The sequence below is a fragment of the Oncorhynchus gorbuscha genome, linkage group LG03 (assembly GCF_021184085.1).
Source record: "Oncorhynchus gorbuscha isolate QuinsamMale2020 ecotype Even-year linkage group LG03, OgorEven_v1.0, whole genome shotgun sequence".
Taxonomy (NCBI): domain Eukaryota; kingdom Metazoa; phylum Chordata; class Actinopteri; order Salmoniformes; family Salmonidae; genus Oncorhynchus; species Oncorhynchus gorbuscha.
Window position 1 is genome coordinate 7,628,857 of NC_060175.1, and position 72,089 is coordinate 7,700,945.

A 72,089-nucleotide genomic window follows, 5' to 3' on the forward strand; every position below is an offset into this window, starting at 1 on the left:
ATAGCGGGAGAGCTGGCCAAGGACGGCACGTTCAAGAGTTTTGGAGAGAAAAGAAAGAAGGGATACTGTTCTGTAATTGTTGACATCGGAGGGATCCACAAATCGCAATTTCAATGGTGTTAGCATTTTTTTACAATATCGGGGAAAGGGGACATTTGGCACCATAGACATGCCTGTAACTTTCAAAGAGACAAGGTGGAGCTCTGTGTTCCGGTTTCCGATCATAGTTCTATCTCTTCTGTTAACACGTATGGACCCCAGAACTTCATCGAGCATCTGACCAATAATGCCAGACTTTAGTTCAGGGTAAACTAAGATAGATTATACCTTGGCATCTCTCAGGAATGTGACACTCACATGATAGCACAAACAGGACTAGGGACAGCAGCCACAGATGAACTTTTATTTCTGCTGATTCTTCCCCAGACGTACAGTTGTTTAGCATAGAAGCTCCACCTATAAGCCCTTCTCTGATTTAAAGAGAAAATCAAGACATAGACATATGGGTCCAGTAACAGGCTAAGCTACACTCAATTCCTGTCCTATAATAAGCTACACCTTCACATCTCCTTGTGAACATGCTTTGTGGAGCTCAAATACACCATCACCCAGTGTTTCCCAACACTGAGTTAGAGTTAGGGTTAACACTAACCCTTGTGTCCCCAGGTCCAGGAATGGGATACAATGCTTTAACCCACAGGTTTCCATGGTTCCTTGATATGTATATTGGCTGTGAGCTTCGCTCCGGTCACTCCCTAGTTTCCTGGTTAGACTGAAACAGGAAGTGGTTGTGTGAGGAATGGGAAAGCCATCTTGACTGCCTGCACAACATCAGAGATACCGGATATAATGATGAGATGCTTATGTCTTCGCCTTAACAATGGGATTCGTTGCCCAAAGAGTGGAATGGTGGGCTGTCAAGCTCCCGCCTATTCCACTCTTCAGATTGGTGGATACATCAAGTTATTCAAATACTTTTTTGAATATTTGATGAGGCGTGTTAACGTCAACAGTCTGTATTCAATGGAGAGTGAGATACTATGCTTTGCCTCATGAAAATGCATAGATCATCTCGAATTTCAACAGGGACAACTCCGATAGAAAGGGTTTTTTCTTAAAGTTGCCGGGATGTCACGTGCATCCCAGTCATGGCGGTACACCGGTAACAAACTAAGCATTACGGACCTTCTTCTAGATCAAATAAGCCTCACACATCAAAATAGCAATTCTTGTTTATCTTGACTAAATTCAACACTCTCTCATTGTCCCCACACAAAAACTCCTCACTTGCTTAATAATTAATTATCTGCTTAAAATCCTCTCCGCCTGCCTCTTTGTCTCTGACAACATCCAGAAATGTTTGTAACTCTGAAACTGATTCCAGTTTAATAGCCTAGTTTCTTACTCCATACAAAGTTATAACTTTTTCTAAGATTAATCAGGGATTTTTGTAATGATCATCAAGACACGTTTCCTTTGCGTAGACTATAGACTTCTAGGAGCCAAAGTGTGGAAGATTGAAATGCACTGTTCGACTGAAGGATCTTACAGATGTATGTGTGTGGGTGGTGGGTGGTGGGTGGTGGGGTTGGGGTGGTGGTGGTGGGGGGGGGCGTGATGAAGTAGTCAATTAAAAATCATGTTAAACATTATTATTGCACACAGAGTGAATCTATTATTTATTATGTGACATTTCCTGAACTTATTTATTCTTGCCACAACAAAGGAATCCTTATTGACTCTAAACAGCTTTTTAATGTTTAATAACTTAGTAAAAATGTCTTAAGACATAATTCCACTTTGACATTATGGGGTATAGTGTCAGTGGCACAAGAAATTGTGTAAAAAATTAATGGGTGTGAATACTTTGTGAAGGCCCTTATATATTCATATATATTTCAGCTTTTTCCTCTGTGGACTATTTTTCCTTTCGTTTATACAGACGAACAACTGAGCTAAGTCAAATCAATCCTTTCCTTTCTTGCGGTTGTATTTATTTGTATTTCGTGTTGTAGTTTGGGACTGAACCGAACTGAGAAGAACATAAAATAAATGATTTATTTGGAGGTCCAAGACATGGTTGTTCAACAACAACAACACTTGAATTTTAATTTGAATTGGATTCAGAGATTGAGCCTTTAGTTTGATTGTGTCTGCTGTCTGATGTCTGATTGTGTCTGCCGTCTGATGTCTGATTGTGTCTGCCCTCTGATTGTGTCTGCCGTCTGATGTCTGATTGTGTCTGCCGTCTGATTGTGTCTGTCGTCTGATGTCTGATTGTGCCTGCCGTCTGATTGTGTCTGCCGTCTGATTGTGTCTGCCGTCTGATTGTGTCTGATGTCTGATTGTGTCTGCTGTCTGATGTCTGATTGTGTCTGCTGTCTGATTGTGTCTGCCGTCTGATTGTGTCTGCCGTCTGATGTCTGATTGTGCCTGCCGTCTGATGTCTGATTGTGTCTGCCGTCTGATTGTGTCTGCCGTCTGATTGTGTCTGATGTCTGATTGTGTCTGCCGTCTGATTGTGTCTGCCCTCTGATGTCTGATTGTGTCTGCCGTCTGATGTCTGATTGTGTCTGCCGTCTGATTGTGTCTGCCCTCTGATGTCTGATTGTGTCTGCTGTCTGATTGTGTCTGATGTCTGATTGTGTCTGCCGTCTGATTGTGTCTGCTGTCTGATTGTGTCTGCTGTCTGATTATGTCTGCCGTCTGATGTCTGATTGTGTCTGCTGTCTGATTGTGTCTGCTGTCTGATTGTGTCTGCCGTCTGATTGTGTCTGCCGTCTGATTGTGTCTGCCGTCTGATTGTGTCTGCTGTCTGATTGTGTCTGCTGTTTGATTGTGTCTGCTGTCTGATTGTGTCTGCTGTCTGATTGTGTCTGCTGTCTGATTGTGTCTGCTGTCTGATTGTGTCTGCTGTCTGATTCCTGCGCTGCATCCAGGACATGGTAACCCTCCCTTCTTGTTCTGTAAGCAGCGTTAGTCACTGCTAACTGACAGTCAGTGGTATTAAGCTGTATCCATTCCTACCAACAGAGGGATGTGTGTGTGTGTGTGTGTGTGTGAGGAGTGTGCATACTGTGTGTGTGTGTCTGTGAGGAGTGTGCATACTGTTTGTTTGTGTGTGTGTGTGTCTATGTGGAGTGTGCATGTGCGTGTGTGTGTGTGTATGTGGTGTGTGCGTACTGTGTGTGTGTGTGCGTACTGTGTGTCTCTCTCTGTGTGTGTATGTGTGTCTGTGTATGTGTCTGTGTGTGTGTGTCTGTGAAGAGTGTGCAGTAATACTGATGCAGTAAATAAGGGAAAGCCTGCATGTGACCCTGGAGACCAGGAGGGCTTCTAGTCTCCAGGAGAGTGGACACTAATAGCAGTGAAACACACACACACACACACACACACACACACACACACACACACACACACACACACACACACACACACACACACACACACACACACACACACACACACACACACACACACACACACACACACACACACACACACACACACACACACACACACACACACACACACACACACACACACACACACACACACACACACACACACACACACACACACACACACACACACACACACATTGATGTCGCACGCACGCACATATCACAGCAGAACTGCCAGCAAGCGGCCAGGTAGCTTGGTTCCCAGATTGGGATCCCATATGGCACTCTATTCCCTAAACAGCGCACTACATTTGACCAGGACTCAGGCACTATATGGAATAGGATGCTATCTGGGACACACTCAGCTGCCATGTTCAATTATGCAAAAAAAGTCACAATCTCTACCTGAAACTAAACAGCCTGTTTGATTACACACAGCATGTGCCTAGTGTCTTTACATGGCAACCTATATACACGAGACCTAATGTATTGACAGTGGCTATATGCATGAGACCTAATGTATTGACAGTGCTACAGTGATACCAGGGTCGTGTCCAGAATTGCTTCCCATTCCCTATACAGTGAACTCATAGTGCTGTGGTCCTAAGTAGTTTACTACATAGGGAATAGGGTCCCATTACCGACATACAACTCATGAATAGAACATGTGCTTGGTGTAGAGCCTTAGATGGGATGGGAGGGAATATGAATTCAGAAATTCGGTATTCCTTTTTTTTGCTGGTCGTGTCCTGTGAAAGATCTCCAAAATGATAATTCTGTCATGTTGTGGGGCAAGCTGCAGAACAGTAGCAAAGATGAGGCTGATCAATTTTGACAATAATCAACAATCCAAGATGTCGTTATGATGGCCAAGATGTTGTTATGATGGCCAAGAAGTTGTCATGATGGCTAATGTGTTGTTATGATGGCCAAGATTTTGTTATGATGGCCAAGATGTTGTTATGATGGCCAAGAAGTTGCTATGATGGCCAAGATGTTGTCATGATGGCTAATGTGTTGTTATGATGGCCAATATGTTGCTATGATGGCCAAGATGTTGTCATGATGGCTAATGTGTTGTTATGATGTCCAAGATGTTGTTATGATGGCCAAGATGTTGTTATGATGGCATGAAGTTGTCATGATGGCTAATGTGTTGTTATGATGGCCAAGATGTTGTTATGATGGCCAAGAAGTTGTCATGATGGCTAATGTGTTGTTATGATGGCCAAGATGTTGTTATGATGGCCAAGATGTTGTTATGATGGCCAAGATGTTGTCATGATGGCTAATGTGTTGTTATGATGTCCAAGATGTTGTTATGATGGCCAAGATATTGTTACGATGGCTAAGGTGTTGTATGATGGCCAAGATGTTGTTATGATGGCCAAGATGTTGTTATGATGGCCAAGATGTTGTTATGATGGCCAAGAAGTTGTCATGATGGCTAATGTGTTGTTATGATGGCCAAGATGTCGATATGATGGCCAAGATGTTGTTTTGATGGCCAAGATGTTGTTATGATGTCCAATATGTTGTTATGATGGCCAATATGTTGCTATGATGGCCAAGATGTTGTCATGATGGCTAATGTGTTGTTATGATGTCCAAGATGTTGTTATGATGGCCAATATGTTGTTATGATGGCCAAGATGTCGTTATGATGGCTAATGTGTTGTTATGATGTCCAAGATGTTGTTACGATGGCTAAGGTGTTGTATGATGGCCAAGATGTCGTTATGATGGCCAAGATGTTGTTATGATGGCCAAGATGTTGTTATGATGGCCAAGATGTTGTTATGATGGCCAAGAAGTTGTCATGATGGCTAATGTGTTGTTATGATGGCCAAGATGTCGATATGATGGCCAAGATGTTGTTTTGATGGCCAAGATGTTGTTATGATGTCCAATATGTTGTTATGATGGCCAATATGTTGCTATGATGGCCAAGATGTTGTCATGATGGCTAATGTGTTGTTATGATGTCCAAGATGTTGTTATGATGGCCAAGATGTTGTTATGATGGCCAAGATGTCGTTATGATGGCTAATGTGTTGTTATGATGTCCAAGATGTTGTTGGCCAAGATATTGTCGATGGCTAAGGTGTTGTATGATGGCCAAGATGTCGTTATGATGGCCAAGATGTTGTTATGATGGCCAAGATGTTGTTATGATGGCCAAGATGTTGTTATGATGGCCAAGATGTTGTTATGATGGCCAAGATGTTGTTATGATGGCCAAGATGTTGTTATGAGATGTTGTTATGATGGCCAAGATGTTGTTATGATGGCCAAGATGTTGTTACGATGGCCAAGATGTTGTTATGATGGCCAAGATGTTGTTATGATGTCCAAGATTGTCCCGATCGTCGTATGGAGGGGACCAAAGCGCAGCGTGGTGTGAATACATTCTTCTTTATTGAATGAAGAACACGAAGAACACTTAAACAAAACAAACGTGACTGCTAATGAAACAATGTGCTAACTTATAACATAGACAATAACCCACAAAATAACAAAAAAAAGATGGCTGCCTAAATATGGTTCCCAATTAGAGACAACGATAAACACCTGCCTCTAATTGAGAACCAATCTAGGCAACTGTAGACCAACATAAACACCTAGATGGAAACAACCCCATAAACCTACAAAACACCTAGACAGTACAAACACCCTAGATGAGACAAAAACACACATACCACCCTCGTCACACCCTGACCTAACCAAAATATATAAGGAAAACAAAGAATACTCAGGTCAGGGTGTGACAAAGATGTTGTTTAATGGCCAAGACTTTGTTATGATGACCAAGACGTTGCTATGATGTTGTTATGACAATCTTTCATTGTCTGTCGTTTATGTATCTATCCTCTTACTGTAGTGATTCAGCACATGGTTCCATCTCTTGGTCTGCCTCTGTATAACTGACATCCTAGAATAACACAGAGCCAAGATGACAGGTGAGATACGGATCTTACGGTTGTCTGTCAAAAAACTCCTCTAATATTTCTAATATTGACTCTGAGATCTTTGGGAATGTTGTGTAGACCACTAGAACCAAGTTGGAAAATGTGAATTTCCAATCTTCCATCCTTCCTCGAAGTAGTTACTGTAAGATATCAAGGGCTCAAGATAAATGGGATGCTCAAGTTAATTCCACCATCTTGTTTTCCAAACATGCTTTGTTCCTTTCATCTTGTGGTCAAAATAACCCTCAGGTTTAAACCCATTTCATATGATAAACCCTGGAGGATTATTTAGTTTTCTCTTCCTTGTTGTTTTTGTTGTTGTTTACCCTCTTGGCAATATCCTCTCTGCTCTCTAACAGATAATACCTGCCCAAATCTAATTGAGTTTATTCTTCAATGTCAAACCTTGTAGGCAGATCCTTTTGGTCTGGAGATAATAAATATCAGATCTCTCCAGCTAGCAGACTAGATGGATTACAGAGGAGAGGAGGAAGAGGAGACGGAGGAGGAGGAGGAGAGTCAAAGAAAGTTGTAGGAAAATAAAATATGGTAAAAACAGATGCATGATAAACGAGAAGAGATTCCTACATATCTCTGGAGGAAGAGGAGACTCCTATATATCTCTGGAGGAAGAGGAGATTCCTATATATCTCTGGAGGAAGAGGAGACTCCTATATATCTCTGGAGGAAGAGGAGATTCCTATATATCTCTGGAGGAAGAGGAGACTCCTATATATCTCTGGAGGAAGAGGAGACTCCTATATATCTCTGGAGGAAGAGGAGACTCCTATGTATCTCTGGAGGAAGAGGATAATCCTATATATCTCTGGAGGAAGAGGAGACTCCTATGTATCTCTGGAGGAAGAGGAGACTCCTATATATCTCTGGAGGAAGAGGAGACTCCTATGTATCTCTGGAGGAAGAGGATAATCTATATATCTCTGGAGGAAGAGGAGACTCCTATGTATCTGGAGGAAGAGGAGTATCTCTGGAGGAAGAGGAGACTCCTATATATCTCTGGAGGAAGAGGAGACTCCTATGTATCTCTGGAGGAAGAGGAGACTCCTATATATCTCTGGAGGAAGAGGAGACTCCTATGTATCTCTGGAGGAAGAGGAGACTCCTATATATCTCTGGAGGAAGAGGAGACTCCTATGTATCTCTGGAGGAAGAGGAGACTCCTTTGTATCTCTGGAGGAAGAGGAGACTCATATGTTATGTTTGGAGGAAAAAGGGGGAGGCTTGCAAGCCGAAGAACACCATCCCAACCGTGAAGCACGGGGTGGCAGCATCATGTTGAGGGGCTGCTTTGCTGCAGTGTGTGTGTGCCTTATGTCAACAGCAGCACCAAACACCAGTCATGATCCAATATCTTGGTTCTGTCATGATCCAATATGTTGATTCTGTCATGATCCAATATCTTGGTTCTGTCATGATCCAATATGTTGATTCTGTATTGATCCAATATCTTGGTTCTGTCAGGGTAGAAAATTACGTGGTGAAATAGTCACTGTTCACAATCAGCAGTGGATATTTTATTTTAATTTTTTACCTTTATTTAACCTTTATTTAATTAGGAAAATCAGTTAAGAACAAATTCTTATTTTCAATGACGTCCTAGGAACAGTGGGTTAACTGCCTGTTCAGGGGCAGAATGACAGATTTTTACCTTGTCAGCTCGGGGATATGAACTTGCAACCTTTCGGTTACTAGTCCAACGCTCTAACCACTAGGCTACCCTGCCGCCCCATGTCATTATTCAGCTAACTGTGGCCAATGTTATTTCTCCAAACAGAATTTTGAATCATTTAGTGACCATTCTAGTAGATGCGACTGTTTCTTCCTCTACAGTAATGTCGTATTGTACCCAGCATGCTGTTCTTCCTATGCTGGTGCACTGAATGTGCTGCTCCGCATCATAATCAGTTTTATCTGAACAGGGACAATGTACAACAAATCCTGAATACTCAGTACACTTGAGAAAATATGCTAATTTTCTGCAGTCGCCGGGCAGCAGTCGCCGGGCAGCAGTCGTCGGGCAGCAGTCGCCGGGCAGCAGTCGCCGGGCAGCAGTCGCCGGGCAGCAGTCGCAGCAGTCGCCGGGCAGCAGTCGCCGGGCAGCAGTCGCCGGGCAGCAGTCGGGCAGCAGTCGTCGCCGGGCAGCAGTCGCCGGGCAGCAGTCGCCGGGCAGCAGTCGCCGGGCAGCAGTCGCCGGGCAGCAGTCGCCGGGCAGCAGTCGCCGGGCAGCAGTCGCGGGCAGCAGGGCAGCAGTCGCCGGGCAGCAGTCGCCGGGCAGCAGTCGCCGGGCAGCAGTCGCCGGGCAGCAGTCGTCGGGCAGCAGTCGCCGGGCAGCAGTCGTCGGGCAGCAGTCGCCGGGCAGCAGTCGCCGGGCAGCAGTCGTCGGGCAGCAGTCGCCGGGCAGCAGTCGTCGGGCAGCAGTCGCCGGGCAGCAGTCGCCGGGCAGCAGTCGCCGGGCAGCAGGTTAATACATAAACAAGAAAAACATGACATATCTTGACATCTTTTAATATTTTTACACCTCTTCTACTTGCCTGTGAACAGACGTTCTCCTTGTGGCAAGGGCACTTCAACAAAACTCATTTAGAAGATGTTGACATTGTCAGGATTCTGTAATTCCGTTTGGTTACCGGCTCCGTTGTCTTATCCTTCCACCAGAATAAATAAGCCCTTATTTCACTCTCAGTCTCCCTGCTCATCCGCTTATCCCTGTTTTGACTTCTGTCTTGAATTCTTAGATATTTTTTTTTTTGCACCATTCTTCAACATGCCTGAGAACAGACATCATTTTTATGGGTGGCAACAACATTGTTTAAAATTCAACATTCCTAAAAATACATTTTCCTAAAAAAATAATAATTATCATTGGCATCAAATTCTGTAATTCTGTTTTGAATAACGGTATAAATTACACATCATGCAGATTCTCCCAAACCACACCCTTTGTGTTATTGAAGTAATGTTCTCGCTCCACTGATAACAGATACTAAAACTATGACTCATGTGTACAGTATACTAGATATCAAGTTCTACACTACGGAAGGTCATTGAGCAACACACATCCACAGGAGGGATGTTACAGACCTCCGCTGCCTCCCCCCAAAATATCCTCTAACCTCTCTCACCATCTGTTGGTGTCCTTCACTCCTCTCTGACACTCACCAGTTGCATCCCAGATGGCACCCTATCCCCTATGTAGTGCACTACTTTTAACCAGAGCCCTATGGAACCCTATTCCCTATATAGTGCACTACTTTTAACCAGAGCCCTATGGAACCCTATTCCCTATATATAGTGCACTACTTTTAACCAGAGCCCTATGGAACCCTATTCCCTATATATAGTGCACTACTTTTAACCAGAGCCCTATGGAACCCTATTCCCTATATATAGTGCACTACTTTTAACCAGAGCCCTATGGGCCCTATGGGGAATGGGGTTCTATTTGGAACTCTGGCTCAGTGTAATTACAGCGGCTAGGTGATTTATCAGATTACCCATCTGGGTAAATACAGACACATTAATGTCATATTTCTCAATGACAGACGTCGTTGTTTTTTTTTAGGTGGATGATACTGTATTTCAAAGCAGTTGATGGTAAAATATAACATTTTAAGTTAACAATAAGGGTACATAACATACCAGAGTTTCACCCCAAAGTCTGTTATCATACACAGCAGTATCAATATAGACACATTAATAATGGACTCATTTTCAATGACAGACATCCATGGTTTTGATGATAACATTTTTGACTATTAGCTGTTTAGTTGACCAGGTACATTAAATGTAGCAGTTTCACTGCTGAGACTGTCATCGTTATTCATAGCTATATCACACAGTACAGGATCTACTAAATGTGATGTCACTATATCAATTTCCTCTGGACTATGGGATTAACCTCCACACTGGAGTTGAGGACTGGGCTATGGGATTAACCTCCACACTGGAGCTGAGGACTGGACTATGGGATTAACCACCACACTGGGGTTGAGGACTGAACTATGGGATTAACCACCACACTGGAGTTGACGACTGGACTATGGGATTAACCACCACACTGGAGCTGAGGAATGGACTATGGGATTAACCTCCACACTGGGGCTGAGGACTGAACTATGGGATTAATCACCACACTGGGGCTGAGGACTGAACTATGGGATTAACCTCCACACTGGAGCTGAGGACTGAACTATGGGATTAACCTCCACACTGGGTCTGAGGAATGAACTATGGGATTAACCTCCACACTGGGGCTGAGGACTGAACTATGGGATTAACCTCCACACTGGAGCTGAGGACTGGACTATGGGATTAACCACCACACTGGGGCTGAGGACTGAACTATGGGATTAACCTCCACACTGGAGCTGAGGACTGGACTATGGGATTAACCACCACACTGGAGCTGAGGACTGGACTATGGGATTAACCACCACACTGGAGCTGAGGACTGAACTATGGGATTAACCTCCACACTGGAGCTGAGGACTGAACTATGGGATTAACCACCACACTGGGGCTGAGGACTGGACTATGGGATTAACCACCACACTGGAGCTGAGGACTGGACTATGGGATTAACCACCACACTGGAGCTGAGGACTGGACTATGGGATTAACCACCACACTGGAGCTGTGGACTGAACTATGGGATTAACCTCCACACTGGAGCTGAGGACTGAACTATGGGATTAACCACCACACTGGGGCTGAGGACTGGACTATGGGATTAACCACCACACTGGAGCTGAGGACTGAACTATGGGATTAACCTCCACACTGGAGCTGAGGACTGAACTATGGGATTAACCTCCACACTGGAGCTGAGGACTGAACTATGGGATTAACCACCACACTGGGACTGAGGACTGAACTATGGGATTAACCACCACACTGGAGCTGAGGACTGGACTATGGGATTAACCACCACACTGGAGCTGAGGACTGAACTATGGGATTAACCTCCACACTGGAGTTGAGGACTGAACTATGGGATTAACCTCCACACTGGAGCTGAGGACTGAACTATGGGATTAACCACCACACTGGGGCTGAGGACTGAACTATGGGATTAACCTCCACACTGGAGCTGAGGACTGGGCTATGGGATTAACCACCACACTGGAGCTGAGGACTGGGCTATGGGATTAACCACCACGCTTGGGCTGAGGACTGGGCTATGAGTTTAACCTCCACACTGGAACTGAGGACTGAACTATGGGGTTAACCTCCACACTGGAGCTGAGGACTGAACTATGAGATTAACCTCCACACTGGAGCTGAGGACTGAACTATGGGGTTAACCTCCACACTGGAGCTGAGGACTGAACTATGGGGTTAACCTCCACACTGGAGCTGAGGTCTGAACTATGGGGTTAACCTCCACACTGGAGCTGAGGACTGGACTATGGGGTTAACCTCCACACTGGAGCTGAGGACTGAACTATGGGATTAACCTCCACACTGGAGCTGAGGACTGAACTATGGGATTAACCTCCACACTGGAGCTGAGGACTGAACTATGGGATTAACCTCCACACTGGAGCTGAGGACTGAACTATGGGGTTAACCTCCACACTGGAGCTGAGGACTGAACTATGGGGTTAACCTCCACACTGGAGCTGAGGACTGGACTATGGGGTTAACCTCCACACTGGAGCTGAGGACTGAACTATGGGATTAACCTCCACACTGGAGCTGAGGACTGAACTATGGGATTAACCTCCACACTGGAGCTGAGGACTGAACTATGGGAATACCTAGGATAGGATAAGTAATCCCTCTCACCCCCCCCCCTTTAAGATTTAGATGCACTATTGTAAAGTGACTGTTCCACTGGATGTCATAAGGTGAATGCACCAATTTGTAAGTCGCTCTGGATAAGAGCGTCTGCTAAATGACTTAAATGTAATGTAATGTAAATGGGATTAACCTCCACACTGGAGTTGAGGACTGGGCTATGGGATTAACCACCACGCTGGGGCTGAGGACTGAACTATGGGATTAACCACCACACTGGGGCTGAGGACTGGGCTATGGGATTAACCACCACGCTTGGGCTGAGGCCTGGACTATGGGATTAACCTCCACACTGGGGTTGAGGACTGAACTATGGGATTAACCACCACACTAGGGTTGAGGACTGAACTATGGGATTAACCACCACACTAGGGTTGAGGACTGGACTATGGGATTAACCACCACACTAGGGTTGAGGACTCGACTATAGGATTAACCTCCACACTGGGGCTGAGGCCTGGACTATGAGATTAACCACCACACTGGGGCTGAGGCCTGGACTATGAGATTAACCAACACACTGGGGCTGAGGCCTGGACTATGAGATTAACCACCACACCGGTGGCTGAGGACTGAACTATGGGATTAACCTCCATCAATCTTTTCCAACGATCAAGTCAGTCATAGCTGATTTAAATTGCAAGGAACAAAGAACAAAACAAAAATAGAAACCTAGAAACCCTATGACATTTTCAGATAACCTGAAATGGCTGCATTGATGTGTTGGTGCAAAGACTTCATAATGAAGGGGCCGACAGACTTCAAGGCGACGCCGAATCCGTACGCTAGATGGATATCCCTGTTTCAATTTGAACGAATCCTGATTTATTGTTTTGTATAGGACCGCCCCCAGTCCTTTCCAGGTTAAGCTTGCACACAGTAGTTAGATAGCTAGCACACACAATAGTTAGCTAGCTAGCACATACAATAGTTAGATAGCTAGCACACACAGTAGTTAGATAGCTAGCACACACAGTAGTTAGATAGCTAGCACACACAATAGTTAGCTAGCTAGCACACACAATAGTTAGCTAGCTAGCACATACAATAGTTAGCTAGCTAGCACACACATTAGTTAGATAGCTAGCACACACAATAGTTAGCTAGCTAGCACATACAATAGTTAGCTAGCTAGCACAAACTTTGGAGTTTGGACATTGTTTGCCACGCTGTTTGTAACATCATGAATAGGGCGCATAAATCATCACACACATTTTTTTTCAAAATGTGATAACAATCGACAGTTGCTAACAGGATTAGATACCTCTGGAGACTCCTTTGGTGTCTAGGGGAGCTAGGTATATCAGCCGTTGGTTTCCTTGTGACTTTAAAATGGGAGGAATTGGTGCCTCTTGGGCATTTCAGACGGTTGTTTAGGGGACCATTTCTTTTACAAAAGAATGCAGCAGTTTTTGGGGGGCTTTTCCTGTGTTGTTGTGTTGAATTATGTTTATTTTAATGTGTATATGAATGTGTAGTTTAATGTGTTTATTATATTTTTGATGTGTATTGCGGTGCTTTTCATGGCTCATCTTGAAAAGAGACTTTGGTCTGAGCATTGACATGTTTGAGTTATAAATGAACTTGTTAGCTGATTATAGGCTGAAAATGTCCACTGAACTTATTCATGTTCCTTCTTGGATGTCCTCTGTTAACATAGTAGGACAATGATTAGATCCAACCCGCTTGCTTACAGCTACACTAGGGTCCGACAGGCTTCCTGTGTAAACCAAGCCACTACAGAGCTGGAGCAAAATATGGCTCTGATAACCTATATCAATCCAGAGATGAGAAACTCATTGCACTCTGAATTGTCGCATGATCCTAACTGTTTACGGTATATTTATGGAGGTTTACGACCCCCATAAATACCTTTCCCCTTTTTCCTCTCTCCACTCTACCGGTCTGACTATTGAAAATCCCTTTGGGAAAAGGAACCTTATTTCGGTAATCCAACCAGTTGAAAATATGCGTTGGTACTTAATGAATATGATGTCAGATCAGTTGGCGTCTGAGACATTACTACTAATGACAGGATGACATAAACTGTATCTTGGAAAGTCGACACATTGTAGTTATCAGATTCACATGGAATTGTGAATCTGTGGGCTATACTCGGCCTTGTCTCAGGATGGTAAATTGGTGGTTGAAGATTTCCCTCTTGTGGTGTGGGGACTGTGCTTTGGCAAAGTGGGTGGGTTTATATCCTTCCTGTTTGGCCCTGTCCTGGGGTGTCCTCGGATGGGGCCACAGTGTCTCCTGACCCCTCCTGTCTCAGCCTCCAGTATTTATGCTGCAGTAGTTTGTGTCAGGGGGCTAGGGTCAGTTTGTTATATCTGGAGTACTTCTCCTGTCCTATGTCCTGTGTGAATTTAAGTGTCCTCCCTCTAATTCTCTCTTTCTCTCTTTCTTTCTCTCTCTTGGACGACCTGAGCCCTAGGACCATGCCTCAGGACTACCTGACATGATGACTCCTTGCTGTCCCCAGTCCACCTGGCCGTGCTGCTGCTCCAGTTTCAACTGTTCTGCCTTATTATTATTTGACCATGCTGGTCATTTATGAACATTTGAACATCTTGGCCATGTTCTGTAATAATCTCCACCCGGCACAGCCAGAAGAGGACTGGCCACCCCTCATAGCCTGGTTCCCCTCTAGGTTTCTTCCTAGGTTTTGGCCTTTCTAGGGAGTTTTTCCTAGCCACCGTGCTTCTACACCTGCATTGCTTGCTGTTTGGGGTTTTAGGATGGGTTTCTGTACAACACTTTGAGATATCATCTGATGTACGAAGGGCTATATAAATACATTTGATTGATTTGATTTGAATTGTTGTGCAATTTAAATGTTTAAATGCGAAACTATTTGTGAAAAGATTAAATGTAATTTTATCTTCTTAATGAGAGAACGGCTTGTCATAAAAAGACCACTCTGCTCACCGGCCCAAGTGAACAAACATGGGTTGTAAACTATGAGACACGCCCTTCTTTCACCACTATATAAACCTGTTGATGAAAATTCAACTTCCTGTTCCAAGGACGTGCAGACTTGTGGTCCCTGCGTTAAAAGGACAACAGAACTAAGCCAACCTCAGCGTGAGCTCTGGTTGAACAACAAGAACCTAACGAAATTAGCATCGAATTTCAACGTGAAGATGACGATCAACACACCGAAAGGATGCATTTCGACTATACCAGCCAGAATATAGCATGAGCTTAAAGTATGGCAACTTGATATGAATTTTGAACTCTTATTCACTAAAGAAGTGATACTCTCTCCACCCTCTAAATGTGGTCTAGGAGAGGACGAACATAGTGTCCATTCTACCACGCTCCAGTTCACCACTAGACATTCTTCAGAGGACCAGAGATCCATGCTGGACCACCCTGCCTTCTATCTACGACCAATCTACCGAAGCGCAGCTCAGAGTAAATATGTATTGCATTTTCCTTTTCCAAATGGGCAGTTATTTAGAATGCATAAGGTACTGTATTTACGATAGCATAGCTGCCTACGCCCCGATAGAGACACAAAATATTTTTGCTCCTCAGTCTTCCCGCTCTTTCACTCAAACCCAACCCCCTCTCTTTGTGCAACCAGCCGTCATATCTATTCCGTCCACTAGGGACGTTTTCCTTTATGACATCATTTGTAATCAATGTATGATCCATTCTGTGTAGATGTAAGTCTGTGTGATATTTTAGGTAGAAAGTAAATAAATAATTAAACCAAATTTGGTATTGCTGATTCAACTTGTTAGCCAGGGTTCATGAAGATAACCAAGAATTTACAACTTTCAGATGAGACTAAATAAGGTGATGATTAAATATTGACTGCTATTGAGGTAAAAGATTACCAGGTCTTTAAGAGTTTATTCGAAAGATAACAGCTCTATAAACATTATTTCGTGGTGCCCCAACTTTCTAGTTACATTTACATGATTAGCTTAATCAGGTATAATATTAATTACAGAAAAATTATTTTATAGAATAGCATGTCATATCACTTAATCCGGCATAGCCAAAGACATGACACTAGCTATCCGTAGCCATAGCAGTCATTATTGAATGGCATGTCACATTAAACAACAAAGGAGCTGATTGGCTGACACTGCCATTCCAAAATTGCTACTGTGGCATGCATATAGGCCTATCATGCAAACATTTCATGCAAACAAACACTTCATACTCATTAACTTTGTACAAATACAGAACTTTCAATCAATCATTCACTGGTGTGTTATCACTATAATGTCCATTCAGCCATTACATGTATCCTCATCCACAACAATTCTGACGATTTTGTAGCTTTATAGGACTGAGGCCAACCAGCTCTCCGGACGTCCGAGGACAAGGTCATATGTGCCCATCCATATAGCTTCCACAACCACCGCTGTGCGACTCAGGGCTGTTGCCTTGCGGAATTGGTCCTCCGTCCACCACAGCCTTTAGCTGGGGACACCGACTGTCAGATTCAGAGGCGGTTTTACTTGCTTCTAGAACGAGCTAGCTAGCTGGCAAATGAGGCTTTCCCACAAAGTCTGTTGTCAAGACTGCTAATAGATCCTCACACAAATGCTCGTAAATGCTTAAATGTTGTGTCATTTTAATTCCTAAATTGCTTTACTATGTAGAAGTCGTGTGTGCATGCATGGGTGGGAGGACAGGACAGCTGTGGTCCTGGTTTCTATTACTACTATTAATCAGAGAGACATCACTGTTTGACCTCAGTGTATCATTCTTTTTTCCCTCCATTATTCTCTCTTTCTCTCCCCCTCTCACTTTCGCTTTATCTCTGTCCATCTTTCTCTCTTTCTCTCTCCAGCTCAGACCCACTCACTGTTGAAACCACACCATTATATCCCAGATGATTGTGCATGTTGAGAAGTGACTGTAAATGTTCTGAACTGACGTTGTGAAATCCCATTCAAAAAAAACCTTTTCAAGCTTCTGCTGTACCGACTGAGTCACACCTGAGCTCTAAACAGATAGACCGACTGAGTCACACCTGAGCTCTAAACAGATAGACCGACTGAGTCACACCTGAGCTCTAAACAGATAGACCGACTGAGTCACACCTGAGCTCTAAACAGATAGACCGACTGAGTCACACCTGAGCTCTAAACGAGCTCTAAACTGAGTCACACCTGAGCTCTAAACAGATAGACCGACTGAGTCACACCTGAGCTCTAAACAGATAGACCGACTGAGTCACACCTGAGCTCTAAACAGATAGACCGACTGAGTCACACCTGAGCTCTAAACAGATAGACCGACTGAGTCACACCTGAGCTCTAAACAGATGAGTCACACCTGAGCTCTAAACAGAGTCACAGTCCTGAGCTCTAAACAGATAGACCGACTGAGTCACACCTGAGCTCTAAACAGATAGACCGACTGAGTCACACCTGAGCTCTAAACAGATAGACCGACTGAGTCACACCTGAGCTCTAAACAGATAGACCGACTGAGTCACACCTGAGCTCTAAACAGATAGACCGACTGAGTCACACCTGAGCTCTAAACAGATAGACCGACTGAGTCACACCTGAGCTCTAAACAGATAGACCGACTGAGTCACACCTGAGCTCTAAACAGATAGACCTGAGTCACACCTGAGCTCTAAACAGTCACACCTGAGCTCTAAACAGATAGAACTGAGTCACAGAGCTCTAAACAGATAGACCGACTGAGTCACACCTGAGCTCTAAACAGATCACACCTGAGCTCTAAACAGATAGACCGACTGAGTCACACCTGAGCTCTAAACAGATAGACCGACTGAGTCACACCTGAGCTCTAAACAGATAGACCGACTGAGTCACACCTGAGCTCTAAACAGATAGACCGACTGAGTCACACCTGAGCTCTAAACAGATAGACCGACTGAGTCACACCTGAGCTCTAAACAGATAGACCGACTGAGTCACACCTGAGCTCTAAACAGATAGACGACTGAGCTGAGCTCTAAACAGATAGACTGAGTCACACCTGAGTCTAAACAGATAGACCGACTGAGTCACACCTGAGCTCTAAACAGATAGACCGACTGAGTCACACCTGAGCTCTAAACAGATAGACCGACTGAGTCACACCTGAGCTCTAAACAGATAGACCGACTGAGTCACACCTGAGCTCTAAACAGATAGACCGACTGAGTCACACCTGAGCTCTAAACAGATAGACCGACTGAGTCACACCTGAGCTCTAAACAGACTGAGTCACACCTGAGCTCTAAACAGATGAGTCACACCTGAGCTCTAAACAGATAGACCGACTGAGTCACACCTGAGCTCTAAACAGATAGACCGACTGAGTCACACCTGAGCTCTAAACAGATAGACCGACTGAGTCACAGATAAACAGATAGACCGACTGAGTCACACCTGAGCTCTAAACAGATAGACCGACTGAGTCACACCTGAGCTCTAAACAGATAGACCGACTGAGTCACACCTGAGCTCTAAACAGATAGACCGACTGAGTCACACCTGAGCTCTAAACAGATAGACTGACTGAGTCACACCTGAGCTCTAAACAGATAGACCGACTGAGTCACACCTGAGCTCTAAACAGATAGAGGGCAGACCAGTGAGTGAGCGAGAACAACCCATATTTACATTGATTTATTTTCCCTTTTGTACTTTAACTATTTGCACATCGTTACAACACTGTATACAGACATAATATGGCATTTGAAATATCTTTATTTTTTTGGGACACTTCTGTGAGTGTATTGTTTACTGTTAATGTTTATTGTTTATTTCACTTTGTTTACTATCTTCTTCACTTGCTTTGGAAATGTTAATACATGTGTCCCATGCCAATAAAGCCCTTGAGAGAGAGACAGAGAGAGACAGAGAGAGAGAGGCAGAGAAAGAGAGGTGCTAGACATGACTAGTGCGAGACAGTAGGAACAAAGAGTCTCAACTATTCCCTATATACAGTGCATTCGGAAAGAATTCAGAACCCCTTCCCTTTTTCCACACTTTGTTACTTTACAGCCTTATTCTAAAATGGATTAAATTACATTTCTTTCTTCATAAATATACACAAAATACTTCATAATTACAAAGCAAAGTAAGGTTTTTAAAAATGTTAGCAAATTTATTGCAAATAAAAAACAGAAATACCTTATTTACGTAAGTATTCAGACTATGTTGTTAGATTCGAAACTGAACTCAGGTGCATCCTGTTTCCATTGATCATCCTCTATATTTTTTTACAACTTCATTGGAGTCCACTTGTGGCATATTCAATTGATCGAACATGATTTGGAAAGGCACACACCTGTCTATAGAAGGTCCCACCGTTGAAAGTGCATGTCAGAGCAAAAACCAAGCTGTGAGGTCCAAGGAATTGTCTGTAGAGTTCTGAGACTCCTCCTAAAGCTGGCTGCCTGGCCAAACTGAGACATCGGGGGAAAACGGCCTTGGTCAGGGAGGTGACCAAGAATCCAATGGTCTCTTTGAGAGAGCTCCTCTGTGGAGATGGGAGAACCTTCCAGAAGGTCAACCATCTCTGCGGCACTTCACAAATCATGCCTTTATGGTAGAGCCAGTAAAGAAGGCCAGTTTTCAGAGCCTCAGTAAAAGCCACAGCCCACTTGGAGTTTGCCAAGATTGAGCTATTTGGCCTGAATGCCAAGCGTCACGTCTGGAGGAAAACTGGCATCATCCCTAAGGTGAAGCGTGGTGTTTGCAGCATCATGCTGTGGGTGGGAGACTAGACAGAATTGAGGGAAAGATTAACAAAACAAAGTACAGAGATCCTTGATGAAAACTTACTCCAGAGCGCTCAGGACCTCAGACTGGAGTGAAGACTCATCTTCCAATAGGACAACAACCTCAAGCTCACAGACAAGACAACGCAGGAGTGGCTTTGAGACAAGTCTCTTAATGTCCTTGAGTGGCCCAGCCAGAGCCCGGGCTTGAACCTGATCAAACATCTCTGGAAAGACCTGAAAATATCTGTGTAGCAACTCTCCCCATCCAACCTGACAGAGCTTGAGAGGCTCTGCAGAGAAGAATGGGAGAAACTCCTCAAATATAGATGTGCCAAGCTTGTAGCATCATACCCAAGAAGACAAGGCTGTAATCACTGCCAAATACACGTAAACAAAACAAAACAGTACACGTCTCTGAACGTCCTTCAGTATCCCAGCCAGAGCCCGGACATGAACCCGATCGAACATCTCTGGAGAGACCTGAAAATAGTTGTGTAGCAACTCTCCCCATCCAACCTGACAGAGCTTGAGAGGCTCTGCAGAGAAGAATGGGAGAAACTCCTCAAATATAGATGTGCCAAGCTTGTAGCATCATACCCAAGAAGACAAGGCTGTAATCACTGCCAAATACACGTAAACAAAACAAAACAGTACACGTCTCTGAACGTCCTTCAGTATCCCAGCCAGAGCCCGGACATGAACCCATTACATTACATTTAAGTCATTTAGCAGACGCTCTTATCCAGAGCCCGGACATGAACCCGATTGAACATCTCTGGAGAGACCTGTTGTGTAGTAACGCTCCTCATCCAACCTGACAGAGCTTGAGAGGATCTGCAGAGATGAATGGGAGAAATTTGCCAAACACAGATGTGCCAAGCTTGTAGCGTCCTACCCAAGAAGACTGTACTCACTGCCAAAGGTGTTTCATCAAAGTTCTGATTAAAGGGTCTAAATATTTTTGTAAATGTGATATTTCAGTGATTTAATTTTAATAAATCAAATGTGAAAAAAGTAAAAATGTGAAAATAGCCATTATGGGTATTTTGTGTAGATTGATGAGGAAGAAAAACCTATTTAATCCATTTTAGAATAAGGCTGTAAAGTAACAACATGTGGAAAAAGTGAATGGGTCTGAGTACACTGTAGTGCACTATATAGGGTGCCATTTTGGACGCAGTAGAGTAACACAGCTATACTGGCTTTGGGAGTCTGCAGGATAGACGGGTCAAAAGGTCAGCGTGACGGTTAAATGTGCTGTAAGGGAAAAATACATTGGAGGAAATGTAGGCAAGGTGGGAGAGAAATAAAAGGAATGGAAGATGGATAAAAACCTTTTAACCATATGAAAGATGGTGTGATAATACCTTTTAACCATATGAAAGATGGTGTGATAAAACGTTATAACCATATGAAAGATGGTGTGATAATACCTTTTATCCATATGAAAGATGGTGTGATAAAACCTTTTAACCATATGAAAGATGGTGTGATAATACCTTTTAACCATATGAAAGATGGTGTGATAAAACCTTTTAACCATATGAAAGATGGTGTGATAAAACCTTTTAACCATATGAAAGATGGTGTGATAAAACCTTTTAACCATATGAAAGATGGTGTGATAAAACCTTTTAACCATATGAAAGATGGTGTGATAATACCTTTTAACCATATGAAAGATGGTGTGATAAAACCTTTTAACCATATGAAAGATGGTGTGATAAAACCTTTTAACCATATGAAAGATGGTGTGATAATACCTTTTAAACATATGAAAGATGGTGTGATAATACCTGTTAACCATATGAAAGATGGTGTGATAATACCTTTTAACCATATGAAAGATGGTGTGATAATACCTTTTAACCATATGAAAGATGGATAAAACCTTTTAACCATATGAAAGATGGTGTGATAAAACCTTTTAACCATATGAAAGATGGTGTGATAAAACCTTTTAACCATATGAAAGATGGTGTGATAATACCTTTTAACCATATGAAAGATGGTGTGATAATACCTTTTAACCATATGAAAGTTGAGTGCACTTGCTGATTTAAGTCGCTTTGGATAAAAGAGTCTGTAAAATGTCATATATTATTATTATCAGTATAAAGTAAGACCCAGATGCAGACCGTGTCAAAGTAACAATGTTTATTACAGCAACAGGGGCAAAGGTACAGGACGGCAGGCAGGCTCAGGGTCAGGGTCAGGCAGAGGTCGGTAATCCAGAGGTGGGGCAAAGGTACAGACAGCAGGCTCAGGGTCAGGGGCAGGCAGAGTGGTCAGGCGGGCGGATTCAGGGTCAGGACAGGCAAGGGTCAAAACCAGGAGGACGAGAAAAGAGAGACTGGGGAAAAGCAGGAGCTGAATACAAAAAACTCTGGTTGACTTGACAAACAAGACGAACTGGCCAGAGACAAACAGAGAACACAGGTATAAATACCCAGGGGATAATGAGGAAGATGGGCGACACCTGGAGGGGGTGGAGACAAGCACAGGTGAAACAGATCAGTGTGTGACAATTATATATTTTAATATATTAAAAACTTCTCATAAATATTCAAGGCTGACTCACAATGTTTGGATTTGTCAGGACCATGACACACAACGGCGACCATTGGTTGTCTGCAATGTGGCTTTTAAAGGCAATGTTCGGTTTAGCATGTACATGTAGTGTTCACTGTGAATGAGATCTTCTCAAACGCAGGAACATTGCCTTTCATTAGCAACATTGTTGACTATCGTCATCATCCCGCAGTCGGATTGAATCCTGGTCAATACGTTATTTCATGAATGAATGAGTAAATATGAAATGGCGTTGTAAAGACGAGGTTGAAATATACACAATAGTGACCCGGAGGAAATATGGGAGGGTCATGCTTTTTCAATTTCAGTCAGGGAGAGTTTAGTATTTCTAACTTTTTTTGTCAGGGGAGGGTCATGTAATTTGTAATCAATTAAATGTCATATTGTTTTGGTAAAAATTGTTACAAAAAAATAAAAATAATTTAAAAACATATTATACAAAATATTGTTTATTTATTTTTCACCCAAAAAATAGAATACTAACTGTAACGGTATTCGTCGTCGGAAGATGAGGAATAATTGGACCAAAGCGCAGCGTGTTAAGTGTTCATGCTTTCTTTATTAAAACTGAACACTAATAACAAAAATAACAATGAGAACAACCGAAACAGTCCTGTAAGGTGCAACACACTAAACAGAAATTAACTACGCACAAAAACCTGTGGGAAAAAGCTACCTATGTAGGGTACCCAATCAGAGACAACGATAGACAGCTGTCCCCGATTGAGAACCATACCCAGCAAAAACAAAGAAATACAAAAACATAGAAAAAGGAACATAGAATGCCCGCCCAAATCACACCCTAACCAAACCAAAATAGAGACATAAAAAGCTCTAAGGTCAGGGCGTGACACTAACTAAACAAAAATCTTGCAGACTACTTTCCCAGACAACAAGAGTTAACTGAAGCCTTCATACTTACTCTCATAACATTTCCAAGTGCCAGGCTGCTTTCACTATAGTTCGAAAGCTGGTCATGCCCTCATTTGAGAATGCTTGCTGTGAGGTTTTAGGCTGCTGTTACAAAGATCAGTGAAATCCCATGTTCCTATTACACTGTTACACATAGAATCTAGGATATGGCATGTATTGAATCACATGGAGGTTTTATACAGAGCCCGCACATCAAATTGGTTTTCAATACAATTAGATGAGACGACCAACATTTCAAATGTCGCTTCTTGTATACATTACCGGTCAAAAATTTGGGGTCACTTAGACATGTCCTTTTTTTTTGAAAGAAAAGCTATTTTTGGGTCAATTAAAATAACATCAAATTGATCTGAAATACAATGTTAATGTTGTAAATGACTATTGTAGCTGGTAACGACTGATTTGTTTTATGGAATATCTACATAGGCGTACAGAGGCCCATTATCAGCAACCATCACTCCTTTGTTCCAATTTGTGTTAGCTAATCCAAGTCTATCATTTTAACAGGCTAATTGATCATTAGAAGCCCCTTTTGCAATTATGTGAGCACAGCTGTTGTCGTGATTAAAAAAGCAATAATAGTTGAGAATCTGGAGCATCAGAAAAGATTAAGATGAGCATCTGCATTTGTGGGTTCAATTACAGGCTCAAAATAGCCAGAAACAAAGACCTTTCTTCTGAAACTCATCAATCTATTCTTGTTTTGAGAAATGAAGGCCATGTGAGAAATTGAGCGTTGGTAAGTGTATCAGTTATTCTGTGCTCTGGCACTCTGAAATCTGAGTAGATGAACAGACTGAAGTTACAAAAGCTCCCGATATGGTTACTTGCATAGTTGAGTCTTTTGCTAAGACATGTAGCTAGCTAGCTAAACAACAACCGTAATCCCAACTCATGACGTTACTATACTGCATGAACCAGGTTCAATATTAGCTAGCTAGCTAAACAACAATCGTAATCCCAACTCATGACGTTACTATACTGCATGAACCAGGTTCAATATTAGCTAGCTGACATCTGGCTATGACTAGCCAAGCAAATTGGTCTGAGATACGAATAATCGTTTGAAGATGTAATCTGGAGACAGGAGAAGCATTTCTTTGTTGCAAAGAGTTGCCGCTGACTTACAACTGCAGGTGAAATATTCTGTGTTCTGAACAAGTACATGGATTATGATTGGACCGCTGTATCGGGATCTGTAGGCCAATGAGACTTCTGCTCAACCTATCCATGCAGGGATGCACACGTAAGTTACATTTTCCAAGAAAATGCTAAAATTGCAGATTTCAAGAAAAAGATGGGTGTCTGGAAAGATAGAGTTTCAAATAACAGCTGTCCGCCAACACTGTCCTGTGTGATATGTCAGATTTGGCTCGGCAATGGTGCTATGAAGCCAACAAAAATGTGCAGACATTTAGAAACAAAACATCCACATTTCAAGGATAAACCAGATGATTTTTGATCGATTTCAAGAAAAAGATGGGCGTCTGGAGAGACCAAGTGGACAGAGGCATTTTTTATATATTCCCCCTATTCTTAGCTCTGGCTGACGAGGTTGATGTAGAGATGTATCACATGTGTAAAGAGGTCACATCTGAGAAAAACTCTGCTCAAATTCGAGGATTACTTCCCCTCACAATCTGATCCAAGCCCGGGGAAATCAGTGGATGTGTAACCCGTTCACCTGCACTGAAGAGACAAACCATGTCACCAACTCTTGGTGATAAACTATTGGAGCTGTCCTGTGAACAAGGCCTAAGCACTTGTGTTAATGAGATGCGTCTGTCCACATTCTGTCTGCTCAGCAGCCAAGAATACCAGCAACTCTGGGAGATGACAGTGAAGACATTAATCCCCCTTTTGCTTTACCTACTTAGAGTATGTGAGACCAGCTTCTCCTCTCTTACTGCAACTGTCACGCCTTGGTCATTGTATCTTGTGTTTTTGTTATATGTTTGGGTAGGCCAGGGTGTGACATGGGTTTATATGTTGTATTTCGTATTGGGGTTTGTATTAATTAGGAGTGTGTATTAGTAGGGGTGTGTCTAGTTAGGCTTGGCTGCCTGAGGCGATTCCTAATTGGAGTCAGCTGATTCTCGTTGTCTCGGATTGGGAACCGTATTTAGGCAGCCTGAGTGCGCGTAGTATTTCGTGGGCGATTGTACCTGTCTTAGTGTTAGTCACCAGATAGGCTGTATTAGTTTCATTCGTTTGTTGTTTTCTTCTTCGTTATTTCATGTACTGTATTAGCTTCATTAAAAGTCATGAGTAACCTACACGCTGCATTTCGGTCTGACTTTCTACAAACAACAGACGAAGATCATTACAGCAACAAAATCAAAATATGGCTTTTAGAAACACCTTGCCACCTCTTGGGGTGTCTCTGGCACCACAACGTTTGAGAAAGACTGGACTATAGTATAGGCCTAGGCTATATGAAAAGCTTGCTCGGAGAAGCGCAGGACAAAGTTATATTTCTATAGAAATGTTTTTGTGTGCTGCTGGGATGGCGTATATAAAACTAACTGCATTACACACTACAATGGACAGGTGTTCCCAATCATGAGACCAGGCTTGCCATGCTCTTGATGATATAAACTCTTTGATGCTGCCTAACCAATGACTGTGCTATGTACGGTGGCACTTCAGGAGGCAAAAAATGCTAATATCTGTGCACGCGCACTAGACCTACTCCTGTTCTGCTAGAAGGTGAGAGCGTAAAGAGGAGAAGGTGGTACGTTTGCTATTGCCATAATTGATTTTTAAATAAAAACAATACATTTTGTTTCGCGTAATGAAGCTATTTATCTGAGTTATTGACCTGACAATAAGTCATATTCGAGTCATTTACATACATTACTGTGAAGCGGCAGCCGCGAAGACGGACAGCGCATGGCTGCTGAAAGTAGGCTAATTTAACAAGACCTCATTCATTTCAACAGTCTTCATTTTTATTTGACTTTAGACTACTATCAAGAGGGCTTTGTGTTGGAGCCTATTTCTTCCTTTTTTTAACTTAAAAATAAATAAATATATATTTCACCTTTACTTAACGAGGTAGGTTAGTTGAGAACAAGTTCTCATTTGCAACTGCCACCTGGGGGAGATAAAGAAAAGCAGTTCGACACAGAGTTACACAGGGATTAAACAAACAGTCAATAATACAGTTGTACACGTCTATATACAGTATGTGCAGTATGCGGTCTGATCCCCAAAAAATAAGAGGTAAACCTACCTGATAGACAAATTAAATTTGTCTATCTGTATAGATTTTGTCAGCCAATCTCTTCAGTCACCATGAACCCCTTACGTATCTCAGTGTCAGTGAAGAGCTTGATGTGTTAAGTTAAAACCAGAGCTCTAATTTAAGGGGAATTTGTGGCTTTTGTTAAAGAAAATAGCTAAAAGCATGATTCTCTTATTATATATTACTATGATTATGATTACTAACCTGATTATATAAAGTGATCTATAACACTTTACTCCACAATGCTTATTGCTAGAAACAATCTGTTAAATGCCTTGGAAAGACACCGATTTACAGTGGGGAGAACAAGTATTTGATACACTGCCGCTTTTGCAGGTTTTCCTACTTACAAAGCATGTAAAGGTCTGTAATTTTTATCATAGGTACATTTCAACTGTGAGAGACGAAATCTAAAACAAAAATCCAGAAAATCACATAGTATGATTTTTAAGTAATTAATTTGCATTTTATTGAATGAAATTAGTATTTGATCACCTACCTGTATGATTTAGGCTATATTATTATTATTATTATTATTAGTATTATTTATTATTAGTATTATTTATTATTAGTATTATTTAATATTTTTATTATTATTGTTATTATTATTATTATTATTTATTATAATTATTATTATTAATTATTATTATTATTAATTATTATTATTTATTATTATTATTATTATTAATTATTACTAGTATTAATTATTATTATTAATTATTATTATTATTAATTATTATTATTTATTATTATTATTATTAATTAATTTTAGTATTAATTAATTATTATTATTATTTATTATTATTAGTATTAATTATTATTAGTATTAATTATTATTAGTATTAATTAATTATTATTATTATTTATTATTATTAGTATTAATTATTATTAGTATTAATTATTATTATTATTTATTATTATTATTATTAATTATTATTAGTATTTATTATTATTATTATTATTATTATTATTTAAAGGCTATGGTCTTCCAACTTCACAATCAATTGTGAAAGCATTTGAGACATGCAACAGGCTAGCAGGAGCGCTCAACAACAGCACATCGACAACACATCAACAACAGCATTTCAACAGCACATCAACAACAGCATTTCAACAACACATCAACAACACTTCAACAACAGCATTTCAACAACACATCAACAACAGCATTTCAACAGCACGTCAACAACAGCATTTCAACAACACATCAACAACAGCATTTCAACAGCACATTAACAACAGCATTTCAACAACACATCAACAACTCTTCAACAACAGCATTTCAACAACACATCAACAACAGCATTTCAACAGCACATCAACAACAGCATTTCAACAGCACATCAACAACAGCATTTCAACAACACATCAACAACAGCATTTCAACAGCACATCAACAACAGCACTTCAACAACAGCATTTCAACAGCACATCAACAACAGCATTTCAACAGCACGTCAACAACAGCATTTCAACAACACATCAACAACACTTCAACAACAGCATTTCAACAACACATCAACAACAGCATTTCAACAACACATCAACAACACTTCAACAACAGCATTTCAACAACACATCAACAACAGCATTTCAACAGCACGTCAACAACAGCATTTCAACAGCACATCAACAACAGCATTTCAACAGCACATCAACAACAGCATTTCAACAACAGCATTTCAACTACATGCCTATATATTTTATCATTTTGGTTGTATAAAATGAATAAAATGAAATGTTTTTAAAATGATTAGAATTAAATAATAATTAAATGAAAAAGGCCTTTGAATTCACTTTTAGAAACACAGGTTTGACCAGTCTTTGGTTTGAGTTGAGCTATGCTATATAGTTTGTTCATTTAGCCTAGCAGATGGTCTTACATTACAATACCCTAATCACAGTCAACACAAATCTATTTTGTAACAACAATGTCATTGTAAAATTGAATAAATTAGAAAAGTATAGTTTAGTATAGTGAAAAAGTTACAAGAGCATACCTGATGATATGGGGCTGCTTTGTTAAAAACATTTTCAGGATCGGTCCCCCTGCAGCACGGTTGAGCTCACGTAGGCTAATGCGATTAGCATGAGGATGTAAGTAACAAGAACATCTCCCAGGACATAGACATATCTGATATTGGCAGAAAGTGTAAATTATTGTTTATCTAACTGCACTGTCCAATTTACAGTAGCTATTACAGTGAAAGAATACCATGCTATTGTTTGAGGAGAGTGCACAGTTTTGAACATGAAAAGTTATTCATAAACAAATTTGGCACATTTGGGCAGTCTTGATACAACATTTTGAACAGAAATGCAATGGTTTATTGGATCAGTCTACAACTTTGCACGTACACTGCTGCCATTTGTATTATCATTTACCAGATCTAATGTGTTATATTCCTTTCACATTTCCACAAACGTCAAAGTGTTTCCTTTCAAATGGCACTAAGTAAATCCATATCCTTGTTCAGGGCCTGAGCTACAGGCAGTTTGATTTGTGTCATTTTAGACAAAAATTTAACAAAAGGGGACAATCCTTATTTAACAACAAATTGCTTTTTATATAACGAATGGCTTGTTAAACAACTAATGGCTCATTGATGATCAGATACTTCAGTTGTAACTGGGTCTGTCGCGCTCAATTTCTATATTTGATAGACAACTTAGTACTTAGACTATCCTCTTTAAAAAAAAAACAATAGCCAAAAACGTCTCTGGGGCTGCTGCATGCACTCAGTTTAATAAAAAAAACAATAGCCAAAAACGTCTCTGGGGCTGCTGCATGCACTCAGTTTAATAAAAAAAACAATAGCCAAAAACGTCTCTGGGGCTGCTGCATGCACTCAGTTTAATAAAAAAAAACAATAGCCAAAAACGTCTCTGGGGCTGCTGCATGCACTCAGTTTAATAAAAAAACAATAGCCAAAAACGTCTCTGGGGCTGCTGCATGCACTCAGTTTAATAAAAAAAAACAATAGCCAAAAACGTCTCTGGGTCTTTCCCCCTCCCAATTTATTATCGGTGTCGAGGCTGCTGCATGCACTCAGTTTAATAAAAAAAACAATAGCCAAAAACGTCTCTGGGGCTGCTGCATGCACTCAGTTTAATAAAAAAAAACAATAGCCAAAAACGTCTCTGGGGCTGCTGCATGCACTCAGTTTAATAAAAAAAACAATAGCCAAAAACGTCTCTGGGGCTGCTGCATGCACTCAGTTTAAAAAAAACAATAGCCAAAAACGTCTCTGGGGCTGCTGCATGCACTCAGTTTAATAAAAAAAACAATAGCCAAAAACGTCTCTGGGGCTGCTGCATGCACTCAGTTTAATAAAAAAACAATAGCCAAAAACGTCTCTGGGGCTGCTGCATGCACTCAGTTTAATAAAAAAAACAATAGCCAAAAACGTCTCTGGGGCTGCTGCATGCACTCAGTTTAATAAAAAAAACAATAGCCAAAAACGTCTCTGGGGCTGCTGCATGCACTCAGTTTAATAAAAAAAACAATAGCCAAAAACGTCTCTGGGGCTGCTGCATGCACTCAGTTTAATAAAAAAAACAATAGCCAAAAACGTCTCTGGGGCTGCTGCATGCACTCAGTTTAATAAAAAAAAACAATAGCCAAAAACGTGTCTGGGGCTGCTGCATGCACTCAGTTTAATAAAAAAAAACAATAGCCAAAAACGTGTCTGGGGCTGCTGCATGCACTCAGTTTAATAAAAAAAAACAATAGCCAAAAACGTGTCTGGGGCTGCTGCATGCACTCAGTTTAATAAAAAAAACAATAGCCAAAAACGTCTCTGGGGCTGCTGCATGCACTCAGTTTAATAAAAAAAACAATAGCCAAAAACGTCTCTGGGGCTGCTGCATGCACTCAGTTTAATAAAAAAAACAATAGCCAAAAACGTGTCTGGGGCTGCTGCATGCACTCAGTTTAATAAAAAAAAACAATAGCCAAAAACGTCTCTGGGGCTGCTGCATGCACTCAGTTTAATAAAAAAAACAATAGCCAAAAACGTCTCTGGGGCTGCTGCATGCACTCAGTTTAATAAAAAAAACAATAGCCAAAAACGTCTCTGGGGCTGCTGCATGCACTCAGTTTAATAAAAAAAACAATAGCCAAAAACGTCTCTGGGGCTGCTGCATGCACTCAGTTTAATAAAAAAAACAATAGCCAAAAACGTCTCTGGGGCTGCTGCATGCACTCAGTTTAATAAAAAAAACAATAGTCAAAAACGTCTCTGGGGCTGCTGCATGCACTCAGTTTAATAAAAAAAACAATAGCCAAAAACGTCTCTGGGGCTGCTGCATGCACTCAGTTTAATAAAAAAAAACAATAGCCAAAAACGTCTCTGGGGCTGCTGCATGCACTCAGTTTAATAAAAAAACAATAGCCAAAAACGTCTCTGGGGCTGCTGCATGCACTCAGTTTAATAAAAAAAAAAAAACAATAGCCAAAAACGTCTCTGGGGCTGCTGCATGCACTCAGTTTAATAAAAAAAACAATAGCCAAAAACGTCTCTGGGGCTGCTGCATGCACTCAGTTTAATAAAAAAAACAATAGCCAAAAACGTCTCTGGGGCTGCTGCATGCAAAAACTCAGTTTAATAAAAAAAACAATAGCCAAAAACGTCTCTGGGGCTGCTGTTTAATAAAAAAACATGCACTCAGTTTAATAAAAAAAACAATAGCCAAAAACGTCTCTGGGGCTGCTGCATGCACTCAGTTTAATAAAAAAAACAATAGCCAAAAACGTCTCTGGGGCTGCTGCATGCACTCAGTTTAATAAAAAAAACAATAGCCAAAAACGTCTCTGGGGCTGCTGCATGCACTCAGTTTAATAAAAAAACAATAGCCAAAAACGTCTCTGGGGCTGCTGCATGCACTCAGTTTAATAAAAAAAACAATAGCCAAAAACGTCTCTGGGGCTGCTGCATGCACTCAGTTTAATAAAAAAAACAATAGCCAAAAACGTCTCTGGGGCTGCTGCATGCACTCAGTTTAATAAAAAAAACAATAGCCAAAAACGTCTCTGGGGCTGCTGGGGCTAGCCAAAAACGTCTCTGGGGCTGCTGCACTCAGTTTAATAAAAAAAACAATAGCCAAAAACGTCTCTGGGGCTGCTGCATGCACTCAGTTTAATAAAAAAAACAATAGCCAAAAACGTCTCTGGGGCTGCTGCATGCACTCAGTTTAATAAAAAAAAACAATAGCCAAAAACGTCTCTGGGGCTGCTGCATGCACTCAGTTTAATAAAAAAAACAATAGCCAAAAACGTCTCTGGGGCTGCTGCATGCACTCAGTTTAATAAAAAAAAACAATAGCCAAAAACGTCTCTGGGGCTGCTGCATGCACTCAGTTTAATAAAAAAACAATAGCCAAAAACGTCTCTGGGGCTGCTGCATGCACTCAGTTTAATAAAAAAAAAACAATAGCCAGTTTAATAAAAAAACGTCTCTGGGGCTGCTGCATGCACTCAGTTTAATAAAAAAACAATAGCCAAAAACGTCTCTGGGGCTGCTGCATGCACTCAGTTTAATAAAAAAAAACAATAGCCAAAAACGTCTCTGGGGCTGCTGCATGCACTCAGTTTAATAAAAAAAAACAATAGCCAAAAACGTCTCTGGGGCTGCTGCATGCACTCAGTTTAATAAAAAAAACAATAGCCAAAAACGTCTCTGGGGCTGCTGCATGCACTCAGTTTAATAAAAAAAAACAATAGCCAAAAACGTCTCTGGGGCTGCTGCATGCACTCAGTTTAATAAAAAAAAACAATAGCCAAAAACGTCTCTGGGGCTGCTGCATGCACTCAGTTTAATAAAAAAAACAATAGCCAAAAACGTCTCTGGGGCTGCTGCATGCACTCAGTTTAATAAAAAAAACAATAGCCAAAAACGTCTCTGGGGCTGCTGCATGCACTCAGTTTAATAAAAAAAACAATAGCCAAAAACGTCTCTGGGGCTGCTGCATGCACTCAGTTTAATAAAAAAAACAATAGCCAAAAACGTCTCTGGGGCTGCTGCATGCACTCAGTTTAATAAAAAAAACAATAGCCAAAAACGTCTCTGGGGCTGCTGCATGCACTCAGTTTAATAAAAAAAAACAATAGCCAAAAACGTCTCTGGGGCTGCTGCATGCACTCAGTTTAATAAAAAAAATGCATATCCAAGGCAGCCACAATTGTAGATTCCTAAGCACTTTTCTAGTGGTCCTTCTGTAGCTCAGTTGGTAGAGCATGGCGCTTGTAACGCCAGGGTAGTGGGTTCGATTCCCGGGACCACTCATACGTAGAATGTATGCACACATGACTGTAAGTCGCTTTGGATAAAACCGTCTGCTAAATGGCATATATTATTATTATTAATATTTTCTACAGGAGCTGAAAAAGAGTTGTGTTCACCCCTCCCTCTCCTCTCTGCCCCCAAGTGTTGTACGCGTGAGGGTAAACGGTAGGCATGTTCTCTGCTCTCCGCTTTCTGTTTTCATTGTTATTTGGGTCATAGGGAAGGGCCACTTGTTTTTTTTTCACTCATTCAGGGAGGTAAAAATATATTTTACTGAAGGGAGAGCCATCAATTTTCATTTCAGAGAAATCCGATTTTTTTTCCAGGTATGCCTCATTATCAATAACGTACAGTTCCTAATGACAAGTTCAATGTCACTATATAACACTCAATCACTCACACACTTGTATGAGACCAAAACTCTTATTTCCCCCCAGTGCATGACATTCCTCTAGCCCAGGCACAAGACATGTCTGAGAGAGATGGTGCCTGTAGTTGTTCATCCAACAATAACACGATTGTGTTCTGTGTGACAGAACTGGAAACCATATATCCTGAGGCTGCATTTATTGTAGCTGGGGATTTTAACAAAGTTAATCTGAGAACAAGGCTACATAAATTCTATCAGCATATTGATTGCAGTACACGAGCGAGTAACACACTCAACCACTGATACTCTAACTTCTGTAATACATACAAGACCCTCCCCCGCCCCTCCTTTTGGGAAATCTGACCATGACTCCATCTTGTTGCTCCCCTCCTATAGGCAGAAACTAATACAGGATGCGCCCGTGCTTAGGTCTATCCAACGCTGGTCTGACCAATCGGATTTCACGCTTCAAGATTGCTTCGATCACGTGGACTGGGATATGTTCCGAGTAGCTTCAGACAATGACTTATACTGACTCGGTGAGTGAGTTTATATGGAAGTGTATAGGAGATGTTGTACCCACAGTGACTCGGTGAGCGATTGTGGACTTCAGAAAACAGCAAAGGGAGCACCCCCCCCTATCCACATCAATGGGACAGCAGTGGAGAAGGTAGAAAGTTTTAAGTTCCTCTGTGATCATATCACCGACAAACTGAAATGGTCCACGCACACAGACAGTGTGGTGAAGAAGGCGCAACTGCGCCTCTTCAACCTCAGGTGGCTGAAAAAAATGTGGCTTGTCACCAAAAAACCTCACTAACTTTTACAGATGCAAAATTGAGAGCATCCTGTCAGGCTGCATCACTATGTGGTATGGCAACTGCACCTCCCACAACTGCTGCGCTCTCCAGAGGGTGGTGTGGTCTGCACAATGCATCACCGGGGGCAAACTACTTGCCCCCAGGACACCTACTACACCTAACGTCACGGGTAGACAAAAAAATCCCAAAGGACAATAACCATGTAACGATGTTTGCTGAGAATTGGGAAGAAAGTACAGTAATTTAATAAATGAACAAAGCATAATACGAAACAAGAAACACAAACAATGCACAGTGGTCCTTCTGTAGCTCAGTTGGTAGAGCATGGCGCTTTTAACGCCAGGGTAGTGGGTTCGATTCCCGGGACCACCCATACGTAGAATGTATGCACACATGACTGTAAGTCGCTTTGGATAAAAGCGTCTGCTAAATGGCATATATTATTATATATTATTATTATTATTATTATTATTATTATTATATTATTATTATTATTATTATTATTATTATATTATTATTATTATTATTATTATGATATATTATTATTATATTATTATTATGATATATTATTATTATATTATTATTATTATTATTATTATTATTATTATTATTATTATATATTATTTATTATTATTATTATTATTATTATTATTTATTATTATTATTATTATTATAGTATATTATTATTATTATTATTATATTATTATTATTATTATTATTATTATTATTATATTATTATTAATATTATTATTATTATTATATTATTATTATTATTATTATATTATTATTATTATTATTATTATTATTATATTATTATTATTATTTATTATTATATTATTATTATTATTTATTATTATTATTATTATTATTATTATTATTATATTATTATTATTATTATTATTATTATTATTATATTATTATTATATTATTATATTATTATTATTATTATTATATTATTATTATATTATTATATTATTATTATTATTATTATTATTATTTATATTATATTATTATTATTATTATATTATTATTATATTATTATTATATTATTATTATATTATTATTATTATTTATATTATATTATTATTATATTATATTATTATTATTATTATTATATTATCACAGACAGGAAACTGAAACATAAACAGCAACGCCTGGGGAAGAAACCAAAGGAAGTGACATATAATGGGCAGGTATTCAAGGAGGTGATCGATTCCAGGTGAGTGTCATTATGCGCTTAAGCACGTAACGATGGTAACAGGTGTGCGCCATAATGAGCAGCCTGGTGACCTAGAGACCGGAGCGGCAGCACACGTGACAGTACCCCTTCCCCGACGTGTTCGGCTCCAGCCGCAGGATGCCAACCACATGGACGATTCTGGGGATCAGGAGCAGACCGGTCACCTCTGCTGAGGCGTAGAAACCTGACGATCCGGCTGAGGCGTGAGAGCCTGATGAGCCGGCTGAGATCTCCCCGGTTGCCTCGGTCGAGGCACGGGAACGTGTTCACCCAGCTGAGGCATGGGCGCCTATCGAGCCTGCCGAGGCATGGCAGCCTGTTGAGCCAGCTGATGTATGGGAGACTATAGAAACCGCTGAGGCATGGCAGCCTGTTGAGCCAGCTGATGTATGGGAGACTATAGAAACCGCTGAGGCATGGCAGCCTGTTGAGCCAGCTGAGACATGGGAGCTTATTGAACCCGCTGAGGTATGGGAGACTATAGAAACCGCTGAGGCATGGCAGCCTGTTGAGCCAGCTGAGGCATGGCAGCCTGTTGAGCCAGCTGAGGCATGGCAGCCTGTTGAGCCAGCTGAGGCATGGGAGACTATAGAAACCGCTGAGGCATGGCAGCCTGTTGAGCCAGCTGAGGCATGGCAGCCTGTTGAGCCAGCTGAGGCATGGCAGCCTGTTGAGCCAGCTGAGGCATGGCAGCCTGTTGAGCCAGCTGAGGCATGGCAGCCTGTTGAGCCAGCTGAGGCATGGGAGACTATCGATCCCATTGAGGTACGGAAACCCGTCGAACCCGCCGAGGCATAGGAATCCAACAAACCGGCTGAGGCCTCCCAGGAAGCTGCGGTACTGACACCCGGACCCGACATCAGCTCCAACTCCCCCAAAATTAAAACACTCCCTGATGATTCCCTTTGGTGAGACCTCATTCTGTAACGATGTGCGCTGAGAGTCACCAAACAAGTAGAGGAAGTGAATCATTTCTTAAATGAACTAAACATAATACAAAACAAGAAACACAAACAACGCACAGACAGGAAACTGAAACATAAACAGCAACGCCTGGGGAATAAACCAAAGGAAGTGACATAAATAGAGAAGGTAATCAAGGAGGTGATAGTGTCCAGGTGAGTGTCATTATGCTCTTATGCGCGTAACGATGGTGACAGGTCTGCGCCATAACGAGCAGCCTGGTGACCTAGAGGCCAGAGAGGGAGCACACATGACAAACCACCCGAGCCCCTACCTGTTCACCCCGCTTCCATCCAGAAGGCGAGATCAGTACAGGTGCATCATAGCTGGGACAGAGAGATTGAAAACCAGCTTCTATCTCAAAGCCATCAGATTGTTTAACAGCCACCACTAGCACAGAGAGGCAGCTGCCTACCTACAGTCTTGATATCATTGACCACTTTAATAAATGGATCACTAAGTTACTTTAATAATGCCAATTTACACATCTCATATGTGTATACTGTATCCTTCACATCTATTGCATCTCCCACTGCCCATCCATGTATTTTATACTTACATATTCTTAACCCATTTCTTTACTAGATTGTGTGCAGTAGGTTTTGTTGTGTAATTGTTAGATATTACCTGTTAGACACTGCTGCACTGTCGGATCTAGAAGCACAAGCACTTCACCACACTAACAATAACATCTGTTAACCATGTGTATGTGAACAATAACATTTGAGTTGACGATTTGATTTGTTAACATGTACCATAGCAGTAGTAGCAGTACTGTTACCATAGCAGTAGTAGCAGCACTGTTACCATAGCAGTAGTAGCAACACTGTTACCATAGCAGTAGTTGCAGTACTGTTACTATAGCAGTAGTAGCAGTACTGTTACCATAGCAGTAGTAGCAGCACTGTTACCATAGCAGTAGTAGCAGTACTGTTACCATAGCAGTAGTAGCAGTACTGTTACCATAGCAGTAGTAGCAGTACTGTTACTATAGCAGTAGTTGCAGTACTGTTACTATAGCAGTAGTAGCAGTACTGTTACCATAGCAGTAGTAGCAGCACTGTTACCATAGCAGTAGTAGCAACACTGTTACCATAGCAGTAGTAGCAGTACTGTTACCATAGCAGTAGTAGCAGCACTGTTACCATAGCAGTAGTAGCAGTACTGTTACCATAGCAGTAGTAGCAGCACTGTTACCATAGCAGTAGTAGCAGCACTGTTACCATAGCAGTGGTAGCAGTACTGTTACCATAGCAGTAATAGCAGTACTGTTACCATAGCAGTAGTAGCAGTACTGTTACCATAGCAGTAGTAGCAGCACTGTTACCATAGCAGTAGTAGCAGCACTGTTACCATAGCAGTAGTAGCAGTACTGTTACCATAGCAGTAGTAGCAGTACTGTTACCATAGCAGTAGTAGCAGTACTGTTACCATAGCAGTAATAGCAGTACTGTTACCATAGCAGTAATAGCAGTACTGTTACCATAGCAGTAGTAGCAGTACTGTTACCATAGCAGTAATAGCAGTACTGTTACCATAGCAGTAGTAGCAGTACTGTTACCATAGCAGTAGTAGCAGTACTGTTACCATAGCAGTAGTAGCAGTACTGTTACCATAGCAGTAGTAGCAGTACTGTTACCCATAGTAGCAGTACTGTTACCATAGCAGTAGTAGCAGTACTGTTACCATAGCAGTAGTAGCAGTACTGTTACCATAGCAGTAGTAGCAGCACTGTTACCATAGCAGTAGTAGCAGTACTGTTACCATAGCAGTAGTAGCAGCACTGTTACCATAGCAGTAGTAGCAGCACTGTTACCATAGCAGTAGTAGCAGTACTGTTACCATAGCAGTCCTCTGTTAACTCCTGCTCTCTTGACAGTTGACAATGTCTTTTGTCGTTTGTGCTCTTATCATAGTAAAATACCAAAAGGAATACTAAACTTTACAAGGAATCTCTCTCTCATATAACCATATTATAGACACTAATTTTATGGCGATGTCTTCCATTCAGGATTCGTTCTTTCATTTGACCTAGTCCCTCCCCAGCCCTCTGACTGTGTACATATGGTTTTTAATTTGCTGACCTACAGTAATGACCTAGAGCATGATGGGATGACCGGGTGATTTGATGGTACTTTCGTCCAGAGACACTGGAACGGATGGGACTTTACATTTGACACATTTTAGTCATTGAGCATAGGCTCCTATCAACAGAGTGACTTACAGTTAGTGCATTCATCTTAAGATAGTTAGGTGGGACAACTACAGATCACAGTCATAGTAAGGAATTGTTCTCTCATTAAAGTCAGAGCTAGTAAGGGGAAAAGAATCAATGGCCACTGTTAATTCACAAAAGTATTTATTTTATTATAAGGGAGCATCTCTCATATCTCTCTTTCTCTCTCTCTGCCTCTTTCTGTTTCTCTCCACCCTCTCTCTGTCTCTCTCCTTCCCGCATCTCTCAATTGCCTTTTTCTCTGTCTGGGAGCTGAGAGATTCGTCCTTCTGTGTGAGTTTCCTCTCTCTGGCCCAGCAGGTGATATCGGGATAGTGGGGCCTTGAGATGTAACTGTGTCTTCGTGTGATCTGATAAGTTTTGCTCAGAGCGGCCCTCTGTGTCCGTCCCCCCATCCTTATTCTATGGCAGATTTCTCTGGCCCCTGCAGAGTGATAACAGGAGAGTAAGGGCCCTGACTGAGTCTTCTTTTATTCGGATGGGTTTGTCTCAGTAGGAGCAGTGGCAGTACATGTCCCCTGAGCTCTGTATTCTATTCAACTCATCATCTTTCTCTAGCCAAAAGGGAACTTCAAATTCCCACCCCCAAAAAGTTTCAGCATTGGAAAATATCTAGCATCCCTCTGTGTCCGTCCGTCCCAATTACACTAACAGCCATAGCAGATATGAAAGGGCAAGATGTGTATATTTGTAATTGATGATAGTGTTGTTGTTTTTCATTGCATTGAGTATAGTCTGTAAGTCTTGCCCACCTGCTGTCACAGAGGACCACAACGGAAATAAGCTTTCAGATTTATTTTTATTTTTTAATCCTCAATCATTTTGTATTGGATGTAATGTTCTGTACCGCTGGAGCAGCCTAAGACTTTTAATGATCTAATCTAATCAACATCATAGTTTTAGAATACTTCCTGTATACTGGAATTTTTTCATTTTTTGTTACCTTTATTTAACTAGGCAAGTCAGTTAATAACAAATTCTTATTTTCAATGACGGCCTAGGAACAGTGGCTTAACCGCCTGTTCAGGGGCAGAACGACAGATTTGTACCTTGTCAGCTCGGGGGTTTGGACTTGCAACCTTCCGGTTACTAGTCCAATGCTCTTAACCACTAGGCTACCCTGCCACCCCAATTACGCTGTGACAATGGCGCCAAATAAAGATTTGTTGACTTGCAAGAAATAAAGGTGCAATAAGCAGTGATGGAATAATTACCTAAACGTCATACTGGAGTAAAAGGTAAAAATACCATGTCAGAAAATGACTCTAGTATATGTTCAAGTCACCCAGTAAAATACAACTTGAGTAAAAGTCTGAAAGTATTTGGTTTTAAATAAACTCAATTATCCAAAGTAAATGTAATTGCTAAAATATACTTACTGTAAGTATCAAAAGTAAAATTTCTTACATTAAGCAAACCAGATGGCACCATTTTCTTGTTTGTTTTTTAAATGTATGGATAGCCAGGGGCAGACCCCAACACTCGGATATCATCTACAAATGAAGCATGTGTATTATTTAGTCCGCCAGATCAGAGGCAGTATGGATGACCAAGGATGTTTTCTTGATAAGTGCGTGAATTGGAAAAAAAACATGCCCTGCTAAGCATTCGAGTACTTTTGGTTGTCAGGGAATAATGAATAATTTCCTGCAGTCAATTACCAAAGCGCCCTCTTTGGCCACATGGGTAATAGGAATGGCGCCGGAGGGGATGGCTGCAGTTTTATGGGGCTCCTAACCAATTGTGCTATTATGCTATTGTGCTATTGTGCTAACCAATTGTGCTATTATGCTATTGTGCTAACCAATTGTGCTATTATGCTATTGTGCTAACCAATTGTGCTAATATGAACAGCGATTACTCATCTCTAACTGAATGAAGATTCTTTCTGTAACAAGTCCGATGCAAAGGATTTACTGCTGATACCGGACCAGGCCCAAATCCCCGTCATTCTGACGAAGAAAAGCCGCCTACACAGGCGAAGCAGATTCGGGCGCCTTGCGAGAATGATTTGGCGAGTGGCTAACCCGCCTCTACCATCCGTCCTATTGGCTAACGTGCTATCATTGGAGAATAAAATGGATGAGCTCCTTTTCGAGACTATCCTAGCAAAGGGACTTTAAAAACTGTAATATCTTATGTTTCACCGAGTCGTGGCTGAATGATGAAATGAATAATATACAGATGGATTCGGCAAGACATCCAAGAAAGAGATACTTGTTTCCGGTTGAATGGTTTGTTCTGAGCAGTAGGTGTGGCTTCCACTGAATTCGAAACTTGGCTTTTGGCCTGGATCTGTGAGTGATCCATATAATTAGTGTCTGGCCAGCAGAGGGCATCATAATCCATTCGGGGGAATGAGGCAAGGGGTGGTGGTCTGCATATATTTGTCAATAACAGCTGTTGCACGAAATCGAACCTCTTAGGGCTAGGCGTCCCGCTAGCGGGACAACCTCCGGTGATCCTGGAGGGCCCGTAATTCAAATAAATAATCATAAAAATGATGGATATTAAACATTTAGGTACACACAAGTGTCTTATATCGGTCTGATTTACAGTAGCTATTACAGTCCAAGTTACAATGGCTATTACAGCAAAAGCATGTAAGTCGCTCTGGATAAGAGCGTCTGCTAAATGACTTAAATGTAAATGTAAATGTAATGTTTGATGTGACCTTTTAAACAGGTCAACATTCACAAGGCTGTGGGGCCAGACGGATTACCAGGACGTGTAATCCGAGCAAATCAAATCAAATTTTATTTGTAACATACACATGGTTAGCAGATGTTAATGCGAGTTTTGCGAAATGCTTGTGCTTCTAGTTCCGACAATGCAGTAATAACCAACAAGTAATCTAACTAACAATTCCAAAACTACTGTCTTATACACAGTGTAAGGGGATAAAGAATATGTACATAAGGATATATGAATGAGTGATGGTACAGGGCAGCATACAGTAGATGGTATCGAGTACAGTATTACATATGAGATGAGTATGTAGACAAAGTAAACAAAGTGGCATAGTTAAAGTGGCTAGTGATACATGTATTACATAAGGATGCAGTCGATGATATAGAGTACAGTGTATACGTATGCATATGAGATGAATAATGTAGGGTAAGTAACATTATATTTTGGGGCGGCAGCGTAGCCTAGTGGTTAGAGCGTTGGACTAGTAACCGGAAGGTTGTGAGTTCAAACCCCTGAGCTGACAAGGTACAAATCTGTCGTTCTGCCCCTGAACAGGCAGTTAACCCAGTGTTCCCAGGCCGTCATTGAAAATAAGAATATGTTCTTAACTGACTTGCCTGGTTAAATACAGGTAAAAATTAAAAAATATAAGGTAGCATTGTTTAAAGTGGCTAGTGATATATTTACATCATTTCCCATCAATTCCCATTATTAAAGTGGCTGGAGTTGGGTCAGTGTCAATGTCAGTGTGTTGGCAGCAGCCACTCAATGTGGCTGTTTAACAGTCTGATGGCCTTGAGATAGAAGCTGTCTCTCGGTCCCAGCTTTGATGCACCTGTACTGACCTCGCCTTCTGGATGATATCGGGGTGAACAGGCAGTGGCTCAGGTGGTTGATGATCTTTATGGCCTTCCTGTAACATCGGGTGGTGTAGGTGTCCTGGAGGGCAGGTAGTTTGCCCCCGGTGATACGTTGTGCAGACCTCACTACCCTCTGGAGAGCCTTACGGTTGAGGGCGGAGCAGTTGCCGTACCAGGCGGTGATACAGCCCGCCAGGATGCTCTCGATTGTGCATCTGTAGAAGTTTGTGAGTGCTTTTGGTGACAAGCCGAATTTCTTCAGCCTCCTGAGGTTGAAGAGGGGCTGCTGCGCCTTCTTCACGATGCTGTCTGTGTGAGTGGACCAATTCAGTTTGTCTGTGATGTGTATGCCGAGGAACTTAAAACTTGCTACCCTCTCCACTACTGTTCCATCGATGTGGATAGGGGGGGTGTTCCCTCTGCTGTTTCCTGAAGTCCACAATCATCTCCTTAGTTTTGTTGACGTTGAGTGTGAGGTTATTTTCCTGACACCACACTCCGAGGGCCCTCACCTCCTCCCTGTAGGCCGTCTCGTCGTTGTTGGTAATCAAGCCTACCACTGTTGTGTCATCCGCAAACATGATGATTGAGTTGGAGGCGTGCGTGACCACGCAGTCGTGGGTGAACAGGGAGTACAGGAGAGGGCTCAGAACGCACCCTTGTGGGGCCCCCGTGTTGAGGATCAGCGGGGAGGAGATGTTGTTGCCTACCCTCACCACCTGGGGGCGGCCCGTCAGGAAGTCCAGTACCCAGTTGCACAGGGCGGGGTCGAGACCCAGGGTCTCGAGCTTGATGACAAGCTTGTAGGGTACTATGGTGTTGAATGCCGAGCTGTAGTCGATGAACAGCATTCTCACATAGGTATTCCTCTTGTCCAGATGGGTTAGGGCAGTGTGCAGTGTGGTTGAGATTGCATCGTCTGTGGACCTATTTGGGCGGTAAGCAAATTGGAGTGGGTCTAGGGCAGAGATGGGCAAACTTTTTGACTCGCGGGCCACAATGGGTTCCAAAATTTGACAGAGGGGCCGGGCCAGGAGCATTTGGAGGGAGTGTTTGGGTCGGATATACTAAAGCATTAAATGTAGTGTGTGCAAACCTCATAGCACAGTAAGAACACTACAACCCAATTTATTAACTGTCTTTCAAATGTGAAAAATAGCCCTTATCAGTTAATAAATTTGTCTCAAAGAATATGCAAGATATGGCATTTACATACTATTTCGCAGATACTGGGAGGAGGAAATGTAAATAGATCAAAATAACATACGCACTGTGATTTATCAAGATTGCGTCTGTTTTTAATAAGTTTCAATCAAAGGTGCAAAGTTAAAGAAATCAGAACCTGGTCCTTCTGTAGCTCAGTTGGTAGAGCATGGCGCTTGTAACGCCAGGGTAGTGGGTTCGATCCCCAGGACAGCGGAGTCAATCACCACCTTCCGGAGACACCTGAAACCCCACCTCTTTAAGGAATACCTAGGATAGGTTAAGTAATCCCTCTCACCCCACCCCCCCTAAGTTTTAGATGCTCTATTGTTAAGTGACTGTCCCACTGGATGTCATAAGGTGAATGCACCAATTTGTAAGTCGCTCTGGATAAGAGCGTCTGCTAAATGACTTAAATGTAAATGTATGTATGTATGGGACCACCCATACGTAGAATGTATGCACACATGACTGTAAGTCGCTTCGGATAAAAGAGTCTGCTAAAATGGCATATATATATATCTATCAACATTTATTGAAAAATGGAATCACTTTCAACATTCAAAACATATTATTACACAACGAAATACTCAAGCTCAATAATATCTACTTGTGTTAAACGCCGCAAAATCATGGATGGATTGTCCTGACCGCGCGCTCTACAAACTCGCCACGGACGCCCTCGCCTTCACGCGCAAACAGTACACGTGTATTGTTGCCAAGCACACAGAAATAGGCTGTATTAAATACCCTACCTGCAGCTGAAAATTTAAATTTAAATTAAGAGCGACGTGCGGCGTGTTAAATAAGCTACTGTACCGCTGCTGTGCTTAAGGGCTTAATGGTGACGTGAAACGAAGTGAAAATTAAAGTGAAATAAAGAGAAATACGCGCCACTCCAACAACGGTCAATGTGTTTTGAGTGCGCCATCTATTGGGGAAACGTGGGCATTGCAGGGAAAGGGGAAAAAAGGAGGTTTTTACTATAATTTGGACAAGTTCGGCGGGCCGGATTAAAAAGCCTAACGGGCCGTATGTGGCCCGCGGGCCGTAGTTTGCCCATGTCTGGTCTAGGGTGTCAGGTAGGGTGGAGGTGATATGGTCCTTGACTAGTCTCTCAAAGCACTTCATGATGATGGAAGTGAGTGCTACGAGGCGGTAGTCATTTAGCTCAGTTACCTTAGCTTTCTTGGGAACAGGAACAATGGTGGCCCTCTTGAAGCATGTGGGAACAGCAGACTGGTATAGGGATTGATTGAATATGTCCGTAAACACACCGGCCAGCTGGTCTGCGCATGCTCTGAGGGCGCGGCTCGGGATGCCGTCTGGGCCTGCAGCCTTGAGAGGGTTAAGACGTTTAAATGTCTTACTCACCTCGGCTGCAGTGAAGGAGAGACCGCATGTTTTCTTTGCAGGCCGTGTCAGTGGCACTGTATTGTCCTCAAAGCGGGCAAAAAAGTTATTTAGTCTGCCTGGGAGCAAGACATCCTGGTCCGTGACTGGGCTGGGTTTCTTCTTGTAGTCCGTGATTGACTGTAGACCCTGTCACATGCCTCTTGTGTCTGAGCCGTTGAATTGAGATTCTACTTTGTCTCTGTACTGACGCTTAGCTTGTTTGATAGCCTTGCGGAGGGAATAGCTGCACTGTTTGTATTCGGTCATGTTACCAGACCTTTCAGTTTCACGCGAATGCTGCCATCAATCCACGGTTTCTGGTTAGGGAATGTTTTTATCGTTGCTATGGGAACGACATCTTCAACGCACGTTCTAATGAACTTGCACACCGAATCAGCGTATTCGTCAATATTGTTATCTGACGCAATACGAAACATGTCTCAGTCCACGTGATGGAAGCAGTCTTGGAGTGTGAAGTCAGCTTGGTCGGACCAGCGTTGGACAGACCTCAGCGTGGGAGCCTCTTGTTTAAGTTTCTGTCTGTAGGCAGGGATCAACAAAATGGAGTCGTGGGCAGCTTTTCCGAAAGGGGGGCGGGGCAGGGCCTTGTATGCGTCGCAGAAGTTAGAGTAACAATGATCCAAGGTTTTACCACCCCTGGTTGCGCAATCGATATGCTGATAACATTTAGGGACTCTTGTTTTCAGATTGGCTTTGTTAAAATCCCCAGCTACAATGAATGCAGCCTCCAGATAAATGGTTTCCAGTTTGCAAAGAGTTAAATAAAGTTTGTTCAGAGCCATCGATGTGTCTGCTTGGGGGTATATACGGCTGTGATTATAATCGAAGAGAATTCTCTTGGTAGATAATGCGATCTACATTTGATTGTGAGGAATTCTAAATCAGGTGAACAGAAGGATTTGAGTTCCTGTATGTTTCTTTCATCACACCGTGTCTCGTTAGTCATGAGGCGTACGCCCCCGCCACTCTTCTTACCAGAAAGATGTTTGTTTCTGTCGGCGCGATGCGTGGAGAAACCCGTTGGCTGCACCGCCCCGGATAGCGTCTCTCCAGTGAGCCATGTTTCCGTGAAGCAGAGAACGTTACAGTCTCTGATGTCCCTCTGGAATGCTACCCTTGCTCGGATTTAATCAACCTTGTTGTCAAGAGACTGGACATTGGCAAGAAGAATGATAGGGAGTGGTGCACGATGTGCCCGTGTCCGGAGTCTGACCAGAAGACCGCTACGTTTCCGTCTTTTACGGAGTCGTTTTTTGGGGTCGCTGCATGGAATCAATTCCGTTGACCTGTTTGTGAGGCAGAACACAGGATCCGCATCGCGGAAAACGTATTCTTGGTGAGTTGACGCTGATCTTATATTCAGTAGTTCTTCTCGACTGTATGTACTGAAACCTAAGATGACCTGGGGTACTAATGTAAGAAATAACATGCGCTGACCAACTGGCAAGAATCTTCACTGAAATGTTCAACCTGTCCTGATTAAGTCTGTAATACCAACAGGTTTCAAGCAGACCACCATAGTCCGTGTGCCCAAGAACACAAAGGTAACCTGCCTAAATTACTACCGACACATAGCGACACATAGCACTCACGTCTGTAGCCATGAAGTGCTTTAAAAAGGCTGTTCATTGCTCACATCTACACCATCATCCCAGAATTCGCATACTGCCCAAACAGATCCAAAGATGATGTAAACTCTATTGCACTCCCCACTGCCTTGTCCCACTTGGATAAGAGTAACACCTACGTGAGAATGCTGTTCATTGACTACAGCTCAGCGTTCAACACCATAGTGCCTTCAAAGCTCATCACTAAGCTGCACCGGGGTCCTCGACTTCCTGGCGGGCCGCCCCCAGGTTGCAAGGGTAGGCGACAACACATATGCCACCCTGATCCTCAAAACGGGACCCCTCAGGGGTGCATGCTCTGTCCCCTCCTGTACTCACTGTTCACCCATGACCGTGTGGCCAAGCACGACTACAACACCATCATTAAGTTTGCTGATGACACAACAGTGATAGGCGTGATCACAGACAATGATGAGACAACCTGTAGGGAGGAAGTCAGAGATCTGGCAGTGTGGTGCCAGGACAACAACCTCTCCCTCAACGTGATCAAGATAAAGGAGATGATTGGGGACTACCGGAAAATGAGGGCCGAACACACCCCCATTCTGATCGACAGGGTTGTAGTGGAGTAGGTCGAGAGCTTCAAGTCCTTGGTGTCCATAACACCATCAAACTATCATGGTCTAAACACACCACGACAGTCGTGAAGAGTCTTAAAGAGCCACTGGGCTCCCGATTGGCACAGTGGTCTAAGACACTGCAGCTCAGTGCTAGAGGCGTCACTACAGAACCTGCTTCAATTCCAGGCCATTTCACATGTAATTGGAAGTCCAATAGGGCTACAAAATTGGCCAGCGTCACCTGGGTTTGACCCGAGTAGGCCGACATTGTAAATAGTAATTTGTTCTTAACTCACTAGTTAAAATAAAATATTAAAACAGCAGCTGGCCCACATAGTGACGCTGGCATTTGACATTTTACTCATTTGAACTTTCCACTTCTCCTCTCTGCTTAAGAAACTAATTACTGCAGCATTTTCAAGATCATTGAGGACAACCCTTCATATGATCTTCAAGAGATATCTCCTTTTGATCAACATAGTCTCTTTAGCTCTCTGTTTCTTGGGAACCTTTGTAATCATTATCCAGAGGTCATTCTCCAGAGGTCATTCTCCCGAGGTCATTCTCCAGAGGTCATTCTCCAGAGGTCATTCTCCCGAGGTCATTCTCCCGAGGTCATTCTCCAGAGGTCATTCTCCAGAGGTCATTCTACAGAGGTCATTCTACAGAGATGCCACTTTTGCAGTAAGAAGAAGCTAACCGTGCTTATAGACCCTTATCAAATTCGAAATCCATTACTTCTTATATTCAGGTCTTACTAAAATTGTTTCTATTCTAAGAAACTGAACTATACTACCAGTATAATGATTAATGATACAGTTTTAATGATAATGTTTTATGATATTTCCATAAACCTGAAACTGAACTCAGCACATAGATGAAGGACTTTTTTTTTGGGGGTTCCATTATTCAGTGTTTTGCTGTTCAGTCCATAATATCCTTCCATTTCATGTACTTTAGTGCTTTGAAGTTAAACAGTGTTGTTGTTTAAATGTCTTATCATCGTAGTTAGTTGATGATTATCTTTCTATAATTACTTCAAGCACTTGTGACGTTCACAGCAAGAGCTGCTGCCTCTGGGAGATTATTCAGCAAAACAGACTGGGGATGATTCCCAAATGGCCCATAATTCTCTGGTCAAAAAGTAGGGCACTATGTAGGAAACAGGGTGCCATTTGGGAATGCAGGCTGGCTCAATACAGGCAGAACAGAAAGTGTTTGCATATTCGATTAACTAGTTGAGGAGGGAAGTGTCCACACAGCTTGGATGGATGGATGGATGGGTCTGTCTGTCTGTCTGTCTGTCTGTCTGTCTGTCTGTCTGTCTGTCTGTCTGTCTGTCTGTCTGTCTGTCTGTCTGTCTGTCTGTCTGTCTGTCTGTCTGTCTGTCTGTCTGTCTGTCTGTCTGTCTGTCTGTCTGTCTGTCTGTCTGTCTGTCTGTCTGTCTGTCTGTCTGTCTGTCTGTCTGTCTGTCTGTCTGTCTGTCTGTCTGTCTGTCTGTCTGTCTGTCTGTCTGTGTGGGGTGTTGTGGAATTATCAGAATTAGTTGAGTAACATAGATAAGATGTGTTATTTTCATGATATGCTTATGAGTTATTTCTCATAAGAATGTATGTTGTTGTACTATAGTGGTGGCCATTGGCAGTTATCTGTTCTATGTCAAGACTAAGTTGCATGGGCCACAGAGAGGGGAGAGGTCAAGGGGTCATCATGTGTAAACATATCTTTTCGGTGTGGCAGTGACTCCCTACTTTTCTCATGGGGGGAAAAGAGGGTGGAATCATTCTATGCTCCCTCTTTGTTGACCTATAGGGTCACTCTCCTCTCCGTGAGTTTGTCCTCTGATTGGTTGTATTTAGAATTGGTTATCTAAATGACAATTTGATATATATCATATGGTGGGGGTAATGTCTTGGTACCATTTTGTACCAAGGATGAGATAAGAGCTTTGTTTAGGAGACCAAACTGAACGATAATTTATAGCCCACTCTGTCTGACTCTGTCTTACTTCTCTCTGAAGTAAGGTTTTTTCACTCTGTGTAAGTTCCTAAGACCTGTGTTTTGTCACGTCGTCTAGGAGGGGGTGGATCTTTGCTATAAAAGATCCCATTTGCCATTGTGTAAAGGACTCTCAACTTTTCATTAGCGATACTGAACTGTTGAAAGTCAAAATGCTATTACAAAAGCTTAATTATTATTAAAGGTGAAGATTAAGCATAACTCTGACTCGTGTGATTTGCTCTCTCATCAGTTGGTAATTAAGGAAATTTCCATGACAGGGGACTTGGACTTTTCCAAATAGCGGTATCTTCCGTATACCACCTTATCTTGTCACAACACAACTGATTGGTTCAAATCCATTAAGAAGTAAATACATTCCACAAATTAACTTTTAACAAGGCACACATGTTAATTGAAATGCACCTCATGAAGCTGGTTGAGAGAATGCCAAGAGTGTGCAAAGCTGTCATCAAGGCGATGTAATGCCTTCGTCATTGTATTTTGTGTTTTTGTTATATGTTTGGGTAGGCCAGGGTGTGACATGGGTTTATATGTTGTTTTCGTATTGGGGTTTGTAGTATTTGGGATCGCGGCTAATTAGGGGTGTTGTATAGGCTTGGCTGCCTGAGGCGATTCTCAATCAGAGTCAGGTGATCCTCGTTGTCTCTGATTGGGAACCGTATTTAGGGAGCCATAGTTTCGCTTTGTATTTCGTGGGTGTTTGTTCCTGCCTTTGTTTAATATTCACCAGATAGGCTGTAATAAGTTTCACGTTCCGTTCTGTTGTTTTTGTATTTAGTATTCAGTTATTTCATGTACCGCGATTCAGTTCATTAAAGTCATGAGTAACCAACACGCTGCATTTCGGTCTGACTCTCTTTCTTCAACAGACGAACGCCGTTACAGAAACACCCACCTCTCACGGACCGAGCAGTGTGTAAACTGGCAGGAGCTAAAGGAGGACGTTATGGACGGTAGAGGTATGGAGTATACGACGTTGGAAGAAATCGACAGGTGGGCGGCCGACCCAGAGAGAGTGCAGGCACCCGCCTGGGATTCGCTTCAGCATTGCGAAGAGGGCTACAGGCGATTGGAGTCAAAAAGGAAAACACAGACGAACGCCGTTACAGAAACACCCACCTCTCACGGACCGAGCAGCGTGTAAACTGGCAACGACGTAGACAGCTGGAGCAGCAAAAGGAGGATGAATTATTTGGAGAATGGACATGGGAAGACGTGTTGGATGGTAAAGGTTGGTACACTTGGGAGGAGATATTGGCCGGAAGAGATCGCCTCCCATGGGAACAGGTGGAGGCACTAAGGAGAGCAGAGGCAGCCGGAGATAGGAGCCGACGATACGAGGGAACACGGTTGGCAAGGAAACCTGAAAAGCAGCCCCAAAAAATTATTGGGGGGGGGGCCTAGAAGGGAGAATAGTTATGCCAGGTAGGAGACCTGCGCAAACTCCCTGTGCTCACCGTTGGGCTAGAGAGACCGGGCAGGCACCGTGTTATGCTATGGAGCGCACGGTATTTCCAGTGCGGGTGCAGAGCCAGGTGCGGCACATACCAGCCCTTCCTATTGGCCGGGCTAGAGTGGGCATCGAGCCAGGTAAGCTTGGGCAGGCTCGGTGCTCAAGAGCTCGAGTGCGCCTGCACGGTCCGGTCTATCCAGAGCCACCTCCACACACCAGTCCTCCGGTAGCAGCTCCCCGCACCAGGCTTCCTGTGCGTGTCCTCGATCCAGTACCACCAGTTCCAGCACCACGCACCAGGCCTCCAGTGCGCCTCGCCTGTTCAGCGCAGCCAGCGCTTTTCTCCTCTCCTGCGCTGTCGGAGTCTCCCACCTGTTTAGCGCAGCCAGAGCCTTTCTCCTCTCCTGCGCTGCCGGAGTCTCCAGTCTGCCCAGCGCCGCCAGTGCTCCCAGTCTGCCCAGCGCTGCCAGTGCTCCCAGTCTGCCCAGCGCCGCCAGTGCCGCCAGTCAGCCCAGCGCCGCCAGACAACCAGTCTCTTCCAGATCTGCCAGACAACCAGTCTCTTCCAGATCTGCCAGACAACCTGACTCTTCCAGTTCCGCCAGCCAGCCAGGATTTACCGGAGCCTACTACCTGCCTGAGCTTCCTCTCAGTACTGGGCTTCCTCTCAGTACTGGGCTTCCTCTCAGTACTGGGCTTCCCCTCAGTACCGGGCTTCCCCTCAGTACCGGGCTTCCCCTCAGTCCCGGGCTGCTTCGATCCCGAGCTGCCCCTCTGTCCCGGGCTGCCCCTCTGTCCCGGGCTGCCCCTCTGTCCTGAGATGCCCCTCTGTCCTGAGATGCCCCTCTGTCCCGAGCTGCCCCTCTGTCCCGAGCTGCCCCTCTGTCACGAGCTGCTCCTCAGTTATGTGGGGATCTGGGTGAGGACTATTAGGCCATGGTCGGCGGAGAAGGTGGATTATCCCAGGACGCGAAGGGGAGGAAATAGGACATTAATGGAGTGGGGTCCACGTCCCGAGCCAGAACCGCCACCATGGACAGACGCCCACCCGGACCCTCCCTATGCTCTTGAGGTGCGTCCGGGAGTCCGCACCTTAGGGGGGAGTTCTGTCACGCCTTGGTCATTGTATTTTGTGTTTTTGTTATATGTTTGGGTAGGCCAGGGTGTGACATGGGTTTATATGTTGTTTTCGTATTGGGGTTTGTAGTATTTGGGATCGCGGCTAATTAGGGGTGTTGTATAGGCTTGGCTGCCTGAGGCGATTCTCAATCAGAGTCAGGTGATCCTCGTTGTCTCTGATTGGGAACTGTATTTAGGGAGCCATAGTTTCGCTTTGTATTTCGTGGGTGTTTGTTCCTGTCTTTGTGTAATATTCACCAGATAGGCTGTAATTAGTTTCACGTTCCGTTCTGTTGTTTTTGTATTTCGTATTCAGTTATTTCATGTACCGCGATTCAGTTCATTAAAGTCATGAGTAACCAACACGCTGCATTTCGGTCCGACTCTTTTTCTTCAACAGACGAACGCCGTTACAGGCGAAGAAGGGTGGCTACTTAGAAGAATCTTAAATACAAAATATAGTTAGATTTGTTTAACACTTTATTGGTAACGACTTGATTCCATGTGTTATTTCATAGTTTTGATGTCTTCACTATTATGATACAATGTAGAAAATAGTTTAAAAAAATAAAAATTCAAATTAAAAATTGAATGAGTAGGTGTGTCCAAACGTTTGACTACATGTGTGTACACTGTTTTCCTATTAGATAAATCTGCTGGGAGAATCTTCTCTTCTCCAGAGGTTGTTTTGTTAGAAGTTCATAACCCACTAGAGTCGATAATAAAGAAATCCCCATCAAAAATCCATCCGTTTAAGCTAGAGATATCTATTTTCTTCTCATAAAAACGTCTGTAGCTTCCAACCAGTTCAAACTAGAAAGTATTGTGACCACTCAATAGAAACGGGAGACACCCATGAACACGACGGTGTTCTGTTTTTCCATGACCCTCAACAAGTGTAAAGGGACCCGTCTGAAGGTAATCGGGACCGGTTTAAAAAAGATATATATGGAGGTTCAAAGGTAGTTTTGTGAGTTACATATGTGTGTAAGAAAAACTATATATATATATATATATAGAGAGAGAGATATTTTTCCTGGGCTTTCATATATTTCTTAGATATAGAACATTTCAAAACCTTGTTTCTTTTTTTGTTGCCATTTAGGAATGTGTTATTCAACGTGTTTCTTTGTGCTACAGTAGTAAAGTCCAAATGTAATATTTTATATGGTTTTTATATCTAAAGGGGGGGTCCTTAAATTCAAAATAGCTAATAGGTTGACCATTTTAAAATAATTCTATAAGCCAGCTTAGAATAAAAAAAAATGCATAATTACAGCTGCTTGTTGTTCCAGTTTGACCTCATCCTGTAGAATACACCCTTTAGCAGAACACCACTGGACCAGTGGAGGTGAGGGGAGAACGGATCGTAATAAGGTCCAGGAACGGAACGGCATCAAACACCTGGAAAACACGTGTTTGATGTATTGGATACTGTTCCACTGATTCCACTCCAGATATTACCATGAGCCCATTCTCCCCAATTTAAGGTGCAGTTGACACAGGGTAAACACCTGGAAACCACGCGTTTGATGTATTGGATACCGTTCCACTGATTCCGCTCCAGATATTACCACGAGCCCGTTCTCCCCAATTTAAAGTGCAGTGGACACAGGGTAAACACCTGGAAACCACGTGTTTGATGTATTGGATACTGTTCCACTGATTCCACTCCAGTTATTACCACGAGCCCGTTCTCCCCAATTTAAGGTGCAGTTGACACAGGGTAAACACATGGAAACCACGTGTTTGATGTATTGGATACTGTTCCACTGATTCCGCTCCAGTTATTACCACGAGCCCATTCTCCCCAATTTAAGGTGCAGTGGACACAGGGTAGCTAATGATAAAAACACATTTAAAGTGACAGCCTCTTCTGCAACTACAGATGTCCTCTTGTGTTCAGCAAAGCAATGCTTGATGATATTAAAGCACAGTGAACTCGTGTGTGTGGTGTGTTCAGAAGTGTGGAGCTCCAGCTCCTACCCCGTCCCCAGTGAGGTGATGGTTTGTATTCCCTTCAGAGGACCATGGTTTTAGCCTGCTCTGCCCAGGTAAAACCATGACGGAAAATAAAATCATTTGCATTGTCCTCTCCCTGGATTTAATGCATTCGTACATCTTCGGAAACTTTCATTGTTGTGGTGTTACATGCATAAGGCTCCCCGGAAGACGTAATGGTTGCGCCAATAAATGTGCCCCTTTCAGATGTGGTGTGTTGCGTCTATAAGTCCCCCCCCCCCCCCACACACCCTTGAAGCAACCAGACTACTTCACATGCAGATGTGGAGGCCAGATTAGGGATATGGGGGATGAATCAGCCAGGTGAAAGTGTGTGTGTGTGTGTGTGTGTGTGTGTGTGAGAGAGAGAGAGAGGTTGAATCAGGAGTGTGTGTGTGTGTGTGTGTGTGTGTGTGTGTGTGTGTGAGGTTGAATCAGGAGTGTGTGTGTGTGTGGGTGAGAGAGAGAGAGAGAGGTTGAATCAGGAGTGTGTGTGTGTGTGTGTGTGTGTGTGGGTGAGAGAGAGAGGTTGAATCAGGAGTGTGTGTGTGTGTGTTGGGGGGGGGGGGGGGCATGCGTAGGTGTGCACATGCATAAACATGAAGACCAGTCGTCTTTAATTAGAACATCACAACATGCAGCACAACGATGTCCATAAACCCTGGATTGCGGATGCTATGTTTTGCCCCAAGGAGAGACTTTGAAGCTTCCGGTCGGTCGGCCATATTGTCACTCCTCAGAAAAGCAGTCCTCCATAGGAATGAATGGAAATCTACAGTATTTCAATTAAATGTTTTAAGGACTAAATTGAATTTTGTTTTGAAAAGGGGACAGTAACATTAATACTTTCAAAAAATTATAGGAAAATATTGTTATGTATTTGTTTAATTTTATGTTTAGTTCACATGATTTAACAGTATGCATTAAGGTGTCTGAATTAGAATACATGTGGCATAAGCAACTGTAGACATTAATACATTCATTTCTATGGTTACATAAAAAAGCCAAGATGGAGGCAAGGTGGCTTCAAAAAAGTGCCCCCTTGGGGAGTCATCTAGTGTATATATAAATCATTGATGCATCGTGGAGGATATAGGGCACGTGTCAAACTCATTGCACAGAGGACCAAGTGTCAGCAGGTTTTCACTCTTCCCTTGTATTTAATTGATGAATTAAGGTCAGTAATTAACCCTCACCTGGTTGTCTAGGTCTTAATTGAAACGTAAAAAATAAAATACAGCACACACTAGGCCCTCCATGGAATGAGTTTGACACCCCTGCTTTAACGGAAGAGCAAGGCTGCTTATACCGTGATCAATCAAACATGCACTTATATTTAGTATGCAGCCATTCTACAGGCTGAGAGTTAAAATACAAAATGCCACAGGGCCAGATTGTTGATATTGTTTGAAATTAAATGTATAAATTACATTACTTAAGCAAAAAGTACCAATACTTACTACACAATGTTTACTCAGATGAGGAGTCTGGAAAATACTTACCAATACTTACTACACAATGTTTACTCAGATGAGGAGTCTGGAAAATTCTGTTCCCATGGAGAACCACAATATACTGTTCCCATGGAGAACCACATTACTGTTCCCATGGAGAACCACATTACTGTTCCCATGGAGAACCACATTACTGTTCCCATGGAGAACCACCATTACTGTTCCCATGAAGAACCACATTACTGTTCCCATGGAGAACCACCATACTGTTCCCATGAAGAACCACATTACTGTTCCCATGGAGAACCACATTACTGTTCCCATGGAGAACCAGTGGGTTTAACAATACTGTTCAAATCAAATCAAATTTATTTATATAGCCCTTCGTACATCAGCTGATATCTCAAAGTGCTGTACAGAAACCCAGCCTAAAACCCCAAACAGCAAACAATGCAGGTGTAAAAGCACGGTGGCTAGGAAAAACTCCCTAGAAAGGCCAAAACCTAGGAAGAAACCTAGAGAGGAACCGGGCTATGTGGGGTGGCCAGTCCTCTTCTGGCTGTGCCGGGTGGAGATTATAACAGAACGTGGCCAAGATGTTCAAATGTTCATAAATGACCAGCATGGTTGAATAATAGTAAGGCAGAACAGTTGAAACTGGAGCAGGAGCATGGCCAGGTGGACTGGGGACAGCAAGGAGTCCTCATGTCAGGTAGTCCTGGGACATGGTCCTAAGGCCCAGGCCAGTTGAAACTGGAGCAGCAGCATGGCCAGGTGGACTGGGGACAGCAAGGAGTCATCATGTCAGGTAGTCCTGGGGCATGGTCCTAGGGCTCAGGTCCTCCGAGAGAGAGAAAGAAAGAGAGAAGGAGAGAATTAGAGAACGCACACTTAGATTCACACAGGACACCGAATAGGACAGGAGAAGTACTCCAGATAAACAAACTGACCCTAGCCCCCCGACACAAACTACTGCAGCATAAATACTGGAGGCTGAGACAGGAGGGGTCAGGAGACACTGTGGCCCCATCCGAGGACACCCCCGGACAGGGCCAAACAGGAAGGATATAACCCCACCCACTTTGCCAAAGCACAGCCCCCACACCACTAGAGGGAAATCTCCAACCACCAACTTACCATCCTGAGACAAGGCCGAGTATAGCCCACAAAGATTTCCGACACGGTACAACCCAAGGGGGGACCCAGACAGGCCGACCACAACAGTGAATCAACCCACCCAGGTGACGCACCCCCAGGGACGGCACGAGAGAGCCCCAGCAAGCCAGTGACTCAGCCCCGTAACAGGGTTAGAGGCAGAGAATCCCAGTGGAAAGAGGGGAACCGGCCAGGCAGAGACAGCAAGGGCGGTTCGTTGCTCCAGAGCCTTTCCGTTCACCTTCCCACTCCTGGGCCAGACTACACTCAATCATATGACCCACTGAAGAGATGAGTCTTCAGTAAAGACTTAAAGGTTGAGACCGAGTTTGCGTCTCTGACATGGGTAGGCAGACCGTTCCATAAAAATGGAGCTCTATAGGAGAAAGCCCTGCCTCCAGCTGTTTGCTTAGAAATTCTAGGGACAATTAGGAGGCCTGCGTCTTGTGACCGTAGCGTACGTGTAGGTATGTACGGCAGGACCAAATCAGAGAGGTAGGTAGGAGCAAGCCCATGTAATGCTTTGTAGGTTAGCAGTAAAACCTTGAAATCAGCCCTTGCTTTGACAGGAAGCCAGTGTAGAGAGGCTAGCACTGGAGTAATATGATCAAATTTGTTGGTTCTAGTCAGGATTCTAGCAGCCGTATTTAGCACTAACTGAAGTTTATTTAGTGCTTTATCCGGGTAGCCGGAAAATAGAGCATTGCAGTAGTCTAACCTAAAAACCTACTGTTCCCATGGACAACCACATTACTGTTCCCATGGAGAACCACATTACTGTTCCCATGGAGAACCACATTACTGTTCCCATGGAGAACCAGTTGTTCTGGTGTCAGAGAAAGAAGAGTGACCGTTTGTCTGACGCAGGTGTCTGTCTGTCCAACACCGTACCAGGACATTATTAGAGGTGACTGCCTCTCTTGTCATTTCAGAGCAGTTTAGGCTGAGTCATCACATGTGGGGTAAAATACTATTCCAACCATTTCAAATACTTTAGCGGTGCTTGATTGAGCTTTCCCGTTGCCACGGAACCACAAAACCGGAACCACTAAACCAGTCCCACAAATTGCACACATTGTCCACTGGCACTCCAGGCAGACGAAAGAACATTTTTTAAAAGTTTTAAATAGTATTTGAACCCAGGTCATCAGCGCGAAGCTTCAGCAATAAACTCTGTTCACCTCCACTGACCTCCTTAGCTTCTGGTTTATAATGAAATACGGTGTGGGATTAGGGGACCCAGTCTGTCTGTAGGCTACTTTCAATTATGACTGGAGTCTTCATTACACTGTAATGTGAGTGTCAGCCAGTGTCGTGGTACATGAGTCCAGAATGGCACCTTATTCCCTAATTTGTTGCACTACTTTCGAACCAAGGTCCATAGGAGCCATAGGGCTGTAGTGCACTATATATAGGGAATAGCGTGTCATTTGGTGCACTACTTTTGAACCAAGGCCCATAGGGCTGTAGTGCACTATATAGTGAAGTGCTTTTAACCAGAGCCTTATGTTAACAGGGTGCCATTTGGGATGCGGCCCAGTGGCGTTCTTTAATAAATGTCTAACAACAACCCTCTCTGATGGATTCTATGGGATCCTAAAATACCACCCTATTGGCCTTCTATAATTCCCTATGGGCCTTGGTCCAAAGCAGTGTGCTGTATATGGGGTGGCAGGGTAGCCTAGTGGTTCGAGCGTAACCGGAAGGTTGCGAGTTCAAACCCCCGAGCTGACAAGGTACAAATCTGTCGTTCTGCCCCCTGAACAAGGCAGTTAACCCCACTGTTCCTAGGCCGTCATTGGAAATAAGAATTTGTTCTTAACTGACTTGCCTAGTTAAATAAAGGTAAAAAAAATAATAAATAAATAAAATATGGATTATGGTTCCATATGGGTGGCATCTGTTGATAGATGTACACATTTCATCCAGATTTAAAAAACAGTCTTTAGCTATTTCAATGTTGTTAAATGGCAGAGCAGAGGATGACCGTCCTAGAGCAAATTGGATTTCGTGCTACATTAAATACAGATTTAATGAATATTATCCCTTTGCTGTATGAATAAAATATCTCGTATTTTGTCACGTCCTGATGTGTTTCACCTGTCTTTGTGATTGTCTTCACCCTCCTCCAGGAGTCGCCCATCTTACCCATTATCCTCTGTGTACAGTGGCTTGCCAAAGGATTCACTCCCCTGGGCATTTTTCCTATTTAGTTGCCATACAACCTGGAATTAAAAAGGATTATTTGTGGGGTTGTAAATCATTTGATTTACACAACATACATACCACTTTGAAAATACGAAATATATGTTTTTATTGTGAAACAAACAAGAAATAAGACAAAAAAACTCAACTTGAGTGTGCATAACAATTCACCCCCCCCCCCCCAAAGTCAATACTTTGTAGAGACACCTTTTGTAGCAATTACAGCTGCAAGTTTCTTGTGGTATGTCTCTATAAGCTTGGCACATCTAGCCACTGGGATTTTTGCCCATTCTTCAAGGCTAAACTGCTCCAGCTCCTTCATGTTGGATGGGTTCCGCTAATGTACAGCAATTTTAAGTCACACCACAGATTCTCAATAGGATTGAAGTCTGGGCTTTGACTAGGCCATTCCAAGACATTTAAATATTTCCCCTTAATATGGCCGCAAAAAAAATCCCCTTTACATAACTTGCCATTTAAAATTGCTCACAGTAGTTTCATTTTTCTCGGGGTACGTGTCACAATCAGATTTGACAACATTTTGCAAGACAACTTTGCTCCTCTTTTAACCCGTACTAAGGACAACTTTGCTCCTCTTTTAACCCGTACTAAGGACAACTTTGCTCCTCTTTTAACCCGTACTAAGGACAACTTTGCTCCTCTTTTAACCCGTACTAAGGACAACTTTGCTCCTCTTTTAACCCGTACTAAGGACAACTTTGCTCCTCTTTTAACCCGTACTAAGGACAACTTTGCTCCTCTTTTAACCCGTACTAAGGACAACTTTTCTCCTCTTTTAACCAACTTTGCTCCTCTTTTACTAAGGACAACTTTGCTCCTCTTTTAACCCGTACTAAGGACAACTTTGCTCCTCTTTTAACCCGTACTAAGGACAACTTTTTTGACAACTTTCCTCTTTTAACCCGTACTAAGGACAACTTTGCTCCTCTTTTAACCCGTACTAAGGACAACTTTGCTCCTCTTTTAACCCGTACTAAGGACAACTTTGCTCCTCTTTTAACCCGTACTAAGGACAACTTTGCTCCTCTTTTAACCCGTACTAAGGACAACTTTGCTCCTCTTTTAACCTGTACTAAGGACAACTTTGCTCCTCTTTTAACCCGTACTAAGGACAACTTTGCTCCTCTTTTAACCCGTACTAAGGACAACTTTGCTCCTCTTTTAACCCGTACTAAGGACAACTTTGCTCCTCTTTTAACCCGTACTAAGGACAACTTTGCTCCTCTTTTAACCCGTACTAAGGACAACTTTGCTCCTCTTTTAACCCGTACTAAGGACAATTTTGCTCCTCTTTTAACCCGTACTAAGGACAATTTGGCTCCTCTTTTAACCCGTACTAAGGACAACTTTGCTCCTCTTTTAACCCGTACTAAGGACAACTTTGCTCCATTTTTAACCCATACTAAGGACAACTTTGCTCCTCTTTTAACCCGTACTAAGGACAACTTTGCTCCTCTTTTAACCTGTACTAAGGACAACTTTGCTCCTCTTTTAACCCGTACTAAGGACAACTTTGCTCCTCTTTTAACCCGTACTAAGGACAACTTTTGCTCCTCTTTTCTCCTCTTTTAACCCTAAGGACAACTTTGCTCCTCTTTTAACTAAGGACAACTTTTTCTCCTCTTTTAACCCGTACTAAGGACAACTTTGCTCCTCTTTTAACCCGTACTAAGGACAACTTTGCTCCTCTTTTAACCCGTACTAAGGACAACTTTGCTCCTTTTTAACCCATACTAAGGACAACTTTGCTCAACTCTCTTTTAACCCGTACTAAGGACAACTTTGCTCCTCTTTTAACCCGTACTAAGGACAACTTTGCTCCTCTTTTAACCCGTACTAAGGACAACTTTGCTCCTCTTTTAACCCGTACTAAGGACAACTTTGCTCCTCTTTTAACCCGTACTAAGGACAACTTTGCTCCTCTTTTAACCCGTACTAAGGACAACTTTGCTCCTCTTTTAACCCGTACTAAGGACAACTTTGCTCCTCTTTTAACCCGTACTAAGGACAACTTTGCTCCAATTTTAACCCGTACTAAGGACAACTTTTCTCCTCTTTTAACCCGTACTAAGGACAACTTTGCTCCTCTTTTAACCCGTACTAAGGACAACTTTGCTCCTCTTTTAACCCGTACTAAGGACAACTTTGCTCCTCTTTTAACCCGTACTAAGGACAACTTTGCTCCTCTTTTAACCCGTACTAAGGACAACTTTGCTCCTCTTTTAACCCGTACTAAGGACAACTTTGCTCCTCTTTTAACCCGTACTAAGGACAACTTTGCTCCTTTTTTGCTCCTCTTTTAACCCGTACTAAGGACAACTTTGCTCCTCTTTTAACCCGACAACTAAGGACAACTTTGCTCCTCTTTTAACCCGTACTAAGGACAACTTTGCTCCTCTTTTAACCCGTACTAAGGACAACTTTGCTCCTCTTTTAACCCGTACTAAGGACAACTTTGCTCCTCTTTTAACCCGTACTAAGGACAACTTTGCTCCTCATTTAACCCATACTAAGGACAACTTTGCTCCTCTTTAACCCGTACTAAGGACAATTTTGAATGCTGACCTCTCCTCAGTCGCAATAATTAATTCTATTAAAATGAATACTCAATAAATTCTTATATCTCTATTCAGTGCCTACCGATTTTTCTTCCCAATACATTTGACAAATAGATCGACGGCCTAATTCTACCTTTTATATGCGATTAAAAAGCCCCCTAGGATACGATGTGAAATGAAAAATTTTTTTTTTTTCAAATAATGCAAAAAAAAAATAACACTCCACAGAGCTGGGCTTTACTGAAGAGTGTCCAGATAAAAGCCATTGCTTAAAGAAAAAATAAGCAAACAAGTTTGCTGTTCACCAAAAGGCATTTGGGAGACTCCCCAAACATATGGAAGAATGGACTCTGGTCAGATGAGACTAAAATTTAGCTTTTTGGCCATCAAGGAAAACATGGCGCAAACCCAAAACCTTGCATCACCCCGAGAGTACCCTCCCCACAGTGAAACATGGTGGCGGCAGCATTATGCTGTGGGTTTTTTTCATCGGGCAGGGACTGAGAAATTGATCAGAATTTAAGGAATGATGGATACCGCTAAATACAGTGAAAATCTTGATGGTACCTGTGTGTTTGTTTCTCCGTCCTGGTCCACCCAGGCCTTAGGCGAGGTCAAGGATAGCAGGGTTCGGTACACGAATCGGGTTCTCGGTAGGTCCAGGTCCAAACGCCAACAGGTAAGTCCAAACAATCCAGCTCATACACGGTAAATCCAGCCAATCTCTATAGTCTCTTTCTCTATTGTTCATAGCTCCTTCCAGCCCTCTCTCTTCCTCTTCCTGGTTTCTCTTGACCCTTTATCTGTGAGTCGGCTCCACCTTCTGAGGGTTCCCCTTGCTTCTGGGACTTGTAGTTTTGGCGATCGGCCATTTTGTGATCTGTAGTTCTGACAGGGGTGGCCATTTTAGTGATCGGGCAGAGCCCGTTTACTAGCTCTGCTCTCACATATCTGCCACTTATCACTCGACCCCCTTCTTTGCCACAATACATATACACATACACACACATACAAAAATACAGTTGAAGTCGGAAGTTTGCATACACCTTAGCCAACTACATTTAAACTCAGGTTTTCACAATTCCTGACATTTAATCCTAGTACAAATCCCCTGTCTTAGGTCAGTTAGGATCACCACTTTATTTTAAGAATGTGACATTTAAGAATAATAGTAGGGAGAATGATTTATTTCAGCTTTTATTTCTTTCATCACGTTCCCAGTGGGTCAGAAGTTTACATACACTCAACTAGTATTTGATAGCAATGCCTTTAAATTGTTTAACTTGGGTCAAACGTTCCGGGTATCCTCCCACAAGCTTCCCACAATAAGTGGGGTACATTTTGGCCCATTCCTCCTGACAGAGCTGGTGTAACTCAGTTAGGTTTGTAGGCCTCCTTGCTCGCACACGCTTTTTCAGTTCAGCCCACACATTTTCTGTAGGATTGTGGTCAGGGCTTTGCGATGGCCACTCCAATACCTTGACTTTGTTGTCCTTAAGCCATTTTGCCACAACTTTGGAAGTATGCTTGGGGTCATTGTCTATTTGGAAGTCTCATTTGCGACCAAGCTTTAACTTCCTGACTGATGTCTTGAGATGTTCCTTCAATATATCCACATCATTTCTGTCATGTTTTGTCATTGATTATCATGCCTTGTCCCTGTTCTTCTCCTTCTATTCGTTTCCCTCTGCTGGTCTTATTAGGTTCTTTCCCTCTTTCTATCCCTCTCTCTCCCCCTCCCTCTCTCACTCTCCCGCTCTCTCTTCTCTCTATCGTTCCGTTCCTGCTCCCAGCTGTTCCTATTCCCCTAATCAATCATTTAGTCTTCCCACACCTGTTCCCGATCCTTTTCCCTGATTAGAGTCCCTATTTCTCTCCTTGTTATTCGTTTCTGCCCTGTCGGTTCCTTGTCTAGAATTCACCGTGCTGTGTTTGTGTATCGCCCTGTCGTGTCGTGTTTTCCTCAGATGCTGCGTGTGAGCAGGTGTCTGAGTCTGTTTGGTTCAAGTGCCTTCCCGAGGCAACCTGCTGTTCACCTGCTGTTCAAGATCGAGTCTCCAGTTTGTCCTCGTCATTTCGAGTGAAAGTTGTGTTTTTTGATTGTATTTACTTTACTGGATTAAAGACTCTGTTTTCGCCAAGTCGCTTTTGGGTCCTCTTTCACCTGCATGACAGAAGGAACCGACCAAGGAATGGACCCAGCGACTTCAGACGCTCGTTACACTGCCGTCGAGATCCAAGGAGCCATGCTCGGCAGACACGAGCAGGAATTGTCTGCTGCTCGCCATGCCGTGGAGAACCTGGCCGCTCAGGTTTCCGACCTCTCTGGACAGTTCCAGAGTCTTCGTCTCGTGCCACCTGTTACTTCCTGGCCTGCCGAGCCTCCAGAACCTAGGGTTAATAACCCACCTTGCTACTCCGGGCAGCCCACTGAGTGCCGCTCCTTTCTCACGCAGTGTGAGATTGTGTTCTCTCTCCAACCCAACACATACTCTAGAGAGAGCTCGGGTTGCTTACGTCATTTCACTCCTTACTGGCCGGGCTCGAGAATGGGGCACAGCTATCTGGGAGGCAAGGGCTGATTGCTCTAACAAGTACCAGAACTTTAAAGAGGAGATGATTCGGGTTTTTGACCGTTCAGTTTTTGGTAGGGAGGCTTCTAGGGCCCTGGCTTCCCTATGCCAAGGTGAACGGTCCATAACGGATTATTCTATTGAGTTTCGCACTCTTGCTGCCTCTAGTGAGTGGAACGAGCCGGCGCTGCTCGCTCGTTTTCTGGAGGGACTCCACGCAGTGGTTAAGGATGAGATTCTCTCCCGGGAGGTTCCTTCAGATGTGGACTCTTTGATTGCTCTCGCCATCCGCATAGAACGACGGGTAGATCTTCGTCACCGGGCTCGTGGAAGAGAGCTCGCATCAACGGTGTTTCCCTGCTCCGCATCGCAACCATCTCCCTCCTCTGGCTCAGAGACTGAGCCCATGCAGCTGGGAGGGATTCGCATCTCGACTAAGTAGAGGGAACGGAGGATCACCAACCGCCTGTGCCTCTATTGCGGAGTTGCTGGACATTTTGTTAATTCATGTCCAGTAAAAGCCAGAGCTCATCTGTAAGCGGAGGGCTACAGGTGAGCGCAACTACTCAAGTCTCTCCATCAAAATCCTGTACTACTTTGTCGGTCCATCTACGCTGGACCGGTTCGGGTGCTACATGTAGTGCCTTGATAGACTCTGGGGCTGAGGGTTGTTTCATGGACGAAGCATGGGTTCGGAAACATGACATTCCTTTCAGAGAGTTAGAGAAGCCTACGCCCATGTTCGCCTTAGATGGTAGTCATCTTCCCAGTATCAGATTTGAGACACTACCTTTAACCCTCACAGTATCTGGTAACCACAGTGAGACTATTTCTTTTTTGATTTTTCGTTCACCGTTTACACCTGTTGTTTTGGGTCATCCCTGGCTAGTATGTCATAATCCTTCTATTAATTGGTCTAGTAATTCTATCCTATCCTGGAACGTTTCTTGTCATGTGAAGTGTTTAATGTCTGCCATCCCTCCCGTTTCTTCTGTCCCTACTTCTCAGGAGGAACCTGGCGATTTGACAGGAGTGCCGGAGGAATATCATGATCTGCGCACGGTCTTCAGTCGGTCCCGAGCCAACTCCCTTCCTCCTCACCGGTCGTATGATTGTAGTATTGATCTCCTTCCGGGGACCACTCCTCCTCGGGGTAGACTATACTCTCTGTCGGCTCCCGAACGTAAGGCTCTCGAGGATTATTTGTCTGTGTCTCTTGACGCGGTACCATAGTGCCTTCTTCCTCTCCGGCCGGGGCGGGGTTCTTTTTGTTAAGAAGAAGGACGGTACTCTGCGCCCCTGCGTGGATTATCGAGGCTGAATGACATAACGGTTAAGAATCGTTATCCGCTTCCCCTTATGTCATCAGCCTTCGAGATTCTGCAGGGAGCCAGGTGCTTTACTAAGTTGGACCTTCGTAACGCTTACCATCTCGTGCGCATCAGAGAGGGGACGAGTGGAAAACGGCGTTTAACACTCCGTTAGGGCATTTTGAGTACCGGGTTCTGCCGTTTGGTCTCGCCAATGCGCCAGCTGTTTTTCAGGCATTAGTTAATGATGTTCTGAGAGACATGCTGAACATCTTTGTTTTTGTCTATCTTGCTTGATATCCTGATTTTTTTTCTCCGTCACTCGAGATTCATGTTCAGCACGTTCGACGTGTTCTACAGCGCCTTTTAGAGAATTGTCTCTACGTAAAGGCTGAGAAGTGCTCTTTTCATGTCTCCTCCGTTACTTTTCTCGGTTCCGTTATTTCCGCTGAAGGCATTCAGATGGATTCCGCTAAGGTCCAAGCTGTCAGTGATTGGCCCGTTCCAAGGTCACGTGTCGAGTTGCAGCGCTTTTTAGGTTTCGCTAATTTCTATCGGCGTTTCATTCGTAATTTCGGTCAAGTTGCTGCCCCTCTCACAGCTCTTACTTCTGTCAAGACGTGTTTTAAGTGGTCCGGTTCCGCCCAGGGAGCTTTTGATCTTCTAAAAGAACGTTTTACGTCCGCTCCTATCCTCGTTACTCCTGACGTCACTAGACAATTCATTGTCGAGGTTGACGCTTCAGAGGTAGGCGTGGGAGCCATTCTATCCCAGCGCTTCCAGTCTGACGATAAGGTTCATCCTTGCGCTTATTTTTCTCATCGCCTGTCGCCATCTGAGCGCAACTATGATGTGGGTAACCGTGAACTGCTCGCCATCCGCTTAGCCCTAGGCGAATGGCGACAGTGGTTGGAGGGCGACCGTTCCTTTTGTCGTTTGGACAGACCATAAGAACCTTGAGTACATCCGTTCTGCCAAACGACTTAATGCCCGTCAAGCTCGTTGGGCGTTGTTTTTCGCTCGTTTCGAGTTTGTGATTTCTTACCGTCCGGGTAGCAAGAACACCAAGCCTGATGCCTTATCCCGTCTGTTTAGTTCTTCTGTGGCTTCTACTGATCCCGAGGGGATTCTTCCTTATGGGCGTGTTGTCGGGTTAACAGTCTGGGGAATTGAAAGACAGGTTAAGCAAGCACTCACGCACACTGCGTCGCCGCGCGCTTGTCCTAGTAACCTCCTTTTCGTTCCTGTTTCCACTCGTCTGGCTGTTCTTCAGTGGGCTCACTCTGCCAAGTTAGCTGGTCATCCCGGTGTTCGAGGCACTCTTGCGTCTATTCGCCAGCGCTTTTGGTGGCCGACTCAGGAGCGTGACACGCGCCGTTTCGTGGCTGCTTGTTCGGACTGCGCGCAGACTAAGTCGGGTAACTCTCCTCCTGCCGGTCGTCTCAGACCGCTCCCCATTCCTTCTCGACCATGGTCTCACATCGCCCTAGACTTCATTACCGGTCTGCCTTTGTCTGCGGGGAAGACTGTGATTCTTACGGTTGTCGATAGGTTCTCTAAGGCGGCACATTTCATTCCCCTCGCTAAACTTCCTTCCGCTAAGGAGACGGCACAAATCATTATCGAGAATGTATTCAGAATTCATGGCCTCCCGTTAGACGCCGTTTCAGACAGAGGCCCGCAATTCACGTCACAGTTTTGGAGGGAGTTCTGTCGTTTGATTGGTGCGTCCGTCAGTCTCTCTTCCGGGTTTCATCCCCAGTCTAACGGTCAAGCAGAGAGGGCCAATCAGACGATTGGTCGCATACTACGCAGCCTTTCTTTCAGAAACCCTGCGTCTTGGGCAGAACAGCTCCCTGGGCAGAATACGCTCACAATTCGCTTCCTTCGTCTGCTACCGGGTTATCTCCGTTTCAGAGTAGTCTGGGTTACCAGCCTCCTCTGTTCTCATCCCAGCTTGCCGAGTCCAGCGTTCCCTCCGCTCAAGCGTTTGTCCAACGTTGTGAGCGCACCTGGAGGAGGGTGAGGTCTGCACTTTGCCGTTACAGGGCACAGACTGTGAGCCGCCAATAAACGCAGGATTAAGAGTCCAAGGTATTGTTGCGGCCAGAGAGTGTGGCTTTCCACTCGCAACCTTCCTCTTACGACAGCTTCTCGTAAGTTGACTCCGCGGTTCATTGGTCCGTTCCGTGTCTCCCAGGTCGTCAATCCTGTCGCTGTGCGACTGCTTCTTCCGCGACATCTTCGTCGCGTCCATCCTGTCTTCCATGTCTCCTGTGTCAAGCCCTTTCTTCGCACTCCCGTTCGTCTTCCCTCCCCCCCTCCCGTCCTTGTCGAGCGCACCTATTTACAAGGTACATAAGATCATGGACATGCGTTCTCGGGGACGGGGTCACCAATAGTTAGTGGATTGGGAGGGTTACGGTCCTGAGGAGAGGAGTTGGGTTCCGTCTCGGGACGTGCTGGACCGTTCACTCATTGATGATTTCCTCCGTTGCCGCCAGGATTCCTCCTCGAGTGCGCCAGGAGGCGCTCGGTGAGTGGGGGGGTACTGTCATGTTTTGTCATTGATTATCATGCCTTGTCCCTGTTCTTCTCCTTCTATTCGTTTCCCTCTGCTGGTCTTATTAGGTTCTTTCCCTCTTTCTATCCCTCTCTCCCCCTCCCTCTCTCACTCTCCCGCTCTCTCTTCTCTCTATCGTTCCGTTCCTGCTCCCAGCTGTTCCTATTCCCCTAATCAATCATTTAGTCTTCCCACACCTGTTCCCAATCCTTTTCCCTGATTAGAGTCCCTATTTCTCTCCTTGTTATTCGTTTCTGCCCTGTCGGTTCCTTGTCTAGAATTCACCGTGCTGTGTTTGTGTATCGCCCTGTCGTGTCGTGTTTTCCTCAGATGCTGCGTGTGAGCAGGTGTCTGAGTCTGTTTGGTTCAAGTGCCTTCCCGAGGCAACCTGCTGTTCACCTGCTGTTCAAGATCGAGTCTCCAGTTTGTCCTCGTCATTTCGAGTGAAAGTTGTGTTTTTTGATTGTATTTACTTTACTGGATTAAAGACTCTGTTTTCGCCAAGTCGCTTTTGGGTCCTCTTTCACCTGCATGACAGAAGGAACCGACCAAGGAATGGACCCAGCGACTTCAGACGCTCGTTACACTGCCGTCGAGATCCAAGGAGCCATGCTCGGCAGACACGAGCAGGAATTGTCTGCTGCTCGCCATGCCGTGGAGAACCTGGCCGCTCAGGTTTCCGACCTCTCTGGACAGTTCCAGAGTCTTCGTCTCGTGCCACCTGTTACTTCCTGGCCTGCCGAGCCTCCAGAACCTAGGGTTAATAACCCACCTTGCTACTCCGGGCAGCCCACTGAGTGCCGCTCCTTTCTCACGCAGTGTGAGATTGTGTTCTCTCTCCAACCCAACACATACTCTAGAGAGAGAGCTCGGGTTGCTTACGTCATTTCACTCCTTACTGGCCGGGCTCGAGAATGGGGCACAGCTATCTGGGAGGCAAGGGCTGATTGCTCTAACAAGTACCAGAACTTTAAAGAGGAGATGATTCGGGTTTTTGACCGTTCAGTTTTTGGTAGGGAGGCTTCTAGGGCCCTGGCTTCCCTATGCCAAGGTGAACGGTCCATAACGGATTATTCTATTGAGTTTCGCACTCTTGCTGCCTCTAGTGAGTGGAACGAGCCGGCGCTGCTCGCTCGTTTTCTGGAGGGACTCCACGCAGTGGTTAAGGATGAGATTCTCTCCCGGGAGGTTCCTTCAGATGTGGACTCTTTGATTGCTCTCGCCATCCGCATAGAACGACGGGTAGATCTTCGTCACCGGGCTCGTGGAAGAGAGCTCGCATCAACGGTGTTTCCCTGCTCCGCATCGCAACCATCTCCCTCCTCTGGCTCAGAGACTGAGCCCATGCAGCTGGGAGGATTCGCATCTCGACTAAGTAGAGGGAACGGAGGATCACCAACCGCCTGTGCCTCTATTGCGGAGTTGCTGGACATTTTGTTAATTCATGTCCAGTAAAAGCCAGAGCTCATCTGTAGCGGAGGGCTACAGGTGAGCGCAACTACTCAAGTCTCTCCATCAAAATCCTGTACTACTTTGTCGGTCCATCTACGCTGGACCGGTTCGGGTGCTACATGTAGTGCCTTGATAGACTCTGGGGCTGAGGGTTGTTTCATGGACGAAGCATGGGTTCGGAAACATGACATTCCTTTCAGAGAGTTAGAGAAGCCTACGCCCATGTTCGCCTTAGATGGTAGTCATCTTCCCAGTATCAGATTTGAGACACTACCTTTAACCCTCACAGTATCTGGTAACCACAGTGAGACTATTTCTTTTTTGATTTTTCGTTCACCGTTTACACCTGTTGTTTTGGGTCATCCCTGGCTAGTATGTCATAATCCTTCTATTAATTGGTCTAGTAATTCTATCCTATCCTGGAACGTTTCTTGTCATGTGAAGTGTTTAATGTCTGCCATCCCTCCCGTTTCTTCTGTCCCTACTTCTCAGGAGGAACCTGGCGATTTGACAGGAGTGCCGGAGGAATATCATGATCTGCGCACGGTCTTCAGTCGGTCCCGAGCCAACTCCCTTCCTCCTCACCGGTCGTATGATTGTAGTATTGATCTCCTTCCGGGGACCACTCCTCCTCGGGGTAGACTATACTCTCTGTCGGCTCCCGAACGTAAGGCTCTCGAGGATTATTTGTCTGTGTCTCTTGACGCCGGTACCATAGTGCCTTCTTCCTCTCCGGCCGGGCGGGGTTCTTTTTGTTAAGAAGAAGGACGGTACTCTGCGCCCCTGCGTGGATTATCGAGGGCTGAATGACATAACGGTTAAGAATCGTTATCCGCTTCCCCTTATGTCATCAGCCTTCGAGATTCTGCAGGGAGCCAGGTGCTTTACTAAGTTGGACCTTCGTAACGCTTACCATCTCGTGCGCATCAGAGAGGGGGACGAGTGGAAAACGGCGTTTAACACTCCGTTAGGGCATTTTGAGTACCGGGTTCTGCCGTTTGGTCTCGCCAATGCGCCAGCTGTTTTTCAGGCATTAGTTAATGATGTTCTGAGAGACATGCTGAACATCTTTGTTTTTGTCTATCTTGACGATATCCTGATTTTTTCTCCGTCACTCGAGATTCATGTTCAGCACGTTCGACGTGTTCTACAGCGCCTTTTAGAGAATTGTCTCTACGTAAAGGCTGAGAAGTGCTCTTTTCATGTCTCCTCCGTTACTTTTCTCGGTTCCGTTATTTCCGCTGAAGGCATTCAGATGGATTCCGCTAAGGTCCAAGCTGTCAGTGATTGGCCCGTTCCAAGGTCACGTGTCGAGTTGCAGCGCTTTTAGGTTTCGCTAATTTCTATCGGCGTTTCATTCGTAATTTCGGTCAAGTTGCTGCCCCTCTCACAGCTCTTACTTCTGTCAAGACGTGTTTTAAGTGGTCCGGTTCCGCCCAGGGAGCTTTTGATCTTCTAAAAAAGAACGTTTTACGTCCGCTCCTATCCTCGTTACTCCTGACGTCACTAGACAATTCATTGTCGAGGTTGGCGCTTCAGAGGTAGGCGTGGGAGCCATTCTATCCCAGCGCTTCCAGTCTGACGATAAGGTTCATCCTTGCGCTTATTTTTCTCATCGCCTGTCGCCATCTGAGCGCAACTATGATGTGGGTAACCGTGAACTGCTCGCCATCCGCTTAGCCCTAGGCGAATGGCGACAGTGGTTGGAGGGCGACCGTTCCTTTTGTCGTTTGGACAGACCATAAGAACCTTGAGTACATCCGTTCTGCCAAACGACTTAATGCCCGTCAAGCTCGTTGGGCGTTGTTTTTCGCTCGTTTCGAGTTTGTGATTTCTTACCGTCCGGGTAGCAAGAACACCAAGCCTGATGCCTTATCCCGTCTGTTTAGTTCTTCTGTGGCTTCTACTGATCCCGAGGGATTCTTCCTTATGGGCGTGTTGTCGGGTTAACAGTCTGGGGAATTGAAAGACAGGTTAAGCAAGCACTCACGCACACTGCGTCGCCGCGCGCTTGTCCTAGTAACCTCCTTTTCGTTCCTGTTTCCACTCGTCTGGCTGTTCTTCAGTGGGCTCACTCTGCCAAGTTAGCTGGTCATCCCGGTGTTCGAGGCACTCTTGCGTCTATTCGCCAGCGCTTTTGGTGGCCGACTCAGGAGCGTGACACGCGCCGTTTCGTGGCTGCTTGTTCGGACTGCGCGCAGACTAAGTCGGGTAACTCTCCTCCTGCCGGTCGTCTCAGACCGCTCCCATTCCTTCTCGACCATGGTCTCACATCGCCCTAGACTTCATTACCGGTCTGCCTTTGTCTGCGGGGAAGACTGTGATTCTTACGGTTGTCGATAGGTTCTCTAAGGCGGCACATTTCATTCCCCTCGCTAAACTTCCTTCCGCTAAGGAGACGGCACAAATCATTATCGAGAATGTATTCAGAATTCATGGCCTCCCGTTAGACGCCGTTTCAGACAGAGGCCCGCAATTCACGTCACAGTTTTGGAGGGAGTTCTGTCGTTTGATTGGTGCGTCCGTCAGTCTCTCTTCCGGGTTTCATCCCCAGTCTAACGGTCAAGCAGAGAGGGCCAATCAGACGATTGGTCGCATACTACGCAGCCTTTCTTTCAGAAACCCTGCGTCTTGGGCAGAACAGCTCCCCTGGGCAGAATACGCTCACAATTCGCTTCCTTCGTCTGCTACCGGGTTATCTCCGTTTCAGAGTAGTCTGGGTTACCAGCCTCCTCTGTTCTCATCCCAGCTTGCCGAGTCCAGCGTTCCCTCCGCTCAAGCGTTTGTCCAACGTTGTGAGCGCACCTGGAGGAGGGTGAGGTCTGCACTTTGCCGTTACAGGGCACAGACTGTGAGAGCCGCCAATAAACGCAGGATTAAGAGTCCAAGGTATTGTTGCGGCCAGAGAGTGTGGCTTTCCACTCGCAACCTTCCTCTTACGACAGCTTCTCGTAAGTTGACTCCGCGGTTCATTGGTCCGTTCCGTGTCTCCCAGGTCGTCAATCCTGTCGCTGTGCGACTGCTTCTTCCGCGACATCTTCGTCGCGTCCATCCTGTCTTCCATGTCTCCTGTGTCAAGCCCTTTCTTCGCACTCCCGTTCGTCTTCCCTCCCCCTCCCGTCCTTGTCGAGCGCACCTATTTACAAGGTACATAAGATCATGGACATGCGTTCTCGGGGACGGGGTCACCAATAGTTAGTGGATTGGGAGGGTTACGGTCCTGAGGAGAGGAGTTGGGTTCCGTCT